Source organism: Peromyscus leucopus, chromosome 3 (genome assembly GCF_004664715.2).
Source record: "Peromyscus leucopus breed LL Stock chromosome 3, UCI_PerLeu_2.1, whole genome shotgun sequence".
NCBI lineage: Eukaryota > Metazoa > Chordata > Mammalia > Rodentia > Cricetidae > Peromyscus > Peromyscus leucopus.
Window position 1 is genome coordinate 105076420 of NC_051065.1, and position 71366 is coordinate 105147785.

Below are 71366 nucleotides of genomic sequence, written 5' to 3' on the forward strand. Positions count from 1 at the left end.
GAGTCTCACAGAATGAAGAGAGAAGGAACAGTAGCAAAACAATGTCAAGAACTGAGGTGAGGCTGGAGCGATGGCTCAGTGGTTAAGAACATATTCTGCTCTTGCAGAGGACCCAAGTTGGTTTCCAACACCTACATTGCATGGCTCACAACTGGCTGTAACTTCAGCTCCAGGGGATGAAGACTGGAAACATGCCTTTGGGTAGATACTCGGAGAATTTAAGATCATCTCTGCCAAGTTGTTTCATGGGAGTGATTTTTTTTCTTCCTCCTGGATATTGAACACAGTACCTTGGTGTGCTAAATGCACTGTACCACTGAGTTATGTCTTTCATAACTCAGTGATTTTAATTCACAACTCACTAATTCTAATTCTTAATACCCAAGCTATTGATGCAGGTTTTTGAGAATGAGGACACTTTTCTCAACTCAGATGTGCAAGACTTAGGATGCTAGACACTCACTGGTCACTGTTAGGTCTCAAAGAAACCAGGGACAAATGGCCAACTGAGACACCTATTTAACATATCAGAGTGGAAGCTGGCCACCAGTCTTAGCATCACAAGTACCTATCACAGAGTCCTGGCTCCTCTCAGCACTTCTCACCCCCCCCCTCCGATTTAAACCTTCCAGCCCCTGAGCTTTGCCCCTCTCACACACACTTTCTGGTCCCTATATAACAGCCATTTCGGGTATGCACACTCTTGGTTCTCCTTTTGGTCCTTGGCTCCTCTCTTTGTCCTTTTTCTTCTTCCCTTTCTCTTCTCTTCCTCTCTCCATCCCTCCCCTACCCTCCCAGTTCAGTTTGCCGGCCATATTCAGTCTGGACTCTTCCAGATGCTTCTGGTTGTTCTCCCTTGTATCTACAATAAAAACCTCTCTTCAGCCGTACCAGAGAGCAGTCATGTCCGCATTTTCATTCAGTCACCTGAGGTGAACCTGAGACAGTGATGCCTGAGCTCATCGTTTCTGATGACTAAAAACATAACATGGAGTTAAGCAAAGTGAGCGCAAAGCCTTATCAGGAGCATTAAGGGAAAAGTGAAACCCCTGATCTGAGAGGGCTTCCAAGAGGGGAAAACCCACAGAGCTGCTTTCCAAGGGCTTTTTACAGGACTTATGAGAGAAATTAAACAAAGATGCAGGTGATCTTGGTTAATTTTCTGGGCTTATCATAAGTCTAACCAATGGAGGGCCCAAGGCTCTGTGCATGTTTTCCTGACCCAACCAGGGGGATGATCACATGATGCTCAACCAATAAGGGAGGTGGTCACACTTTGAAGCCCCCCTGCCCTTCTCTGACTGATTTTGTTCATCTTGGTTTTCTGCTGACCATCTGCCCTGTGGGGTGTTTTACTCTCTGACCTGGCAGGTGCTGCTGGTCTTAGCCCTTTGATGGAGCAATGTAGTCAGAAGTTTTCTTGGGTCCCACCTGGCCCCCATGGACCCGCAGCCACTTATAAAATAATCACTCAGAGGCTTAATATTATTTATAACTGCTCAGCCATTAGCTCAGGCTTATTATTGACTAATGCTCACACTTAAATTAACCCATAATTCTTATCTATATTTAGCCATGTGGCTTGGTACCTTTTCCCAGTTCTGCCTTGTCGTCTTGCTTCCTCTGTGTCTGGCTGGTGACTCTCTTTCTGCCTCTGCCTTTCTTCTTCCTCTCTCTCTCTCTCTTGGATTTTCCTGCCTGCTCCATCCTGCCCTGCCATAGGCCAATGCAGCTTTATTTATTAGCCAATGGGAGTAACACATATTCACAGCGTACAGAAAGACATCCCACAGCAGAGTAATTAGACTAACCTCTCTTTGTTCTCAAGTTTACATGACCAGCTTGCAGTTCACCAAGGAGCTAACTCCTGTCACAGCTACCAAGCTGCAATCTTTTCTTGGTTCCTTCATCTTCTGCTCCTAATCCACAGTGAAGTCTGGGTGGTCTCTTTTCAGGAAGAGGAGGAAGTGTTCTGTTAGAAGCTATTATTACTTATCATCTAGTCTATTGAAATTAGATACACCAGAAATAAGAATATGTAAAAAGGCAGAGGTCCCTCAAATATGTCCCCCAGGAAGGGAGGCTTTGGGAGAACTAGCTGGCCTGCTGACACTGGTCTGTCCCTGGAGCCCCATTCTTTCTCTTCTCTGGTCAACTTGACAATCTCGTACTTGCAGTGTGAATTCTAATTGGTCTTAATAGTAAAAACCCGTAGTCAGATATCGGGATAAATGCTGAAAGATCAGAGGACAAAAGAGCAAGCCACAGCCACTTCTTACCTTGCCAACTTCTCAGCCTGAAAGGGAACTGAGTTCCTGTCTCAGTCTACCTTATATTCTTCTCTTTGTCCAGCCATACCACTTCCTGTTTCCTCCTCCCTAGTGCTGGGATTAAAGGTGTATGCCACCACTGCCTGGCTTCTATGGTTAACTAGTGTCTAGCTCCTCACTCTGATTTGTTAGAGCGCAAACAAAATATCACCACACACACCCAGCTGCAAACCCTTTTATTTTTCATCTCCAGTGTTCCCAATAACACTCTTCTAACTCCAACATTCCTTTTAATGCTAATATCTGTTCATATTGCATCAGTATAGATTTTAATCCTATTTTACATAAGAGAATACTGCAGCCATGACTTTACCAAACTCATCTCATGATTAGTGGAGGACCACGATGACAGAAGGAGAAGTTTTCTAGATGCCATGGGAATTGGGGGAAGGACAGAATTAAAGTGCAGATTCCATAGCGAGTAGACAGAGGTAAAGGTAGACAGACAAGAATTAGAATGAGGGACTTAACAGTTTGGAATTCCTGTGGGTAGATGTTTATGGCTTTTTTTTTTTTTTAATGTTGGGAGTATGTATGGTTAATAAGTTGAAAAGTATGGCCTTGAATACACTGAGTATCCAGAACAAGCACCTGGTCAAGGCAGAAGGCATCCATGCAGGTTTTTGTTTTGTTTTGAACTTGACATAGGCTTGAATCATCTGGGAAGAGGGGTAAGCTTGCACCACTATACCCATCTAACATGATTTTGTCCTTCTTTCATTCCTTTTCCCCATTATCATAATAAAGGAACAAAATACCCTTCATAGCTCTGCTGACCAGGAGATGGCCTTGAAGAAACTGCAGAGACACACACTGCTGTTCCAGGCTGTGTTGTTTATAAGGCTAGACGACTGGGCAGCGAGTCAAGAGTGTGAAATCCACACTCTGGGCGAGATTCAGAAGCACAAGAGGACTGGGACAGTGATTGTCTGTTTTTACATTGCCTGCTTCTTTTGTGAGACAGGAGATCGTTCCCCAGGGTGCAAGAAAAAGAGTGAGCAGGCTTGCTGAAGCTTGTCACCTCAGCACTTGTAGATGGAGACAGGTGCATCTTTTTTTTTTTTCTGTTGTGATTTGTGTTTTGGGTTTATTTGTTTTTTCAGGACAGGGTTTCTCTGTTTGGCCCTGGCTCTGTGGACCAGGCTGGCCTTGAACTCACAGAGATCTGCCTTCCTCTGCCTCCCGAGTGCTGGAATCAAAGCTGTGCTCTACCACCGCCTCCATTTGATGAAGGTGCATCAATCTTGCTGACCTTGAGAAAGCCTGTGTCCAAAACACAATGTGTACAGCATCTGTGAATTGATATTTGAAGGGAATACATGTGCTACATACATACAAGTTTGAGCATACACGTGTATGTATTCAAGGACACACACATACAAGCACACAAGTGCAAACATACAATGTGTGAGTGATCTGCACATACACTTAAGTAAAAATAATGATAAAGAAGCACACAGTTACTTGAAGAACCAGGTAGCTTTTTGGAAGATCTGACTTCCTGTGCAGGAGCATCCTAGTCAGACCTAGGAGAATGAAACAGGGTGATGCTGCTGAGAACACTGGGGGGGGGGGGTGTCCTCTGGATGCTCTATGGTTGACAGAGCCCAGGAAGCCAAGATTTGGAGACTCTTATTATTTATTGCTGAGTAGATTCCACTTGGTGGGCTGACAAGGTGATCCCAGCTTTGTTAGCACTGCGGGTCACCTAGATGTCTCTGCAGCATGAGACGAGGTGCCTCTCAGAAGCTGAGGCAGATGGCCCTGCACGTGGGAGCAAAGGCCACCTTGATCAATTCTACTGGCATTAACCCCCCTGCAAATTTTGCAATATGTTTTCTATGTTCGAAATCAAATGGCATTGTTAAATGAGCTTTTTGTTGTTTTGAGACAGGCTCTTTATGTAGCTCTGCCTGGCCTGGTACTGTGTAGCCCATGCTGGCCTTAAATTTGAGGCCGTGTGCCTCAGCTTCCCGAGAGGCTGGGATCATCACTGCCTCCTTCTTATGGGCCTGTTTTTGTTTCCTGGCTTTTATATAGGGTCACATGTGTTTTAGGCTGGTATTGAACTTGCTATGTAGCAGAGGCTATCCTGAACTCCTGATCCTCTCATATTGCCTCTTTCATGTTCATAACACAAACCTGGGCCGCCACACTGGTTTTATTGGACCATGGGGATTAATTCCAGTACCTTAAGCATCCTAAGCTTACCCTCTCCAAGCTGTGCTAAATGTGTCTTTTTTCTGAACTTGCCATTTTAAAAATGTACATATGGATGCATCTAAGGACACAGCTGTATGGATGCCTGGTGACCTTGGCCATAAAATGTTGCTGGATCTCCTGGAAGTGGAGTGAACTATCATGTGGGTGCTGGGAATTGAAGTTGGGTCTTCTAGAAGAGCAACCAGTGCTCTTAGTCAGTAATCCTTCTCTCCAGCCCTCTGTCTTTTTTAAATGTAACTTGCTGTGTGCATCGTCTTTTAAAAGACAATGTGTATTTGGATCACAGAACTATCTCAAAAGGCACCCTCAGGACAGGGCTTGTTGATGGTTGACGTTCTAGATCAGCACGTCCTGTGGGCACATCTGTGGGAGACTGTCTTCACTGCTGAGGAGAGACTCAACTGTCTCACGTGCCGGGCCCTGGACTGCTATATTCGAATAGAGCAAGCTAGCTGAACAACAAGCAAAAATGGCTATATCGGGGCTTGGAGCTGCCTAGGCTCAGTGTGCCGGGCTCTACTGACTCCCCATGGGAGACCTTGATTTGGGAGATGGGTGGCTTGGGAGAGGGGGCTGGAGGGTGGGAGGAGGGAGGAGGTGGGATCTGAGGGTGGTATATAGAGTAGAAAATTTAATAAAGAAAAATGAAAAAAATAAAATTAAAAAACAGAAAGTAAATTTAAAAAAAGTGTAACAAAAAAAGTGCCTATATTGTCTCCCTGTTCCTGACTGTGGCAGTGATGTGTGCAAGTGATTAAATTACTTTCCCTAGATGACAGTGACCTGGATTGTAAACCGAGTAAACTCTTTCTTCCCTTGCTTTTCATCAGGATATTTTGCCACAGCTGTGGTGGAGAAACGAGGCCACCTTTCTTGGCTTTCTTATATTAATCCAGGGAGTGATTGATGATGGATCAATGGTCACCACAACCACCCAAGCCAGTGGCTCTACAATTTGTTCTCTCATTGATGAGGGATAAGGAATGCAAAGGAGTGAGCAAAGGGAAAGCTTGTTAAGGAAAAGTGAGACATGCCTAGACAAGGGATAATGCCCAGCCACATTGTGCTAAGCTTCTTCTGGGCTCCACGACTGAAACTGGACAATGAAGTTGGCTATTTCTTACTGAGATTCGTTATTTTCTGGACATAAATGTGAGCTGAGCCGATCGATGAGTGCCAAATGCTGTTTGTACATCCCTTTGGCCCTGTCATGGGATGATCATGCACCATTTGCCCAGTCAGTAAAGAGATGAGTCACTGGCTGTCATGGTCATCCCTGTTCATTCTTTTTTTTTTTTTTTTTTTTTTTTTTTTAAGACTTATTTATTTATTACAACATACAGTGTTCTGCCTGCATGTGTCCCTGCAGGCCAGAAGAAGTCACCAGATCTCACTACAGATGGTTGTGAGCCACCATGTGATTGCTGGGAATTGAACTCAGGACCTCTGGAAGAACAACCAATGATCCTAACCTCTGAGCTATCTCTTCATCTCCCCACACCCCCGTTCATTCTTGTTTGCTTATTTGCATGGCCATTAATTAGACCATGTTCTCTTGGTCATGTGGTCAACTTGTTACCACAGACCCTTGTCCTTATTGTCCATCAGGAGCTGACTCCTAAGTCAATACTTTATTTCTACTGATTTACCTCTTAGACATATTCTCCATGATTGGGACAAATTTATCCACAAAAAGAGGTTAAATTGGTCATGTTACTGTTAAAGAATAACCAATGATAGGCAGTTTAAGCTTTAATATCATTCTTCAGGTCTCTGCCTACTTTTGTGAGTGATTCTGGACATAGAGGCACATACCGTTAAACCCAGCACTCAGGAGTCAGATGTCTGTAATCCAAGAGTTAAAGAAGTGTAATACAGGAAGATCAGGAGTTCAAGGTCACCCTCTGCTACATAGCAAGTTCAATACCAACCTAAAATACATGAGACCCTGTACCCAAACCACAAAATAAAAACAGGCCCATAAGAAGCAGGGAGTGATGAGGCACACCTATGATCCTAGCCACTAAGGAAGCTGAGGCAGACTGCCTCAGATTTAAGGCCAGCCAAAGCAGAGCGACATAAAAGACTCTGTTGCAAAACAACACACTGGCCTCTTTGTATTCACATCACAGTCCCTTTCGGTGCTTGAATACACATGCTGGCCCCGGATCTGAGGTCACCAACCAAACAACAGGCGCAGGATGATAGGGAGGTCTGGTGGCTGGCAAATACACTCCTCGCACTTAGGTTTGCTTCGAGTCAAGGCCAGCGCCCATTTTGAATGTTTAAAAGTGGGATTTTCCAGACAGAGTTTCTCTGTACACAGAGAAAAGCCCTGCTTTTGCAGAGGACCAGAGTTCCGTTCCCAGCACCCGCATCAGGCAGTTCACAATTGCCTGTAACTCCAGCTTCAGGAGGCTCCTACACATCTGGCCTCTGTGGAGATGAATGCTCACATACATAAACCTACACATAGATATATACACAGATATCTAGGGAAGTAAAATTCTTTAATACACATATATGTGAATATACTACACATGTGTCATATTTTTTCCAGCTTTCTGTGATCACACCTCCAAATGCCCTGTCGAGATGGGATGAAGAGCAGTCATTTTGAGACAGAATCTCCATCATAGCCAAGGCCAACCTGGGGCTCACTATGAAGACCAGGCTGGGCAGGAACTCTTCAGCCTCCAGAGTGCAGGGATTATAGGTATGAGCTTCTTTACCCAGCTAGGAAACAGTCTATTTGACGACACTGCCACAGGGATGAAATGAGACTGAGCATGGTGTGAACATGCAGAGTGTGTGAAGTTCTGTCTTCAATTCCAGAGAGTTGTGGAATCTAGTTTCTGACAGAGTCTCATCACAGAGACACTTTATTCTTTTTCTTTTGAGACAGATTTCACTCTCTAGTTCTGGCTTGCCTGGAACTCATCATGTAGACCAGGATGTTATCACAGAAATCCTCCTGCCTGGCTACTTTTCCTGACTATTTCTCATGAGGGAGAAGGGTGTGCCGAGGTGGGACTACATCTGACAGGAATTTGTTCTCACCTCCCACCATTCGGGTCCTGAGGATCAGTTTCAGGTCTTCAGGCTTGACATCTTCTCAGCCCACTCCCCACCCCCACCTTTTAAAAAGGAATTGTATTTGTGTGTGCTTGTGTGCACATAGGAGTGCCTGCAAAGAGCAAAAGAGGGCTTCTACCCCCTGGAGCTGGAGTTACGGTGAAAAAGCAGCAAGCACTCTTAACCACTGAGTCACCACTACAATACCAAAAGGCACATTTTCTGCATTAAAATGATGAAAATGGAGTCCAAGTCAAGTAGCCTCTAATGCTGTGCCCTACACAAGCACTGGAAAAGGACCAGCCTGGTGTTCCTGTGCACCCAACATTAATCATCCGTGAAACACAGAGCACTAAAGACAGGAAAAAGTGCAGAGTTTTATTATGAAAAATCAGCGTTGAGTCTGTTTAAGAGGGTAACAAGGATTTATTAAGGTAATAAGAGGGGAGATACAGTCACAAACACAGAACCAAGTGAACAGCTGTCGTCCATTCTGCCCGGGAGCAAATGGATCCAGCCGTCTGAATCCACCCTAAGAAGTGTCGGCAGCCGGGCGTGGTGGCGCACGCCTTTAATCCCAGCACTCGGGAGGCAGAGGCAGGCGGATCTTTGTGAGTTCGAGGCCAGCCTGGGCTACCAAGTGAGCTCCAGGAAAGGCGCAAAGCTACACAGAGAAACCCTGTCTCGAAAAAACCAAAAAAAAAAAAAACCAAAAAAAAAAAAAAAAAAGAAGTGTCGGCTCTGCATGGGCGAGACAGTGTGCAGCTTGACCTACTTAAGAGGCCCCTTGGCAGTGGGATCAGGATCCTTCCCTGGTGCATATATGGGCTCTTTGGAGCCCAGTGCCTATGGTGGGACACCTCACACAGCCCTGTTCAGGGGGAGGGGGCTTGGACCTGCTTCAACTGAATGTCAGGATCTGCTGACTCCCCTTGCCTTGTAAGAGGTGGGAATGGGGGGGCGGGAGACGGGGCAGGACACACTCTCCTTTCTTTTAAGCGATCAGACGCCATGCCCTAAGACTTACACCGCAAAGCTAATTGGTGGAATGAATTTCCACTCCAGATTTCTCACACCATGATGGATGAGGTACTATCACTTGACAGACAAGGCCCACTGAGCCTTAACAGTGACACGCACAGCATCACACAGCTGCCCAACACTGAGCTGCCTATAAAGGAGACATGAATGGCGCCACCTACACTGGAATTATCGTTCTGCTATACTCTCCTACGCTTACATTTTTAATCAGCCATATTATTTTCAAAAGATAGCAGTCCAAATAGAGAACTGTCAAAAGTTGAAGAAAAGGGAGCATTATATGCTGAAGATGTGGATTAGTGTGAAGAGTGCATATCTAGTGTGCACACACCCTGGTTTGATCCCCAGTGATACATAAAACTAGTGTGAGTGCTGGAGTCAGGAGGCTCAGGATTCACGGGCACCTCTTGCTACATCACAAAATCAAGGATAAGGTGGGGTATGTGATACACTTGTTGAGACAGACAGAGACACATACACAGAAACACTCGGGAAACCAATGCACACTGCCTCAAATTTAAGGCCAGCACAGGCTACACAGTACCAGGCCAGGCAGAACTACATAAAGACCCTGTCTCAAAACAACAAAAAGCTCATTTAACAATGCCATTTTATTTCCAACATAGAAAACATATTGCAATGATTTACAGGGGGGTTAATGCCAGTAGAAATGATCAAGGTGACCTTTGCTCCCGAGTGCAGGGCCATCTGCCTCAGCTTCTGAGAGGTGCCTCCACTTGTGCTGCAGAGAGGTGAGACATCCAGGTGACCCACAGTGCTAACAAAGCTGGGATCACCTTGTCAGCCCACGAACTGGATTCTACTCAGCAGTAATAAGAGTCCCCAAAGCTTGGCTTCCTGGGCTCTGTCAACCATAGAGCATCCAGAGAGGACCATCCCAGTGTTCTCAGCAGCATCACCCTGTCTCATTTTTCTAGGTCTTGCCGACTAGGATGCTCCTGCACAGAAGGTCAGGTCTTCCAAAAAGCTACCTGGTTCTTCAAGTAACTTTGTGCTTCTTTATCATTATTTTTACTTCAGTGTGTGTGCAGATCACTCACACATTATATGTTTACACTTGTGTGCTTGTATGTGTGTGTCCTTGAATACATACACATGTATGCTCAAACTTGTAGGTATATAGCACATGTATTCCCTCAAATATCAGTTCACAGATGCTGTACACATTGTGTTTTGGACACAGGCTTTCTCAAGGTCAGCAAGATTAATGCACCTGCATCAAATGGAGGTGGTGGTGGAGCACAGCTTTGATTCCAGCACTCAAGAGGCAGAGGAAGGCAGATCTCTGTGAGTTCAAGGCCAGCCTGGTCTACAGAGCCAGGGCCAAACAGAGAAACCCTGTCGTGAACAAACAAACAAACAAACAAACAAACAAACCCAAAACACAAATCACAACAGCAAAACAAAACAAAAAAGGAGATGTACCTGTCTCCATCTCCAAGTGACAAGCTTCAGCAAGCCTGCTCACTCTTTTTCTTGCACCCTGGGGAACGATCTCCTGTCTCACAAAAGAAGCAGGTAATGTAAAAACAGACATTCACTGTCCCAGTCCTCTTGTGCTTCTGAATCTCGCCCAGAGTGTCGATTTCACACTCTTGACTCACTGCCCAGTCGTCTAGCCTTATAAACAACACAGCCTGGAACAGCAGTGTGTGTCTATGCAATTTCTTCAAGGCCATCTCCTGGTCAGCAGAGCTATGAAGGGTATTTTGTTCCTTTACTATGATAATGGGGAAAAGGAATGAAAGGAAGGACAGAATCATGTTAGATGGGTATAGCCGAGCAAGCCTCCCCCACCCCACCCACAAACCCACCCAACCACCCTAGTGGTTGGCACCAGGTGAAGCAGGGACCTCAGCCAGCCAGGTGCACTAACAGGGAACTGGTACAGAAGTGCCACAAGGGGGCAGCACAACACCAGAGTTTCTGACAGGTTGCAGGGCCAGCAGCATCCCTGCCTTTCTGATGCTCTCCAAACCTTCCTCCAGACTTCCCCCCACAGGATCACCAGGGAGCACTACTCACACAGCTCCCCTGTGCCCCCCACAGGATCACCAGGGAGCACTACTCACACAGCCCCCCTGTGCCTCCCACAGGATCACCAGGGAGCACTACTCACACAGCTCCCCAGTGCCTCCCACAGGATCACCAGGGAGCACTACTCACACAGCTCCCCTGTGCCTCCCACAGGATCACCAGGGAGCACTACTCACACAGCTCCCCTGTGCCTCCCACAGGATCACCAGGGAGCACTACTCACACAGCTCCCCTGTGCCCCACAGGGCCAGCAGGAAGGACTTGTTGAACAGCTCCCTGGAGCCACACACAGGGATGAACTCAATGCTCAGGCCAGTTCCAGATGTGAGTCACAGGGAAAAGAATTACTGCACATCTAGACACCCGACTTTCTTCTCTCTATCAGAAAGGTCTTCTGATTCACACGGAATATGTGGTTGTTATGGGCTGCCATGCCACTGTTTTCTCAGATTTGGGCATTAAGATTTGGGGTAGGGGTTGTTTGCTTTTAAAATAGTGCCATTCCTCCTAGACTGACCTCCATCTCTCCATGTTGGAAGATGACCTTGACCACCTGATCCTCTTGTCTCCACCCTCCAATACTGGGATTCCCAGCATGCTCCGCCTGGTTTTATTTTCTGCTGGGCAAGAACCCAGGGCCAAGAACCAGTGTGCATGCAAGGCACATCAAGAACTAGTCCTGTTGTTCGACTTCTGTGTTTGAAAGAGAGAGAGAGAGAGAGAGAGAGAGAGAGAGAGAGACAGAGAGAGAGAGAGAGAGAGAGAGAGAGAGAGAGAGAGAGAGAGATCAATCTCACATTGCCACCAAAGCTAGACTACTGCTTCTTATATAGCCCAAGCTGGCCCTGAATTTATGGCTAGTCTCCTGTCTAAGCCTCCAGAGTCCTGGGATTATAGGCATACACCCTCACCCTGGCTCTAGCATCTAGTCTTAAGAAAAACGCACAAACTCCCTAGAACTGGCTAAATGTGAGGGGTATGAGATCTCCCGAGGGGTGAGGGGACTAAACCTTCAAGTAGGGGGGTGTAGCTCCATCCCATAGTGTCATAGCTACAGGTCTGGACATGTGCTGGTTGAGGTTGGTGACTTCCATCCTGTCCCACAGAGCTGCATAGAGAGTTAGATGAGTCCAACTTGAGGGCCGCTAGTCAGAACAGTCCTTCAAAGCAGCCTGGCTACACAGGTGACAGTCCAGGGACTGCTACACACTGACCTGAGTGTCCTTGAGAGGGCATGGACTGGGACAGCCTCCTTTCCCTCCCTCCTGACCAGATCACAGCTCACCAGCTTCAGAAGAAGAGCGGCATCTGATACAGCTCATGTTTGTGGCACTCCAAAACACTCTCAGTAAAAAGACTAGGTCATCTAGAAAGTTTAAAAGAAAAAAAGAGAGAAAAAATTCAGGTTCAATGCTGTAGATCTGTAATTCCATCAGGAGGTCTTCCTCAGCTACATAGTGAGTCCCAGGCTAGCCTGAGCTACAGGTATGACTCGGTTGGGTCAGCTCTTGCCTAGCATGCAGGGAGTCCTGGGTTTGGTCCCCAAGACCAAATAAACCAGGCTTGGTGGGGAATTCCAGTAGTCCCTACATTGGTAGGTGGAGGCAGAGGATTAAAAGTTCAAGGTCATCTACTGCTACATAGATAATTTTAAAAACAAAACCCCTCAAACACACAAAGGACAGGTGCACACCTGTATCCCCTCCGATCAGTTGGCTGAGGGCAGGAGGGTCGCCAGTCCTTGGCAGCCTGGACTACAGACAGAAAACCGGAGTCAAAACAAGAGGAGAAAAAAATAAGAAGATTCCTCATTAGACTGGTAGTTATGCCACCATGGGGTTTAAGAGTCAGTTGTTTTGGCAAAGAAAAGAAAAGGCCATGAGTATAAAGAATAGACAGTAGTGAGGGGTATGGTTAAGGACAGGGTTGGCGAACTCTACATAAGGAGTGTGTGTGTTTGTGCAAGGTGCATGTGTGACCACAGGGGTGTGTGTGTGTGTGTGTGTGTGTGTGTGTGTGTGAGAGAGAGAGAGAGAGAGAGAGAGAGAGAGAGAGAGAGAGAGAGAGAGAGAGTGCCTGTGTGTGTGGAGGGGGGCACATGTGCACCCGAGCCCACCCTTGCCTGTCTGTCTGTCTGTTCTAACCCTTTGGGCACACATGAAGACCAGGAATATTCATCCAATGCTTTTGCACCTTAGGTATTTTTGTTTGTTCTATGAGACAGAGTTTCTCCGAGTTTACCTGGCTGTCTTGGAGCTCACTCTCTAAACCAGCTGTTCTAAACTCACAGAGATCCGCCTGCCTCTGCCTCCCAGTCCTGGGATTAATGGATGCTGCACCACCACCGGGCATTCACCTTCATTTTCGAGATAGGGTGCCTCACTGACCACAGGCCAGCAAGCTCCCACACTTGCCTCTCTTCAGCCCCAGGCCTCAGATGACATAAGGACACGGCCACATCCAGTTTTCACACACTCCTTCCTTTCTCTGTGGGGTTTTAGCCATTCCCCCTCTCCCCAGACATTGTCCAGATCTGATAGTTCAAAATGTGCAGAATTTCCATATTCTCCTTGGGATGGGATTCCACTCAGCCTGCAACTCACTCCTGCCTATACTGGCCTTGAGCTTTTCATACTTAACAGGGCACAGTGGCTAAAAATTGAATTTGTGCCTTGGGAAGTTAGAGACAAGATGATGAGAATCCTGCTCAAGGTCATCTTTGGCTACAGAGTGGCCTGCCTGGGATATAGGAGACTTTGACTAAACCACAAATGCTAACAGTGTTCCAGTGCACCTAAGAGACACTGAGGCAGCAGGACCCTCAGGAATTTAAAGCCAGTCTGGACTCTCTACCGAATTCAGTCCAGCCCGAGTTGCAGGGCAATACTCTGTATAAACACATACACCAACAGAGGAGCTGGGTGGTGGTGGTCCATGCATTTAATCCCGGGATTTGGAAGGTAGAGACAGGCAAATCTCTGTGAGTTCAAGTAAGTCTGGATTACAGAATGAGATCCAGGACAGGTACCAAAGCTACACTGAAAAACCCTGTCTCTAAACACAAACAAACAAACAAAACAACAGAAAGACAGACAGACAAAGAAACGAAACAGCAGATGAAAACAGTTTGTAGCAAAGTAGACAGAAGCAAATGTCAGAAAAGAAAATGGACTTGTGCATGTGGCACCTTAATACACCTGTCAGGGAATGAAAGCCAATTTCCATCTTTGGTTGTAGGTGGAATGTGCTTGCTTAGCATGCTTCTGTGAAACAGTTATTATTAGGGTGGGTCATTCAAGGTTTTATGTGTGTTATTTTTTAGTTGGTCAGGATTAATATCATGTATCTATTTCAATCAATTCCAATTTTTAATTTATGTTTGCATTTTGGGTTTGCTCTTTATAACAATCTTCAGTGTTTGGTGATTCTCATGGGGGTCCAGTTTAAGACTGAACAGCTGACCTGCCTGGAAGTTGTTCATGTAGAAGAGAGGCAGAGAGAGAGAAGGAGAGACACAGAGACAGAGACAGAGAGAGATACTCACCAGTGGCTTTATATTCCTGGGGATGGGGGCAGGTGAACAATACAGTTGTCTTAGGGGGATCACAATGTGAGAGGCCAGATCTCCCTCCCATACTGGCCAGAGTCGCCTGTGAAGTCCTCCTCAGTTTTTTTCTGAGGAGATCCATTGGGTGAGGCCAGCAAAGGATCCGGTGGAATGTAATTTCCCAAGTTGTTGTGAATGGGTTGGGAAGCATGGGGTTCTGGGGTACTCTTCTCACCCCAGAGTGGAATAAGGTTCTCTCTTCTTTTCAGATTGAGCACATTAAAATGTCTGTCCTGGGACCTTAGTGGTGCTCATAGGACAGAAGAGATGTGACAGATGTGTTCTCCTAGTGCTGGAACACTATCAGGACTCGCTGTTGGACACAGAAGCCAGCATAACATGATTATCAAACCAGGACCATTGTTTCCTGCCACATTAAGGATATACATAGATCGATGTACCAACCACATCAATCACACAGACTCTTCCATGCCTCGTGCTGTGGCATGTTGGCACTGTCTAAGGAGAAAGAACACACAAAACGAGACCTTACCAATGTGACTGTGGGATGGACAGGGGAGGCTTCCAGAAAACTCGCCCAAAGGATGTGCAAAAACCTGCTTACCTGTATAAGAACAAGCCATCTTAGGAATATGGCCCTCTGAGTGCAGACTTAGGCTGGCAAGAGGCAGGGCCCACAGCAGGTTGCTGCCCCCTCATAAGGGTTTCTGGTTCCATCCATATCATGACACCTATCACTGCCTCATGGTGTGGTATGTGGTGGTGAGTGTGAAATCCAGTTCCCAATGGGAACGGTTGCCTTGAAGGAGCAAGCATGGAGAGGCAGCAGGTGAGTAACTAGAGGGCAGAATTGGTGGAGAGAGAAGGCTCAGCCGGCCCTGGAGACACTCCTCAGTAGAGATTGTCCCAAGCTTTGCTCTGAGTTGGGTGTGAGGACTCAAGCAGTGTACCTTGCTGTGATGACTTTTCGGGTTCTTGCAAAAGGTTGGCAGGATGCTACCTGTAGCATAAAAAGAGTCTTATTAATAAAAACAAACCCAGAGCCAGGTATTGGGGTGAATGCTGGAAGATCAGAGAAGCACAACAAGCCACAGCTACCTCTCCTTGCCAGTTCCTCAGCTGATCCCGTTTCCTCAGACTGGAAGCCTCTGAGTTCTCATCCAAATACATCTCTGCTGAACTGTTGCTGAAAAGCCTAAAAGCTTAACCTGCCTAGTTCCTGGTCCTCATGCCTTATATACCTTTCTGCTTTCTGACATCACTTCCTGGGATTATAGGCTCACTTTCTGGGATTCAAGGCATGAGTCGCCATGCCTTGCTGTTATTGGTGTGGCTTTAAACTCACAGAGATCCAGATGAATCTCTGCTCTCCACGTTATAGGACTAAAGGCATGTGTGCCCCCATTTTCTGGCCTCTATGTCTTGGGGCTATTCTGTTCTCTGACCCAGATCAGTTTATTAGGGTACACAACATTTTGGGGAACAAAATCACCACAGCTACCCTCTATTGGAGCCCTACAGGGCTGCTTAATGTCCACAATCTGAACCTGGGAACCCATCTTGTGGCAGGGAGGACAGGCTGACTAGAAATACTCTCCCTGGGGAGAGAAGTCTCACGTCATGGCGAAGACCCTGTTCTCTGCCCAGAAACAGGGAGCAAAGGAGAGTCACTACCCAGAGGGCAATCTCTGATGTTTAGCCAGGCAGGGGAAGAGAGCAAGGGACTATTGTTCCAAGAGACAGCTTAGGGCCCCTTTGCACCTCAGCCCTCCTGTCTGAGCAAGACCCTGTGGAAAGCCTGTCCTTCTTGCCTGGGATTTTACCTGGAGAGATCTGTGCTGGGGTGGACAGCTCTTCCTCTACAGGAGGGACCTATGTCCATTCTGCCTCCTGGACATCTGTCCTGGCTCCCTGTGGGGCTGTCCGATTCTCAGCCAGACCGGTCCCCAACCCGTGGCTCACAAGCCATGTAGCTGGAGCTTGACCTCTTCAGCCCTTCAAAGCAGAAAGACACAGGAAGGACACTCTTAGTGGCTTTGGAACACACAGGACTTACTGTGCTGGCCCTGCATGTCTAAGCTAACGGTGTGACTCGGTTGGGACAGCTCTTGCCTAGCATGTAGGGGGCCCTTGGTTTGTTCTCCAGGACCAAATAAACCAGGCTTGGTGGGGAATTCCTGTAGTCCCTATATTTGGTAGGTGGAAGCAGAAGGATTAAAAGTTCAAGGTCATCCACCACTACATAGATAATTTAAATAGCAAAACCCCTCAAACACACTGGCAGCCTGAACTACAGACAGAAAACCCAAGTCAAAACAAGAGGAGAGTAAAAAATGAGAGGATTCCTCATTAGAGGGGACTGATAGTTATGCCACTGTGGGGTTTAAGAGTCATGTGCTTTGGCAAAGAAAAGAAAAGGCCATGACTACAAGGAATAGACAGTAGTGAGGGGTATGGGTAAGGACAGGGTGGAGAACTCTGCACAAAGAGTGTGAGTGTTTGTGCAAGGTGCATGTGTGACCACAGGTGTGTGTATGTGTGTGTGTGTGTGTGTGTGTGTGTGTGTGTGTGTGTGTGTGTTCCTGTCTGTCTGTCTGTTCTAACCCTTTGTGCACACATGTAGACCAGGAATATTCATCCAATGCTTTTGCACCTTAGTTCTTTGGTTTTTTGTTTTTTGCCACAGGGTTTCTCCAAGTTTACCTGGCTGTCCTGGAGCTCGCTCTCTAGACCAGCTCTCCTTGAACTCACAGAGATATGCCTGCCTCTGCCTCCCAGTCCTGGGATTAATGGGTGCTCCACCACCACAGGATTTCACCTCCATTCGAGACAGTGTGTCTCACTGACCTCAGGCCAGCAAGCTCCCACACTTGCCTCTCTTCAGCCCCAGGCCTCAGATGACATAAGGACACGGCCACATCCAGTTTTCACACAGTCCTTCCTTTCTCTGTGGGATTTTAGCCATTCCCCCATCTCCCCAGACCGTGTCCAGATCTGATAGTTCAAAATGTTCAGAATTTCCATATTCTTTTTGAGACGGGATTCCACTCAGCCTGCAACTCACTCTTGCCTATACTGGCCTTGAGCTTTTCATACTTAACAGGGCACAGTGGTTAAAACTGGAATTTGTGCCTTGGGAAGTTAGAGACAAGATGATGAGGATCCTGCTCAAGGTCATCTTTGGCTACAGAGTGGCCTGCCTGGGATGTATGAGACTTTGACTAAACCACAAATGCTAACAGTGTTCCAGTGCACCTAAGAGACACTGAGGCAGCAGGACCCTCAGGAATTTAAAGCCAGTCTGGACTCTCTACCGAATTCAGTCCAGCCTGAGTTGCAGGGCAATACTCTGTATAACACATAAACCAGCAGAGGAGCTGGGCGGTGGTGGTCCATGCCTTTAATCCTGGGATTTGGAAGGTAGAGCCAGGCAGATCTCTGTGAATTCAAGTAAGTCTGGATTACAGAATGAGATCCAGGACAGGTACCAAAGCTACACTGAAAAACCCTGTCTCTAAACACAAACAAACAAACAAACAAAAAAACAGAGAGACAGACAGACAAAGAAACGAAACAGCAGATGAAAACAGTTTGTAGCAAAGTAGACAGAAGCAAATGTCAGAAAAGAAAATGGACTTGTGCATGTGGCACCTTAATACACCTGTCAGGGAATGAAAGCCAATTTCCATCTTTGGTTGTAGGTGAAATGTGCTTGCTAACATGCGTCTGTGAGACTGTTATTATTAGGGTGGGTCATTCAAGGTTTTATGTGTGTTATTTTTTAGTTGGTCAGGATTAATATCATGTATCTATTTCAAACAATTGCAATTTTTATTTTATGTTTTCATTTGGGTTTGCTCTTTATAACAATCTTCATTGTTTGGTGATACTCTGGGAGTACAGTTTAAGACTGAACAGCTGACCTGCCTGGAAGTTATTCTTGTAGAAGAGAGGCAGAGAGTGAGAAGGAGAGACTTAGAGACAGAGACAGAGACAGAGAGAGATACTCACCAGTGACTTTATATTCCTGGGGATGGGGGCAGTTGAACAATACAGTTGTCTTGGAAGGTTCACAATGTGAGAGGCCAGATCTCCCTCCCAGACTGGACAGAGTCGCCTGTGAAGTCCTCCTCAGTTTTTTTCTGAGGAGATCCATTGGGTTAGGCCAGCAAAGGATCCGGTGGAATGTAATTTCCCAAGTGCTGTCAATGGGTTGGGAAGCATGGGGTTCTGGGGTACTCTTCTCACCCCAGAGTGGAATAAGGTTCTCTCTTCTTTTCAGATTGAGCACATTAAAATGTCTGTCCCTGGACCTTAGTGGTGCTCAGAGGACAGAAGAGATGTGACAGATGTGTTCTCCTAGTGCTGGAACACTATCAGGACTCGCTGTTGGACACAGAAGCCAGCATAGCATGATTATCAAACCAGGACCATTGTTTCCTGTCACATTAAGGATATACATAGATCGATGTACCAACCACATCAATCACACAGACTCTTCCATGCCTCGTGCTGTGGCATGTTGGCACTGTCTAAGGAGAAAGAACACACAAAATGAGACCTTACCAATGTGACTGTGGGATGGACAGGGGAGGCTTCCAGAAAACTTGCCCAAAGGATGTTCAAAAACCTGCTTACCTGTATAAGAACAAGCCATTTTAGGAATATGGCCCTCTGAGTGCAGACTTAGGCTGGCAAGAGGCAGGGCCCACAGCAGGTTGCTGCCCCCTCATAAGGTTTCTGGTTCCATCCATATCATGACACCTATCACTGCCTCATGGTGTGGTATGTGGTGGTGAGTGTGAAATCCAGTTCCCAATGGGAACGGTTGCCTTGAAGGAGCAAGCATGGAGAGGCAGCAGGTGAGTAACTAGAGGGCAGAATTGGTGGAGAGAGAAGGCTCAGCCGACCCTGGATTCACTCCTCAGTAGAGATTGTCCCAAGCTTTGCTCTGAGTTGGGTGTGAGGACTCAAGCAGTGTACCTTGCTGTGATGACTTTTCGGGGTTCTTGCAAAAGGTTGGCAGGATGCTACCTGTAGCATAAAAAGAGTCTTATTAATAAAAACAAACCAGAGCCAGGTATTGGGGTGAATGCTGGAAGATCAGAGAAGCACAACAAGCCACAGCTACCTCTCCTTGCCAGTTCCTCAGCTGATCCCGTTTCCTCAGACTGGAAGCCTCTGAGTTCTCATCCAAATACATCTCTGCTGAACTGTTGCTGAAAAGCCTAAAAGCTTAACCTGCCTAGTTCCTGGTCCTCATGCCTTATATACCTTTCTGCTTTCTGACATCACTTCCTGGGATTATAGGCTCACTTTCTGGGATTCAAGGCATGAGTCGCCATGCCTTGCTGTTATTGGTGTGGCTTTAAACTCACAGAGATCCAGATGAATCTCTGCTCTCCACGTTATAGGACTAAAGGCATGTGTGCCCCCATTTTCTGGCCCCTATGTCTTGGGGCTATTCTGTTCTCTGACCCAGATCTGTTTATTAGGGTGCACAACATTTTGGGGAACACAATCACCACAGCTACCTTCTATTGGAGCTCTGCAGGGCTGCTTGCTGGCCACATTCTGAACCTGGGATCCCATCTTGGGTCAGGTAGGACAAGCTGACTAGAAATACTCACCCTGGGGAGAGGAGTCTCACTCATGGAGAACACCCTGTTCTCTGCCCAGAAACAGGGAGCAAAGGAGAGTCACTACCCAGAGGGCAATCTCTGATGCTTAGCCAGGTAGGAGAAGAGGGCAAGGGGCTATTGTTCCATGAGACAGCTTAGGGACCCTTTGCACCTCAGCCCTCTCCATTCAGCAAGACCCTGTGAAAAGCCTGTCCTTCCTGCCTGGGATTTTACCTGGAGAGATCTGTGCTGGGGTGGACAGCTCTTCCTCTACAGGAGGGACCTATGTCCATTCTGCCTCCTGGTCATCTGGCCTGGATCCCTGTGGGGCTGTCCGATTCTCAGCCAGACTTGTCCCCAACCCGTGGCTCACAAGCCATGTAGCTGGGGCTTGACCTCTTCAGCACTTCAAAGCAGAAAGACACAGGAAGGAGACTCTTAGGGGCTTTGGAACACACAGGACTTACTGTGCTGGCCCTGCATGTCTAAGCTACAGGTGTGACTCGGTTGGGACAGCTCTTGCCTAGCATGTAGGGGGCCCTTGGTTTGTTCTCCAGGACCAAATAAACCAGGCTTGGTGGGGAATTCCTGTAGTCCCTATATTTGGTAGGTGGAAGCAGAAGGATTAAAAGTTCAAGGTCATCCACCCCTACATAGATAATTTAAATATCAAAACCCCTCAAACACATGGCAGCCTGAACTACAGACAGAAAACCCAAGTCAAAACAAGAGGAGAGTAAAAAATGAGAGGATTCCTCATTAGAGGGGACTGATAGTTATGCCACTGTGGGGTTTAAGAGTCATGTGCTTTGGCAAAGAAAAGAAAAGGCATGACTACAAGGAATAGACAGTAGTGAGGGGTATGGGTAAGGACAGGGTGGAGAACTCTGCACAAAGAGTGTGAGTGTTTGTGCAAGGTGCATGTGTGACCACAGGTGTGTGTGTGTGTGTGTGTGTGTGTGTGTGTGTGTGTGTGTGTGTGTATGTGTGTGTGTGTTCCTGTCTGTCTGTCAGTTCTAACCCTTTGTGCACATATGTAAACCAGGAATATTCATCCAATGCTTTTGTACCTTAGTTCTTTGGTTTTTTGTTTTTTGCCACAGGGTTTCTCCAAGTTTACCTGGCTGTCCTGGAGCTCACTCTCTAGACCAGCTGTCCTTGAACTCACAGAGATATGCCTGCCTCTGCCTCCCAGTCCTGGGATTAATGGGTGCTCCACCACCACAGGATTTCACCTCCATTCGAGACAGTGTGTCTCACTGACCTCAGGCCAGCAAGCTCCCACACTTGCCTCTCTTCAGCTACAGGCCTCAGATGACATAAGGACACGGCCACATCCAGTTTTCACACACTCCTTCCTTTCTCTGTGGGATTTTAGCCATTCCCCCTCTCCCCAGACGTTGTCCAGATCTGATAGTTCAAAATGTGCAGAATTTCCATATTCTTTTTGAGACGGGATTCCACTCAGCCTGCAACTCACTCCTGCCTATACTGGCCTTGAGCTTTTCATACTTAACAGGGCACAGTGGCTAAAACTGGAATTTGTGCCTTGGGAAGTTAGAGACAAGATGATGAGGATCCTGCTCAAGGTCATCTTTGGCTACAGAGTGGCCTGCCTGGGATATAGGAGACTTTGACTAAACCACAAATGCTAACAGTGTTCCAGTGCACCTAAGAGACACTGAGGCAGCAGGACCCTCAGAATTTAAAGCCAGTCTGGACTCTCTACTGAATTCAGTCCAGCCCGAGTTGCAGGGCAATACTCTGTATAAACACATAAACCAGCAGAGGAGCTGGGCGCTGGTGGTCCCTGCCTTTAATCCTGGGATTTGGAAGGTAGAGCCAGGAAGATCTCTGTGAGTTAAAGTAAGTCTGGATTACAGAATGAGATCCAGGACAGGTACCAAAGCTACACTGAAAAACCCTGTCTCTAAACACAAACAAACAAACAAACAAAAAAACAGAGAGACAGACAGACAAAGAAACGAAACAGCAGATGAAAACAGTTTGTAGCAAAGTAGACAGAAGCAAATGTCAGAAAAGAAAATGGACTTGTGCATGTGGCACCTTAATACACCTGTCAGGGAATGAGGGCCAATTTCCATCTTTGGTTGTAGGTGGAATGTGCTTGCTTAGCATGCGTCTGTGAGACTGTTATTATTAGGGTGGGTCATTCAAGGTTTTATGTGTGTTATTTTTTAGTTGGTCAGGATTAATATCATGTATCTATTTCAAACAATTGCAATTTTTATTTTATGTTTTCATTTGGGTTTGCTCTTTATAACAATCTTCATTGTTTGGTGATACTCTGGGAGTACAGTTTAAGACTGAACAGCTGACCTGCCTGGAAGTTATTCTTGTAGAAGAGAGGCAGAGAGTGAGAAGGAGAGACATAGAGACAGAGACAGAGACAGAGAGAGATACTCACCAGTGACTTTATATTCCTGGGGATGGGGGCAGTTGAACAATACAGTTGTCTTGGAAGGTTCACAATGTGAGAGGCCAGATCTCCCTCCCAGACTGGACAGAGTCGCCTGTGAAGTCCTCCTCAGTTTTTTTCTGAGGAGATCCATTGGGTTAGGCCAGCAAAGGATCCGGTGGAATGTAATTTCCCAAGTGCTGTCAATGGGTTGGGAAGCATGGGGTTCTGGGGTACTCTTCTCACCCCAGAGTGGAATAAGGTTCTCTCTTCTTTTCAGATTGAGCACATTAAAATGTCTGTCCCTGGACCTTAGTGGTGCTCAGAGGACAGAAGAGATGTGACAGATGTGTTCTCCTAGTGCTGGAACACTATCAGGACTCGCTGTTGGACACAGAAGCCAGCATAGCATGATTATCAAACCAGGACCATTGTTTCCTGTCACATTAAGGATATACATAGATCGATGTACCAACCACATCAATCACACAGACTCTTCCATGCCTCGTGCTGTGGCATGTTGGCACTGTCTAAGGAGAAAGAACACACAAAATGAGACCTTACCAATGTGACTGTGGGATGGACAGGGGAGGCTTCCAGAAAACTCGCCCAAAGGATGTTCAAAAACCTGCTTACCTGTATAAGAACAAGCCATTTTAGGAATATGGCCCTCTGAGTGCAGACTTAGGCTGGCAAGAGGCAGGGCCCACAGCAGGTTGCTGCCCCTCATAAGGGTTTCTGGTTCCATCCATATCATGACACCTATCACTGCCTCATGGTGTGGTATGTGGTGGTGAGTGTGAAATCCAGTTCCCCATGGGAACGGTTGCCTTGAAGGAGCAAGCATGGAGAGGCAGCAGGTGAGTAACTAGAGGGCAGAATTGGTGGAGAGAGAAGGCTCAGCCGACCCTGGATTCACTCCTCAGTAGAGATTGTCCCAAGCTTTGCTCTGAGTTGGGTGTGAGGACTCAAGCAGTGTACCTTGCTGTGATGACTTTTCGGGGTTCTTGCAAAAGGTTGGCAGGATGCTACCTGTAGCATAAAAAGAGTCTTATTAATAAAAACAAACCCAGAGCCAGGTATTGGGGTGAATGCTGGAAGATCAGAGAAGCACAACAAGCCACAGCTACCTCTCCTTTCAGTTCCTCAGCTGATCCTGTTTCCTGCGACTGGAAGCCTCTGAGTTCTCATCCAAATAGATCTCTGCTGAACTGTTGCTGAAAAGCCTAAAAGCTTAACCTGCCTAGTTCCTGGTCCTCATGCCTTATATACCTTTCTGCTTTCTGACATCACTTCCTGGGATTATAGGCTCACTTTCTGGGATTCAAGGCATGAGTCGCCATGCCTTGCTGTTATTGGTGTGGCTTTAAACTCACAGAGATACAGATGAAACTCTGCTATCCATGTTATAGGACTAAAGGCGTGTGTGCCCCCATTTTCAGGTCCCTATGTCTTGGGGCTATTCTGTTCTCTGACCCAGATCTGTTTATTAGGGTGCACAACATTTTGGGGAACACAATCACCACAGCTACCTTCTATTGGAGCTCTGCAGGGCTGCTTGCTGGCCACATTCTGAACCTGGGATCCCATCTTGGGTCAGGTAGGACAAGCTGACTAGAAATACTCACCCTGGGGAGAGGAGTCTCACTCATGGAGAACACCCTGTTCTCTGCCCAGAAACAGGGAGCAAAGGAGAGTCACTACCCAGAGGGCAATCTCTGATGCTTAGCCAGGCAGGGGAAGAGGGCAAGGGGCTATTGTTCCACGAGACAGCTTAGGGCCCCTTTGCACCTCAGCCCTCTCCACTCAGCAAGACCCTGTGAAAAGCCTGTCCTTCTTGCCTGGAATTTTACCTGGAGAGATCTGTGCTGGGGTGGACAGCTCTTCCTCTGTAGGAGGGGCCTGTGTCCACACTGCCTCCTGGACATCCGGCCTGGCTCCCTGTGGGGCTGTCCGATTCTCAGCCAGACCGGTCCCCAACCCGTGGCTCACAAGCCATGGAGCTGGGGCTTGACCTCTTCAGGACTTCAAAATAGAAAGACACAGGAATGAGACTCTTAGTGGCTTTGGAACACACAGGACTTCCTGGGCTGGCCCTGCAGTGCCTAAGCTCCCACTGGTCCTCCATGGGATTTTTGCCTCCTTTGGCCTTGCCCCACCTCCTGCTCTCCCTGCTCCTATCAGCATCTTTGTGTCCACGTGTAGCTCAAAAATTCTGAGGTCACACTTGAGGGATTTTCTGGGATTGTTCTCTCTGAAGTGACAGTTTGATAAGTTCACAAGTGTGCCACAAGTTGGCACTTGCATCTTTACCACAATGGACAGGAGGAGAAGCACAAATAAAATGAGGTAAGTGCACCCACCTGGTTCTGGGGGTGACTCCATGATCCCTTCCCTTTGGAGCCAGGTTCTTGCGGGAGGCTTGGCCTCTCTCTGCAGGTGGCAGGCAGCAGCAACAGAGGTTTCTGAAGCAGTTCATAATTGTTTTCTTGACCCCGTTACAGCTGTGACGCCTCCGGGTTCGGGATGAAGCTGGGCCTGCATCCTGGGGCTGCCCATGGGTGATGGCCACTTCCTGGGTCATGGACACATCCAGAGTGATAGCCTCTTCCTGAATGAGGTTCTCAACCTGGGTCATGGTGGCTTCTGGGGAGATGGTTTCATCCTGAATGATGGCCTCTACTTGCATGATGGTCGCTTCCTGTGATATGGTTTCATTCTTTACCATGGTCCCATCATGGTTCATGGTCTTTTCCTGGATCATGGTTGCATCATGAGTTATGGCCTCATTCTGGGTCATCTTCCCTTCCTTGGTCATGGTCCTTTGTTGGGTCAAGGTGGTTTGCTGAGTGATGACCTCATCTTGGGTCAAGGTGGTTTGCTGGGTGATGACCTCATCCTTGGTCAACGTTGCATCATGGGTGATGGCCTCATCCTGGCTCATGGTCCCTTCCTGGGACAAGGTGGTATCCTGGGTGATAACCTCATCCTGAATTAATGTTGCATCATGGGTGATGACCTCATCCTGGTTCATGGTCCCTTCATGGGTCATAGGCTCATCCTCTGTCATGGTCAGTTCATGAGTTATGGCCTCATCCTGGGTCATAGTCTCTTCCTGCAATGTATCCCAAGGGGAGGAGCCTGTGGGGGTGAAATACTGAGGTGCCTCCTGGGAGCTCCAGAGTTCCTCCTGTGGACTGCAGGAGGACAAGTTGTTGTCTGTGTCACCTGGAGTCTCACTCTGGTGTGGCCTAGGAGAGGTGGTGTCCAGAAAGAGAGGTGGCTGGACACTGGCCAAGTGACAACCGAATGACCAGAACTCCGAATGTGTGAAATACTCAGTGCTTTCCAGGCTGCTGCTTGTGAAGGAATCAGTCGCAGAATAGAACAGGTGGGTTAGATAGGGATGGCGCATCCTCTTTGGCTGGCAGCACAGGGCGGCAGGCATGCTCTGCCTTGTGCCACCCTGCCTGGCATTCTTCTCCTCTCTCTCCTTGGTCTTAGATGGCAAGGTGAAGGTGGGGGGAGCAGGCTCGGTAGCTCTCCATAAGGACACAGGGAAAGTGTGAAGATCTGCCAGGTTGAGGTCAAGGCCTGACCGCATGGCTCTCACGGGTTTCTTTTGGTGATGGTAGCAGTCTCCCCAGGTGACTGGTGCTGTAGAATTAGGTAAGTGGCCATCACCTGGTTGTATTTCTGGTCTCTCAGAGACTCAACAATTTCTTCAGATTTATACCCCATGACTGTCATGGCTCTGACAATGCTAGGGCTCGGGGTGCCTGGGAGAGCCAGGGTGGAAGTAGGTGGTGACCGAGCCTCACTGCTCCTGACTATGGGGAACCTCATGATTTGGCCTATGGTGGGCCTCCGGCTAGGGTTGATGATCAGCAGTTTGACGATGACATTGTAAATGTCCATGGAAACATGTGGAGGCACCTTGAAGTTTGCAGCAAGGATGTGCTCTTTCACCCGCTCAACAGACCTAGCTCTGAAGGGAAAGTGCCCGGTGACCATGAGAAAGAGGAGCACACCTAAACTCCACACATCAGTGGGAAGGCCATCATAGGCCTCCTCTCCAAACACTTCTGGGGCACAGTAGAATAAAGTGCCACAGAAACCCCTAAACTTCTGCTCAGGCATGACCTTGGCCGAAAGGCCAAAATCGGCAAGCTTGGCATTACCCTTGCAGTCCAGGAGGATGTTCCCTGCCTTAATGTCTCTGTGAGCAATCGAGTTATCGTGACAGTACTGCACTGCATGCAATATCTGGATAAACAACCTTCGAGCCTCGCTCTCCTCTAAGGACCCCTGTTCCAGTATATGATGCAGCAGGTCTCCCTCTGATGCATGCTCCATCACCAGGTAGGTGGTCTCTCTGGTCTCGACCACATGAAACAATTTAACAATGTTGGCATGGGCAACGGATTTCATGATGCTGACTTCACTGTTGATAAACGAGGCATACTTCTTCTTGTTTCTAAGAATTTTTACAACCACACAGGATACTGTGGGGACGTGAAAGGCCAATTTGACCTCTGAAAAATGTCCTTGGCCCAGGGTCATCATCATCTTATAGTCATTGGTGAAGGCCTCCTCAGCAGAGCAGTGGGCCTCCCTGGCCTGCTCCATGGTCAGGTCCTTGTTGATAAGGCCTCAATGGGGAATTTTAAACAGTCCAAATCAGGCCCAGACTGCTTATCAATACAAATTCCTACATCCAAAAGGAAAAGAAAGTCAGAATTACTTTAGACAACCCAATAGGGACGCAATGCTCAGAAAGAAAAGAAAACACCTTCCAAAGCAGCAGATAGCAGAATAAGACACAGATCGGATTGGTCGGAATCAACCAGAAACAGAGAATAAAACAAGGGGTCACAGAAGCTAAGAGCCATTTCTTTGGAAGGATAATCATCCTCTTACATGAACTCAACACTCACTGAGAGAGAAGGCACTAATAAAATCAGATGCAAGAGCACTTGATAAGACAACAGACATCCCCAAATCCAGAGTGCCTGGGTGGGCAGATGGCTCAGGAGTTCAGAAGACCTGTATGTGGTTCTCAGGACCCAGGTCAGACGACTCACAACTGCCTTAACTCCAGCTCTAGGTGCGCCTACACCTCTGGCCTCTGAGGGCATCCATACAATGCATGCATGTGCCCATGTGGGCAGACTCACACAGACACATGCACAGACACATGCACACTTGAGGGTGCCAATACGCACACTCACAGGTAGTACAAATAACTTAAAATATTGATGCTTTTTGTATGATTTCTTTTCCATGACCTAGAAGGTCAGAAGAGGGCATCAAATCCCCTAGAAATGGAGTTTCAGGCAGTTATGGTGGGTCATGGGAGTGCTGGGAGGCAAGCCTAGGTCTTCTGTAAGAACAGTCCATGCTCCTACCTGCTGGGTAATCTCTCAAACCTACCCCAGCCCAAAATTAATCTGTTTGTTAAAACCAGGGGGTCCTTCTCATTGATTGGAAAATGTGGATGAAATTGAGAAATTTCTAGATACAAATTCAACTTGAGAAGAGACAATAAACAACAAGATTAAAGTATTTTTGATAAAAGACTCTGCACAGAAAAGCCCAGGACCAGGCACTTACTGATGATTCATTCCAGCCCCTAAAGAACAAATGTCAGTGCTCCTCCAAACTGCACAAAATAGAAAGGACTAACAGTTCCAAACTCATTCATGCCTAAGCCAGGAAAGGACACTATTAAGAAAAAAAAAAAGGCTGTTTCCATGATGAACATGGATGTGATAGTCATTAATAATATTACTAATACTTCTCACCAAATTCCACAACACATTAATAAGGCCATACTTGATGGTTAAAACACACTCACAAGGATCCTTACAAGGATTGCTCTGCATGCTTAGAGGACAAACACCACAATATAGAAACGGAATGAAGGGCAAGAGTGCCACAGTCAAGCCATGGGAAGCCATCCAGGATGAAAGTGGGGCTCTCAACAAGGACAGACTGGAGCAGATGCTTTACCTGGGAAAAGCCAGTCCTGCAAATGTGCCGCTTGTTTTCTATCCTCTGTGGGATTTGGGAGCAGGAGGAGATTGTCAACTTAAAAAGGGTTTACTAGGAAAGTGGAGGGGGAAGTGGGAGAAGAAAGCATAACAGCACAGGTTAATCACATGATTAATGTGATCAAAAATGCATTACAGGTGTTCCTGTGATTGTCATAACTTAATCGCTTCTATGTGCCATATTCCATACCAAGAAAAGGCTTGAAATAGGAGAAATAAATAAAGAAAAACATGACAATAAAGGAAGAGGTAAAGATAAACACAGAGGGGCTGGAGAGATGATTTAGTGTTTCAGAGCAACTCCTGTTCTTTCACAGAACCCCGGTTAGGTCCCCAACAGCCACATGGTGGCTCACAACCACCTGTTACTTGAGCTTCAGCTCATCTGTCTCCCTCTTGTGACCTCCACGGGTACCAGGTATGTGGCACACAGACATACATGGAGACAAAATACTCATACCCATAAAACAAATATATCAAAATATTCTACCTCAGGAAACATAACCTAAAAATTAATAAAAACTGGTGGGCAGTGGTGGCACATGCCTTTATTTCCAGCACTCAGGAGGCAGAGGCAGGCAGATCTCTGAGTTCAAGGCCAGTCTGGTTTACAAGTGAGTTCCAGGAAGGCCAGAGCTACGCAAAGAAACCCTGTCTTGAATTACCCCCCACATAAAATAAAATAGAAAGTCAAATAGAAGATAATAAAGAACATGAAAAAGTGAGTGGAAAAATAAAGCAAGCCAATAGACAAATTCACTGAGAACAAGAAACCAAATAAAGTCAACAGACTTGGAGAGTAACTCACAATGTCGGAGTCCAACAGCTCCCGAAAGTCCAAGTCAACTCTTTCTTTCACCAGTGCCGAACACCACCTCTCCAACCAACCAGCAGCTCCTGCACTGTAAGGACAGGAGGCAGCCTCAGCCAGAGCTGTGAGTGCACAGGTGTCTGTCATTGTGACATCACAGCAAGAAATGGACCAATGAGGGCTCGGCACAGCTCACTGGTCTGGCCAGCAGGGCAGTAGGGGCCTAAGGAGCCTGGTTACACTCAAATGGCTGTCCTCAGTGTTTCCCAGTGACCCATTTCTTCCTGCTAGGCCCATTTCCTGTGGTCCAAAAATTCCCCAAATGGTGTCACCTGGTGGGACCAGTGTCCAAACACTCGATTCTTTGTGGGGCATTGACACCCAAACCTTAACAAGGACCCCTCCACTTTAATAATAAAACAAGGAGTCCTAAGAATGGCAATGGCTCCAGAGCATTGGCCCTGCCTCGGTTACAGACTTATAGTCTCCCCTTAGTAGGTGGAGAGTGTTTTGCTCTTAATTTGGACCCTAGCCTTCTGTGACAAGTTTGTAATAACTCATCATGTCTACACTCAAAAAATTCAAGTTATATTATTTTTAACTCAGATCAATGGGTCCTATAGGATGACAGCTCCTGACTATATTGGGATGTTGTGAGAAAATAGTTTTCCCTGGCACCCTAGGACCTAGGACTAACATCTGTGGGGCTGGGAGAAAGTTGACACCATTTGTTTCAGGTCCCCATTATTCCTAGACTTCTCACCAAAGTCCAGGATGGTTTGCTGTATAGATACTCAGATTGATGGGTCCTATAGGACTACATTGGGATGTTGTGAGAAAATACTGTTTTCCATGGCACCCAGGACCTAGGACTAACATCTGTGGGGCTGAAAGTTCACATCATTTTTTTCCACTTACTTCAATATAGTTTATTTTCCTTTTTTTTCTTTTACAAATCAGCCTTGGATTCACCTGTCCTCCCCCCTCCTGTCCCCCTGGCCCTCCTTTCCCCCATCCCACCCCCCATTCCCATCTCCTACAGGACAAAGACTCCCCCTGGGGATTCAGCTCAACTGGTAGATTAAGTCCAGGCGGGTCCAGTCCCCTTCTCCCAGGCTGAGCAAAGTGTCCCTGCATAGACCCCAGGTTCCAAACAGCCAGCTCATGAACTAAGGACAGGTGCCGATCCCACTGCCTCATTTGTCACATGGTCCCCATTGTTCCTGAGACTTCTCACCAAAGTCCAGGATCCCAGAAGACAGTGGCCTGATATGTTCAAAATGATCAAGAAAGTACTTGTCAGCCAGAACCCTATAGACAACATGTGTAAGAGATGGAGCCCTATCCTGGCACCCTAGGCCTTCTGCTCTCAAACAAAATGCCTTAGTTTGTCCCTTATAAACAACAGAAATCGGTTGCTTGTGTGTCTGGACATTGGCAAAGCAAGATCAAGATACCAAACAAATTGAGTGTGTAACAGGGATGCTTTCTAACTCTAATTGGTACTTTGTATGTATTCTCACGTGGTCAAGGAAAAGCATGAACTCAGTCTATCAAGCCCTTTTCTAGAGGCCACATGTTCTGCTGTAAAGCAAGTCTTTAGTGCTTGGGAGTCCCCAGATCTTAATACTGTTGTTTTGTGACTGATGCTTCAACAGAGACTTGGCAGGACACAGACACAGATTCACACTTATACACACACTATACACACTACACACACACACACACACACACACACACACACACACACACACATCTCACAATTAGGCATGATACAACTAGCTGTGTCCAGCCTAAGGAGAGTCCTTCAGGGCAGCTGATGTACATTATAAAGGAGCTCAATGGGAAAAAACAGGAAAGTGTTATGGGATATTTGATGGCACTGAGAAACTCAGAGACTGGTAATAAAATTACCCTTGGGTCAGGTGGTGGAGCCAGCAACTAGTTGACAGGAATTAGCCATTGAGAGGAAGGAGGGAGTAGGAATATGGATAGAGAAATGCACAGGAAGGAGCTGGGAGGGACTTAATTTGGGTCTTTATGGTTTGGGACGAGTGCAGGGACACTTTTCTCCTTGGGTCTCTGGCTAAAAAGGAAGGTCTTCTGGTTGCTTCTCGGCCTCTCATCTAGCAGATTTTCTCCCCAACATCTGATTCCTGAGTTCTTATTGGTAAATAGAACAATAGTCTTAGTTAAAACTTGCATTTAGTGGCTGTGGCTTAGCTGGTACCAGTGGGACCAGAAATGTATGGTTCTCGGGGTTTTTTGGAGGGGTGCTGCCTCTGGGGCCTCGGGGCACCAATGCAAGGCCGATAAACGGACAGAGAAACAACCAAGTCTCATAAAGGTGAGCACATGGCAATTATTAAAGCTAGGAGAGTGGAGGCAGGAGAAATAGCAGTTGAAGTTGTCTTTGGCTCCACAGTAGTCTTGAGGCTAGCCTGTGCTACAGGAGACCCTGTCTCACCAAACCAAAAAGCAAAAGCAAAGAGAAGAGCAAGGACTGCTTTTGTTTTGTACGTGATGGAGGTTCCCACTGCTTCAGAAATATCTTTTGCTGTGAGACACAGGACATGGACCCAGTGAGTGTGACATCAACAACTGAGGTGGGAGGGCTGTGGGCAGCCTTTTCCATGTTCTTGAGGCTATGCTGCTGTCACCTCCCATCAGAAGTCTTTGGTTTTACACATTAGATGGACCTCACAGGACCCACCCAGAACCAGCTATGCGACATGAGCCAAAGAAACTGGATGGAAGTTTACAAGAGGTCAAGAAGGATGTTTTCTGTCAAGAAAACGTTCACACCACCTGAAGGCATCACATGTTTACACATTCCACACTTAAGCACTGGCTAGCAATTCTAGCAGACTAAATCATCACACGATGAAAGGGAGACATGGGTACTGTCCAGCAATGGGCACTCAAGTCCTACTTGCCAGTTCTCTATCAGGTATTAGGTTTCTGAAAGTCACAGAGGATAGGCCCTCCCTCATCATCAACACCTGGGAAATCCAGGAAGGAGACTGAAGGGCTTTGGTGTTGGACCGCGAAGGTCCTACTACCCACCACCTCTCTCCAAAGATGAAAAGATTAAGATTGGAGGTGGTGGCACATGCCTTTAATGCCAGTACTTGGGAGGCAGAGGCAGGCAGACCTCTGTGAGATCAAGGCCAGCCTGGTCTATAGAGAGAATTCCAGGACAGCCAGGACCACACACAGAGAAACCCTGTCTGGATAAACAAACAAAGAAAAGATAAGGTGTTTTGTTCAAGGCCAGGTTTGGGAAAACCAGGTAAAGACTGTCCTTGTCAATGAAATGTCCCCTCCTTTTCCAAAGGGACAGGTGTTTGGGGTGGGTCTGTGGAGTGCTGGGCACGATTCCAGCACTGGGCAGTTTTGTTCCTGAACATGTTCTTTGTGCTCTTAGGCCAGCAGAACTGATCCTTTGCTTCAAAATCATGATTGTCCCCATCCTCTGTGCGTGATAGCACACAGCTTTAGTCCTGTGATCGCACACCACTTAAGTTAGAAAATGAAAATGAGCCATGCAAGGACAGCGTCCATCAGATCGAAGGACAGAAGATGGTGGAGGGACAGGGTGTGGTAAGTCCCACCAAGGAAAGTTCTTTTCTTCCTCAAAAAACAGGTTCTTTTTAGACTCTCATGTAGCATGAATCTTAAAAGTTCTTATTAATAAAATCAAACCCGAGGTCAGTTATTGGGGTCCATGCTGGTAGATCAGAGAGACAGAACAAGCCACAGCTATCTCACCTCACCGGATCCTCATCTGGTCTTGTCTCCTCAGACTGGAGGCCTCTGAGTCCTCATCTGGAATGGGTCTCTGCTGAATTACTGCTCAAAAGCCTGAATGCTTAACCAGCCAAATGCTTAACCAGCCAAAAGCTTCTAGTTTCTGGTCCTCACGCCTTATATATCTTCCTGCTTTCTACCACCACTCCCTGGGATTAAAGGCTGGCTTTCTGGGATTAAAGGCGTATGTCACCATGCTTGGCTATTTCCAATGTGGCCTTGAACTCACAGAGATCCAGAGGGATTTCTGTCTCTGGAATGCTAGGATTAAAGGTGTGTGCTGTCACTGCCTAAATAGTGGCTTGTCTGTTCTCTGACCCCAGGTAAGTTTATTAAAGTACACAATATTTTGGGGAACACAATACCACTACATCTCCTCTCTTTTTGTCTAAAATTAAAAAAGCTTATAACTAATACAAGAAAAACTATCCAATAAGTATATACAATATATACAGCCAAAAATTACATTAATGATGTCTATTCCATTAACATTTGACAGATCCAGACAAAAAACTCCATTATATATATTAACAATGTCCAGTCCAGTAACATCTGATAAACTCGGACCAAAAAATTTTCATTACTTATCTTATTTAAAACAAGTAGTTCCTTTTTAAAAGTAGATTCCATAATCTCCCTTTTTATCTTATCATATCCACTCTCATTTTTTCTGTTCTTGAATTCTTTTCAGCTGCCCTCTTCCATATAATCTCATCTCTGGCCTTGCTCGGAGCCATGACTTTTGACCTGCCAGCCTAAGATAACCACCTAGGAGGAGACTTTTTCCTGAAGCACAGACACAATCTGTGCCCTTCCTTAAACACCTTCTAGGTAGGCAGTGATGATGCATGCCTTTAGTCTAGCACTAGGGAGGCAGAATCACTCTAATTTCTGGATTTAAGGCCAATCTGGTCTATAGAATAAGTTCCAGGATACCAGTACTACACAGTGAAATCTTGTCTTGAAAAAAACAAAACACCCCCCCCCACGCAAAAAAAAAAAAAAAAAAAAAAAGAACAAAAAAGGGAAAAAAGACCATCCAATGTAGCCTCTCAGTCCTTAGACTAGGAGTCCACAAAACATAGAGTGGGAGGGCCTGAAATAAAAAGGGAAGCACTGGAGACTTGGAATCAGTGGGCAGGAGTTAGTGAGATGAGAGGAATGTGTTCAAAATTCATGGGTATGTATGGAAATGTCACTGTGAGATTACTTACTCAAGATGTGCAGTTAATATAAACTAATGCATGTTTTTTAATGCATTAAAAACATGAAAAAGATAAATCAAAGTGAAAATGACATAGATCAAGAAAGAATACAAAAATAAAAATGTGAGAGTATAAAGAAAAACAAAAATAAGGACAATCATTCCTGAAACCAATAAATGAATAAATAAACAGGAACGCCACAAAAGCCATGGCCTCAGAAGGGAACTCACTCTGATGAGGTTCAACAGCTGTGCAGAGTCCTCATGAAGCTCACCAGTGTGGAGATCCACTAACCAACAGCTACCACACTGTGTGGACAGAAACCAGCCCTAGTGCGTTCTGTATATGGCCAGGTATCTATCATTCCTCACAATGGCTCCTTGTGACATCGCAGCAAAAGATGAACTAACCATGTCTGGGCACAAATCATGCTGATTTCCTCAGTTTCTGCACTTGAGGACAGGGAAGGCATGGTAGCAGGAACGGCAGGTGTCTAGGGCAGTAGGGACCTGAGGAAGCTGGTTACATCCAGTTCTCCCCTGTTGCCAGTGACTGACTTCTGGCAAGGCCCCCATTCCTAAGATCCACACCTTCCCCATTCAGTGACTCCTGTTCAAACCCATGATTCTTTGTGGGACATCTGCCATCAAAACCATAGGAAGGATACTTTCCACTTTAATAATAATAGAAGGAATGTTGGTCATGCCAGCAACAGGCTCCAGAGTGTTGTCCTTCAGTGGGTTGTAGACACTGATATTCATCTATTAGTGGACAGGCAGCATGGTTCCTTTTCCACTTGCTCCCTACCACTTTAATAACTATCTACTTATAAAGCTCATCATATACACACTCAAGAAAGTCAATTCCCTTCTCAATAGACGCAGACTATGGAGAAATGGATGGTGGTTTCTGGTTGACATTGGGAGTCTGTGATGGCTAATCTTGTCACCTTGAGTATATTAGGAATGAACTGAAACCCAGGCAGTGGGGCACACCTGAGAGGGATTTTCCTCTGTTAAATTATTTGAGGTGGAGACTGTCCCAAATTCTGGATCCTATGAGTCAGTAGATCCACCCTACATCTGGCCCACACCTTCAGCTGGCAGAAGGAAGCTTGTACTTTTTCTGTGTGCTTGCCCTCACTCTCACTGGCAAATTCATCTAGTCTGAGCCTTCCTTTGCCAGTGTTAGAACCCACTTCTGGATTCCAGTGTGGACTGAAAACTGGAAGCTCATTAAGATCTTCCTGGGACTCCAGCACCAGATTGGGTCTGCTAAGTCACCCAGTGTCTTGGTTATTGTTCTTTTGTTGTGAAGAGACGCTATGACGAAGGCAGTTTGTAAAGAAAAGCATTTAACTGGGGACTTGCTTACATTTTCAGAGGATTGGCCCATGACTGCCATGGCATTGAATATGGCAGCAGGCAGGCATGGTGCTAAGGCAGCAGTTAAGTGCTTACTTACATCCTGTTCTGCAGGACACAGAAAGAAAAAGACAAAGAGAAAGGGAGAGAGGGAAAGAGGGAGAGAGAGGGAGAGAGAGAGAGACAGAGACAGAGACAGAGACAGAGAGACAGACAGAGACAGAGAAACAGAGACACAGAGAAACAGAGACAGAGACACAGAGAGAGACAGAGAGAGAGAAGAGGAGAAGAGATGAGAGATGAGAAGAGATGAGATGAGAAGAGAAGAGAAGAGAAGAGAAGAGAAGAGAAGAGAAGAGAAGAGAAGAGATTGAGCCTGGCATGCACTTTTGAAACTTCAATGCCCATTCTCAGTGACAAACCTCCTCCAACAATGCCACACCTCCTATTCCTTACTAAACAATATATTAGAACCAAATACAAACATTCAAACATATGAGTCCCGATGGGCACCTGAGCTCTCATTCAAATAATCATTCTTACTATCCCAGTGAGTTGACAGTTGATATATTGGCAATGAGCAAGAAAAACAAAGTGGCTTAGTGGTGGTCCCCCATTTAATCCTTGCACTTGTGAGGCACAGGCTGGTGAATCTCTGAGTTCAAGGACAGCTTGGTCTACAGAGTTAGATTCAGGACAGCCAGGGCTACACAGAAGACCCTGTCTGGAAAAACAAAAACAAACAAACAAAGAGTCAACCAGAATTTTCTATACAGCAAACCATCCTTCCCATAGCTGTGGGTGATGGAGCCATATCCCAGCATTTTGTTTTCTTCCTGATCTCCAACATTCCTGAGTTTTGGTAAGTTATAAAAAAAAATAGAAATTGATTACTTGTGCTTTTGGAGGTCGGCAAGTCAAGATTAAGGCACCAGCAGATTGTGGGTGGAGTGAGGGCCGCTTTCTCCTTCTACTGTGGTTCTGTGTTGTGTTTTTCCACATGGTAAAGAGAGGAATTGAATTCATCCTTCAAGATCTTTTGAAAGACTGCATATTCTAACTCTTCAAAAACTAGCCTCATGTGAATGTAATATTTCCCACTCTAAGCCACAAATCTCCCTCAAAAGATACAATTCCTGTGTCTTAATGCTAACCCCAAACATAGGGAGCCTTTCTAGTCACTGCAAGGATGCTCCTTGTCTTAGAAACCCAGCCACAAAACAACTGAGGGAATTTGTAGTCATGGAGGAACTTCTGAAATCTGGACTTCCCAGCTTAGCGTGTTAGCTAAATTCCTATGTCAGGCCTTGAAGGAACCCAAGGATGAACCATTAGTTGGAACCGCACAAACTGACACCAGCCATAAACCTCCTGAAACAAGCATATCCCTACACCCTAGTGTTGCCAACCCTAACTCTACTAACCCCCTCCTAGCACTGGAAGTTAATTATTTTAATTTATTTTTATTGTATGTGTGTGAGTTGTCAGGTCCAAGGGAAACTCCCTCTCCCCACATCCCAGAAGGGACAAATGGCTCTCTGCAGAGCTGGAGTTACGGTGAAAAAGCAGTAAGCACTCTTACCCAGTGAGTCACCACTACAATACCGTAAGACACATTTTCTGCATTAAAATGATAGAAATGGAGTCCAAGTCAAGCAACCTCGAATGCTGTGCCCTACACAAGCACTGGAAAAGGACCAGCCTGGTGTTCCTGTGCACCCAACATTAATCATCCATGAAACACAGTCTGGTGATATTTTATTTGTACGGAAATGTGATTTTATTTGTTTGTTAATAATTAATGTTGCCCTGGGAGTCAGAGCTATTAGAGCCATAGCGAAAGCTAGGCTGGGGTGGTGCACGCCTTTAATCTCAACACTTGGTAGGCAGAGCTAGTAGATCTCTGTGTGGTCAAGGATACAGCCAGCATAGGAGACACACGCCTTTAATCTCAATACCAACCATAGAAGACCTGGAGGTCTGTACAGACAGGCAGGGACGAGGCAGTCATGTGGTTGGGTTTACAACCAATGAGAAGGCAGAACAGAAAGTCTATATAAAGACAAACAGACAGGAAATAGCTCTCTTTCGGAGAGGTCTCTTGGCTGAAGAGGCTAGCTGCAGCAGGCGGGTAAGGCTCTTAGCTCTGATCTCTTGGCTTTCTTCTTTGCATTGGTTCTGTGTTTCTTATTTAATGAGACGGTTGGTTACATCTACATTTGGTACCCAACGTGACAAGAATTTATTAAAACCATTTGGCTTGGCTTGGCGGCAGGTCCGGTTTCCAGCCTGAATGGCCCGGCTCCCTAGCTCGGACCCAGGTTGGCTTAGCCTCAGGTTGGACTGTCTGTAGTCCCTAAGCGGTTACATGCAGCTAGAGCTCCGTGCTTAAAGCTGGTGCTACAAACAACTCAAGCCTGCCCTGCCAAACAGGGCCGCTGCCTGTAAAGCCAACACATGTGGTCGGAGCTTAAGGCAGCCAGAGCCAAGGCTTGACTCAGCTCAAGCGGGAAAATGTGGCTGGATTTAAGCTCTTAGCCAGAATTTGTGGCTATGCTTTCTTGCTCTCTCTCTCTCTCTCTCTCTCTCTCTCTCTCTCTCTCTCTCTCTGGATTCACACCTAGGACACTAGGTGGCTGTTTTGAAATTCCCTCGAATTTCTACTGTTCTACGCACACTTAGTAAGTCAAATAGATATAAAATAATTTTAAAGGAAACTATGTAAAAGAGAATATTTTCTACATTAAAAATGGCCTTTATGTGTACATTGGAAGAAAATTGGCCTTTGTTTGAAATTTTAGGCAGTCTGACAATGGAACAACTATATGAAAAGATTAATATTGATTAAATTATGCAGTTTATTACTTTTCTTATCCTCATTTTACTATTCAAAAGGATAGTCAATTGAAGTGCCAGGATAACAGTTTTAGAAAAACCCCTGAAACCTGCAAAAATGAATTATAGAGAAATTCAAATTCAGACAGAAGAAATTAACAGTGAAGTTGTTTCAAAATTGGATCATAAGGTTACAGAAAGAAAGCCTGTTTTCACACAATCACCCTTAATTTATCTGGTAGCTGTAGAGCAGCTACTTGGTGAAGAGAATAGACAAACTACTTGGATTCCAATGGAAATGTTAGACTTACGAAGATTTAAGGAGGCAATAGCACCTTATGGCATGCATTCCCCATATGTAAAGCAAATATTAAATACCTAGTCAACTTATAATAGGATTCTACCACAGTGGGAGCTGGCACAGGCTGTTCTAGAACCCGGACAAAACCTCCAGTAGAAAATGTGGTTCAAGAAGAGGCTAAAAATACAGAAAAACAATGGAGGGATAAAGGAACACAAGTCTGCCAGGATCAGTTTATTGGAGGAGAAGGCCAATATGCTTCAGTACAAACACAATGTTTATATGATGTCCAAACCCTAATTCTATGTTGAACAGCCGCCTTGAATGCATGGGACAGAGTTGAGGAACCAGGAAAAAACCTGAGTCATTTACAGAGGTTATACAGGGCCCAAAAGAATCTTTCACAGATTTCTTACAAAGATTGACTTCAGCAGTAAGGAGAATGGTCCCGAATTCAGAAGCCAGTGAGATAATAATTGAATCTTTTGCTTTTGAGCACCCAAATGCAGTGTGCAAGAGAATAATAAGGCTGTTAAAGGCATGATCTGCACCCTTGGAAGATTGGATTAGAGACACGGTTAATGATGAGGCTCATTACCATGAGAAGCAATTTCAAAAGGTTTGAGGAATGTTAGATGTTTTGGATGTGGAAAGCAAGGACAATTGAAAAGGGAATGTAGACAGGTCATTCCTAGAAACAATGTTTCTTCAAGGACCACTGGTAACAGAATGCCCCTTCCTTCTGGAGTATGCAGAAGGTGTGGTAAGGGAAAACCCTGGACCAACGAATGTAGATCAACAAGGGACAGACAAGGTAACCCTTTGTCTCCGGCTTCGGGAAACTCCCAGAGGGGCCTCAGGCAGGCCCCCACAGTAAATCCAATTCAAACCTTTCCTGCACTTGTAGAGGAAACCCCTACTCAGAGCAACTAAATAACCAAATGCCTATTGGAATAAATCATGCTGGTCAGGATGATGAAACAGAGAGAACAAAAAATTCAGAAAAAAAACATAAAGAAAATTTTTTGGCAAGCTTCTATTAATGAACAAAGACCAAAATTAACAATAAAAATAAATGGTGTTTTGTTGTCTGGTCTGGTAGACACAGGTGCGGATGTTACCATAATTGCACCAGAATTTTGGCATCCAACTTGGACTCTTCAGGAGGTAAACGTTCAATTCTTAGGAATTGGGACATTATCTTGAGTGAAACAGAGTGCAAGATAGCTCAAATGTATAGGTCCAGAAGGAAAGAGAAAATTAAAACCATATATGGCTAACATAGTTATGAACCTGTGGGGTCGAGACTTGTTGCAACAATGAAATACTCAGATTAACATCCCTCCAATCTCAGAAACAAATCATAAACTAGCACATGTTTCTGAGAGAAATATTAGAAGGCATTATTCTGAGTGTCACCAGCCATCCATATTATACAAGAACAGGACACAACAACTGATGATCTCCCAAAGACACCAACAGCTCTACCTTTAAAATGGTTAACAGACAAGCATGTATGGGTTCAGCAATGGCCTTTAACAACAGAGAAACTCCAGGCTTTAGAAGAGTTGGTAGAAGAATATTGAAGAAATTCTTATGGTCACTCCACGTAGTTAAAAGAATATTTATTTAATGGCGTAACTCACAAATTAAGGGATAGTTAGCTTGCAGGGTCTGGGGAAGGTGTATCACAGTCCAGCGGTATTCTCTGGAGCTCTACTCAGTCCACCTCCACCATTCAGCATCCTGGCACTGAGAAAGCGCTCCCACATCCAGCTCTCAGGTCTCCAGGTGCCTCCCCTGGCCCCGCCTCGAAGGCGTGATAGTTGCCAGAGTCTCAGTGGGGGTTGGAACTTCCAGATCCAAGCTGGAATGGCTACCCACTGCAGAAGAACAGTTAAATGCTCAGCATATTGAAGAATCAACCAGCCCTTGGAATTCTTCTGTATTTGTTTTTAAAAAGAAATCTGGTAAATGGAGAATGGTAACAGAACTTAGAGCAATTAACAAAGTAATTCAGCCAATGGGCTCTCTAAATTCTGGAATTCCTTTGCCTATTCTGTTACCAAAAGTTATTGCCTATTCTGTTACCAAAAGTTATTGCCTATTCTGTTACCAATAGTTATTGATTTAAAAGACTGTTTCTTTTCAAGACCTTTACAAGAAAAAGACAGAGAAAGATTTGCTTTCACAGTGCCTACTTATATTAATAATTCTCAACTGTTTAAAAGATTTCAATGGAGGGTCCTCCAACAGGGAATGTTGAACGGCCAACTCTGTGCCAATATTTAGTACAACAGCCATTGGAAGTGATACGTAAAAAAAAAATTCTAGATCTATAATTTATCATTATATAGATGATATTTTACTAGCTGACTCATATGCAGATACTTTAGAAAGAATGTTTGAAGAAGTAAAGAAAATTTTGCCTTCCTGGGGATTACAAATTGCTCCTGAAAAGATACCAAGAGGAGATTCTATTAATTATTTAGGATATAAAATAGAGCTACACAAAATTAGACCCCAAAAGGTGCAAATTAGGATAGAAAGATTACAGACACTTAATGACTTTCAAAGATTATTTGGAGACATTTCTCATCTACGAACTATTGTTGGGGTAAAAAATTATGAACTGAATAATTTGTTCAAAATCTTAGAAGGTGAAAATGACTTAAATAGTCCAAGGGAATTATCACCTGAAGCTGAGAAAGAATTGGCCTTGGTAGAAAAGAAAGTACATGAAGGGCACGTGGATGGTATTGATCTAAAGCTGGATTGCATTTTGGTTATTTTACCTTCTAGGCATTCTCCTACAGGAATATTAATGCAGAAGGAAGATATTATATTGGAATGGATATTTTTACCAAATAAACCAAATAAAAAATTAAAAACTTATGTGGAAAAAAAAATCTCTGACTTGATTTGGAAAGGACATAGCAGAAGTTGTCATACCTTTAACTAAGGAGGACATTGAAAAATTATGGACAGAAAGTGAACCTTGGCAAAGAGCTTGCAGTATTTTTTTTGGAGAAATTAACAGCAAATATCCCAAAAGTGATAGAATTGATCTTATAAAGAGAGCTGATTGGATCTTGCCTCCAATTGTATGGGAAAAACCCATATCTAGAGATTGTACATTTTATTCAGATGCCAACAAACAAGGAAGGGCAGGTTACAAATCAGAAAATTTAAGTAAAGTGGTTCAAAGTCCTTGTAATTCAGTTCAAAAAATCAGAATTGTATGCCATTTTGTTGGTATTAATGGATATTTCAGAACCTCTCAATGCTGTGGGATGGTCTGTATGTCAAATTACCCTGATTGGTCAATAAATAAAACACTGATTGGCCAGTGGCTAGGCAGGATGTATAGGCGGGACTAACAGAGAGGAGAAAAGAAAGAACAGGAAGACAGAAGGAGTCACTGCCATCCGCCACCATGACCAGCAGCATGTGAAGATGCCGGTAAGCCATGAGCCACGTGGCAAGGTATAGATTTATAGAAATGGATTAATTTAAGCTATAAGAACAGTTAGCAAGAAGCCAGCCACGGCCATACAGTTTGTAAGCAATATAAGTCTCTATGTTTACTTGGTTGGGTCTGAGCGGCTGTGGGACTGGCGGTAGACAGACATTTGTCCTGACTGTGGACAAGGCAGGAAAACTCTAGCTACATCTCAACATAGTAACTGACTCTCAGTATGCTGAAAGAGTAGTATTACATATTGAGACTGCCGAATTTATCCCTGATGCTTCAGAATTAACTTCACTATTTATTCAATTACAAGATACAATCAGGAAAAAGAGTCATCCTTTATATATAACTCACATCCAATACCATACTGGTCTGCCAGACCCTCTAGCACAAGGCAATGATGAGATTGATAAATTATTGATAGAAAATGTGCTGGAGGCCTCAGAACTTCATAAAAAACATCATGTCAATAGTCAAGGTTTAAAAAAGGATTTTTCTATAACCTGGCAACAAGCCAAAGAAATAGTAAAGAAATATCCTACTTGTTCCTTCTACAATCAAATGCCATTACCAGCAGGATGTAACCCAAAGGGTACTCAGAGTAATGAAATCTGGCAGATGAACATGTTTCACTTTGCAGAATTTGGAAAATTGAAATATGTACACCACACCATCCACCATCAATAATTATTCAGGATATCAATGGGCGACTGCTTTGAGTTCTGAAAAAGCTGATTCTGTAATTACTCATTTTCCAGAAGTTATGGCCATCATGGCTATACCTGCAAAATCAAAACTGAAAATGCTCCATCATATGTCTCTGTTAAAATGAAACAGTTTTTTGCTTATTACAATATAAAACATATTACAGGTATACCACATAATCCTACAGGTCAAGCAGTTATAGAAAGATCAAACAGAACTCTAAAGCATATACTAAATAAACAGAGAGGGGTAACAAAACCCCAAGAAATAGACTGCATAATGCTCTATTAACTTTGAATTTTCTCAATGCCAATAAGAAAGGAACAACAGCTTCAGAGAGACATTGGATAATAGAAAAAACTACAGAATTAAATCAGCCTATATACTTTAAGGATGTGCTGACCTCAGAATGGAAACCATGATTTGTGTTACATTGGGGATGAGGTTTTGCTTTTGTTTCTACAGGAGAAGATAAGCTGTGGGCACCATCAAAATTGATAAAGGTTCGATCTGAACAAGAGAGACCTCTTAATTAGAGGAGGTGATAGTTCATCAACCAGCATGAACATCCAATTTAAACTAACTTATATCAGTAACACATGCCTTTTCATTTAATCAGATAATAACTTGCCAAAAAGGAACATCCCCAAAATTAGTCTTGGGGAAAGGTTTTTGTTTTTGTCATATAGGAGAATGAAAGTTAAGGAATCTGAAGAACACTGGACAAATGAGACAACTGAAGAAATGGGACAAATCTATCCCAGGAAACAGAGTGAAATGGTGTATGGGTATATCCTCTAAAAAATTTTTGAAAAATTTAAAAAAATTAAATGTTTGTTTCTGCTCTTCTCTAAAGAAATTTAACACTATTGGTCTTCTAATAGTCCCAGTTTAATTAAAATTTAAAGCTGACTTTGGAGTTGCAGAATGGCGCTCTCTCCTTCTTTAAACTCAAGCATGTTGTTAAAAGGAAAATGCAAACTCCCTGTGTCATGCCAAAAGAAAAGAGCCATCTTCTGCTATGGGACAGGAGAAAAGCCAAAATAATTGAGGGACTATTCTATTACTAATCTCAACTCTTTGTTTCTATACTGATTCTTTAATCTTTTCTTAAAGTATGAATTTTATATCAAAATTTACAAGATTAATATATATATATACATTTTAAACTTTGTTAAGATATGAATGGTCATAGAGAGTACTAACTAATTCTAGAAAAAAGGCTTCAATTAGCTGCATATATATTTTGGGTTCGAGTCTCTTATCAGTGTTCTGCAGGAAATCATGGCCAGGCCTAACATCAACTGAAGTCTCCAGAAAGAAGATTGGGCCCCACAACAACAACAATTCCACGTGGACAAGAATATTATCATTAAGCTGACAAACATCATCTACAGATCAGCTTTGGACTACAAAGTGCTCAGAGCAATTTTGAGATGGCTAGATGAGATGATCCAGTCTCAAAGACTACTTGAATAAGGACTTGAGATAAACCATGAACTTTGGCATTATTCATAGACTGGATAATGAAGTATAAAGTTACCTTTCCTAGAATTTGACAATTAACCTAAAATTTTTCTTTTCAGAATAAAGATACCTTTGCCCATACCCAGCAGGAAGCAATTTTAAGAATACGATGCCCACATTCCCAAAGAGGTGGTGTGGGGTGGGTGATTTTTTGGTCTTTTTAATGGGTTTGGGTCTGGGATAATTTTCATTGTTTAAGGGGTTTGATTACAAGTTGTTGTTAAGGGTTAGGAAAAAGGCTAAGAAAAGGAGATTAGATTTAAGGTTCTTGTTAAAAAAAAAAAGAAAAGAAAAGAAAAAGAAAATGACAATTACTAGTTTTAAATACTTTACATTAGATTGTTTTATATTGTATACAAATTATATATATTGAACTTGATATTGTTAGAAAATGCTATATGAATATTTCTAATTGTACTTGTACCATTCATTTAACAATGTAATGCAATTTTCTGATCCTTGAATGTTATTATTACCAACTACTAGGTTATAAAGAAATGAAAGTTAGTAGTTAGACATTATAATAGAACTTGTAGTCATATTAGGTATGTTTTAAAACTTGAGCAGATATATTTAAATAGACAGGTCATCTTCAAACCCTTCAGAGATCTACAGAATATGGCATTTAAAATGTTTTAATAACTTAGAAAATTTTTCTTTTTTGTTATGACTATGAGACATGTTGGCTCCTGGCAGTACCAATCTACTTCAGAGAAAATAGGGGCATTGAAGAAACTGCATATGGAGTTAACTTTCATTGTGGCAAAAGTTAGCCACTGGACAACAAAGTATCCTCGAATCAACAGGACAAAATGGACAGACAGGACATGAAACAAAGGACTACTGATTCTTGCCAAAACAAGTGTGGTTATGGCTTTATCAAACGGCATCTTCTGAGGCGAGGACAATATGGCACCATCCCTGAAGTGGCCTTTGCAATCCGGAAAAGGTACAGTGCCCTATTCTTCGAAGGCAGCTGAACAGGCAGTGGGCCGATGGCTTCTGATGTGCAATGGAACAACAGCTGAAATAGTTATTCTTGAAGACTACCTAAGCTCATGCCTCTCAATAGTAGACTGGCATTACATAGAGGGATGTGAAGAAGAACGGAATGCTGAGATGAAGCCACATATACACAGCCAAGAAGAATGGACAGCTGAATTAATAAAACATCAACAATTTCCAGAATTTAAAATCCTGAATCATGACAGGACACTAGTGGAATTCTGGTGTTTCTGGTACATGGACTGCTCTCACCCAATGAGAGGTTGAACTGTTGACCTTGTGTACATCCTACTTAACAAATGAGTCTGTCAGGTATGCTAAACCTATAGGATGAAGATGATGCCCCAACACCGTGGAGAAAGCTCAGGTGACTGTCCAGGCAGCTGGCTGTTTCTGTCAACTCACAATTTTTTTGGAAGTTGCTTGCATGTACTTCTTCTTTTTATTTTTTATTAGGTAATATTATTTTCCTTCTTGAATGTCTGAGGGAGTTGAAGATAGTTAGTTATAGTTGAAGATTAATTAGGATAGAAAGTGAATTAGATACATTTTGGACTTACCAAAATAGGATAGATAATGGAATTATTTTCTCTGAATTTGTCAAATACAAATGGACTAGACATTGTTTAGGTATTTATTACTTGTATATATTGTATATAGTTATTGTACTTTTGTATATAGTTTTTCTTTTGTTAGTTATAACCCTTTTCCTTTTTTCTTTTTATTAAAATAGAAAAGTGGAAATATGGTGATATTTTATTTGTACTGAAATGTGATTTTATTTGTATGTTAATAAATAAAGTTACCCGGGGGTCAGAGCTATTAGAGCCATAGCGAAAGCTAGGCTGGGGTGGTGCACGCCTTTAATCTCAACACTTGGTAGTCAGAGCTAGTAGATCTCTGTGTGGTCAAGGATACAGCCAGCATTGGAGACACACGCCTTTAATCTCAGTACCAACCATAGAAGACCTGGAGGTCTGTACAGACAGGCAGGGACGAGGCAGTCATGTGGTTGGGTTTACAACCAATGAGAAGGCAGAACAGAAAGTCAATATAAAGACAAACAGACAGGAAATAGCTCTCTTTTGGAAAGGTCTCTTGGCTGAAGAGGCTAGCTGCAGCAGGCGGGTAAGGCTCTTAGCTCTGATCTCTTGGTTTTCTTCTTTGTATTGGTTCTGTGTTTCTTATTTAATAAGACGGTTGGTTACATCTACAACAAAGAGCACTAAAGACAGGAAAAATGCAGAGATTTATTATGAAAAATCATCGTGAGTCTGTTTAAGAGGGTAACAAGGATTTGTTAAGGTAATAAAAAGGCCAGGCACTGGTGGCACATGTCTTTAATCCCAGCACTCAGGAGGCTGGCGGGTCTCTGTGAGTTTGAGGTCAGCCTGGTCTACAACAAAGAGAGTTCCAGGAAAGGGGCAAAGCTACACAGAGAAAACCTGTCTCAAAAAACAAAACAAAACAACAAAAAAAGGTAATAAAAAGGTCTTGGCTCTGGACACAAACCAATGTACCAACCATGCTATAAAAGTGGGGCATATACTCAAGGAATGCTCAATCATACCACAAGGGCACTTGCTCAGCTATATTCATATCAGCATTGTTTGTAATAGCCAGAACCTGGAAACAAACTAGATGCCCTTCAACTGAAAAATGTATAAATAAAATATGGTACATATATACAATGGGGTACTATTCAGGATAGAAAAATAATGACATCATGAGTTTTGCAGGCAAATGGACGGATCTAGAAAAAATCATCCAGAGTGAGGTAACCCAGACTCAGAAAGACAAACATGGTATGTAGTCACTCATAGGAGGATACTAGATGTAAAACAAAGATGACTAGACTGCTACTCACAACACCAGGGAGGCTACCTAGAAAACAGGACCCTAAGAAAGACACAGGGATCGTCCAATGACAGAAAAATGGATGAGATCTACATGAACAACATGGACGTGAGTGGGGGTAATGAAGGGCAAGGTTTGAGGGAAAAAGACCTTGGGGGAGAGGAAGATCCCAGCTGGATCAAGGACACAGAGGGAGACCAAGGAATAAGAGACCATGATAAATGAAGACCACATGAGAATAGGAAGAAGCAATGTGCTGGAGAGGTCCCCAGAAATCCACAAAGATACCTCCACCATAGACTATTGGCAATGGTTGAGAGAAAGCCTGAACTGACCTACTCTGGTGATAGGATGGCCAAACACCCTAACTGTCATGCTAGAAACCTCATCCAATGACTGAGGGAAGGAGATGCAGAGAGCCACAGTCAGGTCCCAGGTTGAGCTCCAGGAGTCCAATTGAGAAAGAGGAGGGATTGTATGAGTGAGAATTGTTGAGACCACGACTGGAAAAAGCACAGGGACAAATAGCCAAACTAGTGGAAACACATGAACTATAACCAATAGCTGAGGAACCCCCAATTGGATCAAGCCCTCTGGAAAAGTGTGACAGTTGATTAGCTTGAACTGTGTGGGAGGCACCCAGGCTGTGGGACTGGGACCTGTCCTTAGTGCATAAGCTGGCTGTTTGGAACCTGGGGCCTATGCAGGAACAGTTTGCTCAGCCTGGGAGGAGGGGGCTAGACCTGCCTGGAATGAATCTACCAATTGAGCTGAATCCCCAGGGGAGACTTTGCCCTGGAGGAGATGGGAATGGGGTTTGCGCTGGGAGGAAGGTGGAGGGAGGACAGGGGAGGACAGGGGAATCCGTGGCTGATATGTAAAATTAAATTAAATTATATAAAAAACAACAAAAAGAAAAATCCTGAAATTTAAAAAAAAAAAGATGATAAAAGGGAAGATACAGTCACAAACACAGAACCAAGTGAACAGCCGTCGTCCATTCTTATGTGAGGGATTTCAGGTAAAGAAAGAACTTGGCAGTTGCTGTGGGTAAAGGGATGATTAGGTAAATGATGGTCTAGTACAATGGGTTGACCAGCAGCAATGAGACCCAGGAGGGAGCCATGTCTGAAATACTGGAAAGAGCTGTCAAGAAAGCATGCTAGGGCCCGTAAGATGGCTAAGTAGGTAAAGGTACTTGCAGCAGAGCCTGAAGACCTGAGTTTGATCCCTAGGACCCACATGGTGGAAGGAGAGACCCCTCAATCATTCTCTTACCTCCTAAGGGTCCTCATTTCTCCAGCTCTGCTCCCTGACCACACCCATGAGGAGTGCTGTAGAGTCTGATAGTCTCTCCTCCACAGCTTTGGTGGCCTTTTCTCCATAGGATACTAGAACCTTCAGAGTCTTCCTGCTCCTGAAAAACTGGGGTTTCAGTCTGGACTTGACTTTGTACTCTAAGAGCAGACAATTATCACAGAGAGGGGTATCTTAGTTAGGTTTCTACTGCTGTGACAAAACACCATGACCAAAAGCTACTTTGGGAGGAAAGGGTTTATCTGGCTTACATTTCCACATTACAGCCCATCATGAAGGAAGTCAACAGGAACTGAAGACAGGAACGGAAGTCAAGGTAATGGAGGAGCCCTGCTTCCGGGATTTCTCTCTCCTGGCTTGCTCAACCTGTTTTCTTACAGCATCCAGGACCATCTACCTAGGGGGAGGGGCACCACCCCAATGGCCTGGACCTTCCCACATCAGTCAGGAATGAAGAAAATGCACTGCAGAACTGGAGAGATGTTTCAGTGGTTAAGATCACTGGCTGCTCTTCCAGAGGTCCTGAGTTCAATTCCCAGCAACCACATGGTGGCTCACAACCACCTATAATGAGACTTGGTGCCCTCTGCTGTTGTGAAGGCATACATGTAGACAGAGCAGTCACACATAATATATAAATAAAAATTATTTTAAAAAATAGAAATAAAGAAAGAAAGAAGAAGAAAGAAAGGAAGGAAGGAAGGAAGGAAGGAAGGAAGGAAGGAAGGAAGGAAGGAAGAAAGAAAATGCACTACAGACCTGTCCTCAGGCAAATCTTTTTTTTTATTTGAAACTGGAACATATTATCTCTCTAGAAAACAGTAAAAGTGGTAACATTCCTAATCAGCCCTTTTAATCCAAATAATAGCTGAATTATACATATAAATATTGGTTAGATTCTGGAATACAGAAGAAACCTATCTTCATCTGTTCAGAGAGCTACGTTTTACTTAAGTTGTTTATGTGAGATTCCTATTCATCTTCTCCTTCACTGTTTTATTAATGCAGACATTTTTCTATAGGCTAATCCATAACCTAAAAAGATTTTAGCTTCTCCTCCTGAAAGTACAGTGAGCATAGTCTTTCATCAGCTTGATATAGTACAAATTCTTTTTTTTTTTTTTTTTTTTTTTTTTTTTTTTTTTTTTTTTTTTTTTGGTTTTTCAAGACAGGGTTTCTCTGCGTAGTTTTGCGCCTTTCCTGGAGCTCACTTGGTAGCCCAGGCTGGCCTCGAACTCACAGAGATCCGCCTGCCTCTGCCTCCCGAGTGCTGGGATTAAAGGCGTGCGCCACCACCGCCCGGCAAATTCTTATCCCTTAGTGAAATGTTTCACTAAAGCTTGCCCGGTGATTGGGCAAAACCAAAACTTACTATAAGCCACAGTCATCATAGGGTCCTTCCTGCTAGGTAGCCTCCCTGGTTCTGTGGGTTGCAGTCTGATTGTCCTTTGCTTTATATCTAGTATTCACTTATGAGTGCATACATGCCATGTTTGTCCTTCTGTGTGTGGGTTACCTCAATCAGGATGATACTTTCTAGTTCCATCCATTTGCCTGCAAATGTCATGCTGTCATTGTTTTTCTCTGCTGAGTAGTACTCCATTGTGTATATGTACCACATTTTCTTTCTCCATTCTCAGTGGAGGGCCATCTAGGTTATTTCCAGGTTCTGGCTATTACGAATAATGCTGCTACAAACATAGTTGAGCATGTATTTTTGTGGTATGATTGAGCATTCTTTGGGTATATGCCCAAGAGTGTATGGCTGGGTCTTGAGATATCGATTCCCAATTTTCTGAGAAACTGGCCCTCAGGCCAATCTTATGGAGACACTTTCTTCATCTATAGTACCTCTTCCCAGATGACTCTAGCATGTGCCAAGTTGACATAAAACTAGTGAGGACAGGTGGCAACTATAGTATGTAATAACTGAGGCTTTTTTTAATGTGGGTGTATGTGTCTGCCAGTCTGTGTGCTTGGAGGTACACGTGTATGTGAGTGCACATGTGGGTACATGTGTTTGGAGGCCAGAAGACAACCTGGGTATCACTGAAGTGTTTAATAAATTTTTTTTTGACCGAGGCTGTTTTTGGCCCAGAGCTCACTGGTAGGCTGGCTGACCAGTGAGTCCTGGGGATCCAACTGTGTATATCTTCCTAGGTCTGGGATTAAAAGTGTGTATGCATCCACACACATGCACACAAAATGCAGGGCAGTCACTTGAGATGTAAGCTGGGCAGGAAATCACTTGAGCAAGAGCTTAGGCAGTTTCCACAGGGGAAGCTGTGTTTAAGTGGATCACAGACAGCTTTTCCTCTCGTGGATTCTGGGATGGAGCTTGGCTCCCCATGCTTGCTGAGCCATTCTCCCAGCCCTAGGGCCAATTTCCATTAGAATTTCATTTATTTTGAATGATTTGTTCTGTATTTCCATGGGAACATCTTTAAAGGGACATTTTATTTTTATTCTTTTGGATGCGTGTTTTGCCTGCACATGAGTATGTGTACCATGGGCATGCCCAGTGCCCATGGTTGATAACCACCATTGGGTGTTGGGATCCAAACCCAGGTCCTCTTGTAGGAGCAACAATTGCTCTAAACCATGAGCTCTCTCTCCAGTACCTATAGAAAAAATTTTTAAAAGCAAATATTATCTTCTCTAGAGGTATGAGAATTGTTAATGAGATCTTAAGGAGAGAGGTTGCAGTGAGAATAACGTCCATGGAATTCCCACTTCAATGTTCATATTATTTTAATGTTTCTACCCCACACGATGATACATCTCTGCACAAAGTGGCTAATCCATTCAGTGCTGTGGGCTCTGACTTGGAAGACCAAGAGGCACCTAAAGGGACTGGAGAGAATTTGCTCTAAGATTTCCTGTTCTCAAGGCCGTCAAGGCAGTGGAGTTGGCACAGACTGCTGCCTGCAGAGGTATTTATCTTCTCACTCACTCAGGGCAGGGTCAGCCGTGTTGCCCCTCCAGTGACATTATGACATATCTGACATGTGTGTATCTTCCGGTACACAAACGCAGGGCGATCCCCAACATTCTTCACCATGTTTGTTTATTATTTTTATGTAGAGGGAGAGGCATGCCTCGGTGCATGTGTGGAGGTGCATCTGACAGCTTTGGGAGTCAGTTTTCTCCTTCCACCCTGTGGGTTCTGGGGATCCAACTCAGGACCTCGGGCTTGGTGGCATGTGCCTTTATTCACAGAGCCCTGTTGCTATGTCTGTCACTATTTACATATCATCTTGTCTTTGAAATCTTATAAAAAAATTTCATTGTTTTTCAAGTTAATTTTATCATTATTTTTAAGATAATAAAAATGGCATGCAGTTACTATAACCAGAGAGACAGTGCTAAGATCTGTAGAGGAAAATTTAGTAATTCCAGCCTTCCTCAACTCTCTCTGTTCCCATTCCCTTGAAGCCATAAAAATTGGGCAATAGCTTCATGAATAATTTTGTACATTTTTCATATTTCACAATCATCACATACACTAAAAACACACATATACACAGACATGTATACACACACACACACACACACACACACACACACACACACACACACACCAAAACCCACCACTCACCCATAGGTGAGAAACTACAGGGAAGAGATCTTCTTTAATTCTGTGAGAAAATGTCTACACTTAAAGTCACTCAGTTATCTGCATCCAAAGATTCCATGGTCTTCTGCTCACATTTTTTTGAGTTTTAATTGTTATTTATTCTTCTCTCATATAACATATCCTGACCACAGCTTCTCCTCCCTTTACTCCCCCAGTCCCTCCCCTTATCTCCCATCTCCCCAGATCCCCTGCTCCCTTGTTTCCATTCAGAAAAGAACAGGCCTCCCAGGGATGCCAGTCAAACATGGCATAACAAGATGCAATAAGACTGGGCACAAAATGTCACGCCAAGGCTACAGTGGGGTGGCCCAGGTTTGTGATATGAACATGAAAGAGGCAATATAAGAGGATCAGGAGTTCAGGATAGCCTCTGCTACATAGCAAGTTCAACACCAGCCTAAAACACATGTGTCCCTATATAAAAGCCAGGAAACAAAAACAGGCCCATAAGAAGAAGGCAGTGATGAGGCACACCTATGATCCCAGCCACTTGGGAATCTGAGGCACAGTGCCTCAATTTAAGGCCAGCATGGGCTGCACAGTACCAGGCCAGGCAGAGCTACATAAAGAGCCTGTCTCAAAACAACAAAAAGCTCATTTAACAATGCCATTTTATTTCGAACATAGAAAACATATTGCAATGTTTGGGGGGGGGAGGGTTAATGCCAGTAGAAATGATCAAGGTGGCCTTTGCTCCCGAGTGCAGGGCCATCTGCCTCAGCTTCTGAGAGGTGCCTCCTCTTGTGCTGCAGAGAGGTGAGACATCCAGGTGACCCACAGTGCTAACAAAGCTGGAATCACCTTGTCAGCCCACCAACTGGATTCTACTCAGCAATAATAAGAGTCTCCAAATCTTGGCTTCCTGGGCTCTGTCAACCATAGAGCATCCAGAGTGGACCACCCCAGTGTTCTCAGCAGCATCACCCTGTCTCATTCTCCTAGGTCTTGCTGAACAGGATGTTCCTGCACAGAAGGTCAGGTTTTCCAAAAAGCTATCTCGTTTTTTCCAATAACTTTATGATCCTTTATCCTTATTTTTACTTCAGTGTGTGTGCTGATCACTCACACATATGTTTACACTTGTGTGCTCGTGCATGTGTGTCCTTGAATACATACACATGTATGCTCCAACTTGTATGTATGTAGCACATGTATTCCCTTCAAATATCAATTCACTGATGCTGTACACATTGTGTTTTGGACACAGGCTTTCTCAAGGCCAGCAAGATTAATACACCTTCATGAAATGGAGGTGGTGGTGGAGCATGCCTTTGGTTCCAGCACTTGGGAGGCAGAGGAAGGTAGATATCTTGGAGTTCAAGGCCAGTCTGGTCTCCAGAGCCAGTGCCAAACAAAGAAACACTGTCTTTGGGGGAAAAAACACAAACAAAAATCACAACAGTAAAACAAAACAAAAATAAGATGCACCTCTGTCCATCTCCAAGTGACAAGCTTCAGCAAGCTTGATCACTCTTTTTCTTGCATTCTGGGGAACGAACTCGCATCTCACAAGGAAAGCAGGTAATGTAAAAACAGACAATCACTGTCCCAGTCCTCTTGTGCTTCTGAATCTGGCCCAGAGTGTCGATTTCACACTCTTGACTCGCTGCCCAGTCGTCTAGCCTTATAAACAACACAGCCTGGAACAGCAGTGTGTGTCTCTGCAGTTTCTTCAAGGCCATCTCCTGGTCAGCAGAGCTATGAAGGGTATTTCGTTCCTTTATTATGATAATGGGGAAAAGGAATGAAAGGAAGGAAGGACAAAATCATGTTAGATGGGTGTAGCTGTGCAAGCCTCCACCACCCCACCCACAAACCCACCCAACCACCCCAGTGGTTGGCACCAGGTGAAGCAGGGACCTCAGCCAACCAGGTGCACTAACAGGGAACTGGTATAGAAGTGCCACAAGGGGGCAGCACAACACCAGAGTTTCTGACAGGTTGCAGGGCCAGCAGCCTTCCTGCCTTTCTTATGCTCTCCAAACCTTCCTCCAGACTGCCCCCCACAGGATCACCAGGGAGCACTACTCACACAGCTCCCCAGTGCCCCCCACAGGATCACCAGGGAGCACTACTCACACAGCTCCCCTGTGCCTCCCACAGGGCCAGCATTAGAAGTCCTTAGTGAACTCTTCAGTGCTGTGTGCACCCGGATGAACTCAATGCTCAGGCCAATTCCAGATGTGAGTCACAGGGAAAAGAATTACTGCACATCTACACACAAGACTTTCTTCTATCAGAAAGCGCTGATTCACACGGAATATGTGGTTGTAATGGGCTGCCATGCCACTGTTTTCTCAGATTTGGGCATTAAGATTTAGGGTAGGGGTTGTTTGTTTTTAAAATAGTGCCATTCCTCCTAGACTGACCTCCATCTCTCCAAGTTGGAAGATGACCTTGACCGCCTGATCCTCTTGTCTCCACCCTCCAATACTGGGATTTCTAGCATGTTCCACCTGGTTTTATTTCCTGCTGGGCAAGTACCCAGGGCCAAGAACCAGTGTGCATGCAAGGCCCATGGAACACTAGTCCTGTTGTTCACTGTCTATGTTTTAGAGAGAGAGATCTCACAGTGCCACCAAAGCTAGACTACTGCTCCTTATATAGCCCAGGCTGGCCTTGAATTTATGGCTCGTCTCCTGACTAAGCCCCCAGAGTCCTGGGATTATAAGCATACACCTTCATCCTAGCTCTAGCATCTAGTCTTAAGAAAAATGCACAAACTCCCTAGAACTGGCTAAATGTGAGGGGTATGAGATCTCCCGAGGGGTGAGGGGACTAAACCTTCAAGCAGTGGGGGTGAGGATCCATCCCATAGTGTCATCAGCTACAGGTCTGGACATGTGCTGGTTGAGGCTGGTGCCTTCCATCCTTTCCCACAGAGCTGCATAGAGAGTTAGATGAGTCCAACTTGAGGGCCGCTAGTCAGAACAGTCCTTCAAAGCAGCCTGGCTACACAGGTGACAGTCCAGGGACTGCTGCAAACTGACCTGAGTGTCCTTGAGAGGGCATGGGACTGGGACAGCCTCCTTTCCCTCCCTCCTGCCCAGATCACAGCTCACCAGCTTCAGAAGAAGAGCAGTATCTGGATACAGGTCATGTTTGTGGCACTCCAAAACTCTCTCAGTAAAAAGACTAGGTCATCTAGAAAGGTTAAAAGAAAAAAAGAGAGAAAAAATTCAGGTTCAATGCTGTAGATCTGTAATTCCATCAGGAGGTCTTCCTCAGCTACATAGTGAGTCCCAGGCTAGCCTGAGCTACAGGTGTGACTCAGTTGGGACAGCTCTTGCCTAGCATGCAGGGAGTCCTGGGTTTGTTCCCCAAGACCAAATAAACCAGGCTTGGTGGGGAATTCCAGTAGTCCCTACATTGGTAGGTGGAGGCAGAGGATTAAAAGTTCAAGGTCATCCACTGCTACATAGATAATTTTAAAAACAAAACCCCTCAAACACACAAAGGACAGGTGCACACCTGTATCCCCTCCGATCAGTTGGCTGAGGGCAGGAGGGTCGCCAGTCCTTGACAGCCTGGACTACAGACAGAAAACCAGTGTCAAAACAAGAGGAGAAAAAAATAAGAAGATTCCTCATTAGACTGGTAGTTATGCCACCATGAGGTTTAAGAGTCATGTGCTTTGGCAAAGAAAAGAAAAGGCCATGAGTATAAAGAATAGACAGTAGTGAGGGGTATGGTTAAGGACAGGGTTGGCGAACTCTACATAAGGAGTGTGTGTGTTTGTGCAGGATACATGTGTGACCACAGGGGTGTGTGTGTGTGTGTGTGTGTGTGTGTGTGTGTGTGTGAGAGAGAGAGAGAGAGAGAGAGAGAGAGAGAGAGAGAGAGAGAGAGAGAGAGAGAGAAAGAGAGTGTCTGTGTGTGTGGAGGGGGGCACATGTGCACCCGAGCCCACACTTGCCTGTCTGTCTGTCTGTTCTAACCCTTTGGGCACACATGTAGACCAGGAATATTCATCCAATGCTTTTGCACCTTAGGTATTTTTGTTTGTTCTATGAGACAGAGTTTCTCCGAGTTTACCTGGCTGTCTTGGAGCTCACTCTCTAAACCAGCTGTTCTAAACTCACAGAGATCTGCCTGCCTCTGCCTCCCAGTCCTGGGATTAATGGGTGCTCCACCACCACCGGGCATTCACCTTCATTTTCGAGATAAGGTGTCTCACTGACCACAGGCCAGCAAGCTCCCACACTTGCCTCTCTTCAGCCCCAGGCCTCAGATGACATAAAGACACCGACACATCCAGTTTTCACACACTCCTTCCTTTCTCTGTGGGGTTTTAGCCATTCCCCCATCTCCCCAGACCGTGTCCAGATCTGATAGTTCAAAATGTGCAGAATTTCCATATTCTCCTTGGGATGGGATTCCACTCAGCCTGCAACTCACTCCGGCCTATACTGGCCTTGAGCTTTTCATACTTAACAGGGCACAGTGGCTAAAACTGGAATTTGTGCCTTGGGAAGTTAGAGACAAGATGATGAGGATCCTGCTCAAGGTCATCTTTGGCTACAGAGTGGCCTGCCTGGGATATAGGAGACTTTGACTAAACCAAAAATGCTAACAGTGTTCCAGTGCACCTAAGAGACACTGAGGCAGCAGGACCCTCAGGAATTTAAAGCCAGTCTGGACTCTCTACCGAATTCAGTCCAGCCCGAGTTGCAGGGCAATACTCTGTATAAACACATAAACCAGCAGAGCTGGGCGGTGGTGGTCCATGCCTTTAATCCTGGGATTTGGAAGGTAGAGCCAGGCAGATCTCTGTGAGTTCAAGTAAGTCTGGTCTACAGAATGAGATCCAGGACAGGTACCAAAGCTACACTGAAAAACCCTGTCTCTAAACACAAACAAACAAACAAACAAACAAAAAAACAGACAGACAGACAGACAAAGAAACGAAACAGCAGATGAAAACAGTTTGTAGCAAAGTAGACAGAAGCAAATGTCAGAAAAGAAAATGGACTTGTGCATGTGGCACCTTAATACACCTGTCAGGGAATGAAAGCCAATTTCCATCTTTGGTTGTAGGTGGAATGTGCTTGCTTAGCATGCTTCTGTGAAACTGTTATTATTAGGGTGGGTCATTCAAGGTTTTATGTGTGTTAATTTTTAGTTGGTCAGGATTAATATCATGTATCTATTTCAATCAATTGCAATTTTAAATTTATGTTTGCATTTTGGGTTTGCTCTTTATAGCAATCTTCAGTGTTTGGTCATTTTCTGGGGGTCCTGTTTAAGACTGAACAGCTGACCTGCCTGGAAGTTATTCATGTAGAAGAGAGGCAGAGAGAGAGAAGGAGAGACACAGAGACAGAGACAGAGAGAGATACTCACCAGTGGCTTTATATTCCTGGGGATGGGGGCAGGTGAACAATACAGTTGTCTTAGGGGGATCACAATGTGAGAGGCCAGATCTCCCTCCCATACTGGCCAGCGTCGCCTGTGAAGTCCTCCTCAGTATTTTTCTGAGGAGATCCATTGGGTGAGGCCAGCAAAGGATCCGGTGGAATGTAATTTCCCAAGTTGTTGTCAATGGGTTGGGAAGCATGGGGTTCTGGGGTACTCTTCTCACCCCAGAGGGGAATAAGGTCCTCTTTTCAGATTGAGCACATTAAAATGTCTGTCCTGGGACCTTAGTGGTGCTCAGAGGACAGAGAGATGTTGACAGATGTGTTCTCCTAGTGCTGGAACAATATCAGGACTCGCTGTTGGACACACAAGCCAGCATAGCATGATTATCAAACCAGGACCATTGTTTCCTGTCACATTAAGGATATACATAGATCGATGTACCAACCACATCAGTCACACAGACTCTTCCATGCCTCATGCTGTGGCATGTTGGCACTGTCTAAGGAGAAAGAACACACAAAACGAGACCTTACCAATGTGACTGTGGGATGGACAGGGGAGGCTTCCAGAAAACTTGCCCAAAGGATGTGCAAAAGCCTGCTTACCTGTATAAGAACAAGCCTACTTAGGAATATGGCCCTCTGAGTGCAGACTTGGGCTGGCAAGAGGCAGGGCCCACAGCAGGTTGCTGCCCCCTCATAAGGGTTTCTGGTTCCATCCATATCATGACACCTATCACTGCCTCATGGTGTGGTATGTGGTGGTGAGTGTGAAATCCAGTTCCCAATGGGAACGGATGCCTTGAAGGAGCAAGCATGGAGAGGCAGCAGGTGAGTAACTAGAGGGCAGAATTGGTGGAGAGAGAAGGCTCAGCCGGCCCTGGAGACACTCCTCAGTAGAGATTGTCCCAAGCTTTGCTCTGAGTTGGGTGTGAGGACTCAAGCAGTGTACCTTGCTGTGATGACTTTTCGGGGTTCTTGCAAAAGGTTGGCAGGATGCTACCTGTAGCATAAAAAGAGTCTTATTAATAAAAACAAACCCAGAGCCAGGTATTGGGGTGAATGCTGGAAGATCAGAGAAGCACAACAAGCCACAGCTACCTTTCCTTTCAGTTCCTCAGCTGATCCTGTTTCCTCCGACTGGAAGCCTCTGAGTTCTCATCCAAATACATCTCTGCTGAACTGTTGCTGAAAAGCCTAAAAGCTTAACCTGCCTAGTTCCTGGTCCTCATGCCTTATATACCTTTCTGCTTTCTGACATCACTTCCTGGGATTATAGGCTCACTTTCTGGGATTCAAGGCATGAGTCCCCATGCCTTGCTGTTTCCAGTGTGGCTTTAAACTCACAGAGATACAGATGAAACTCTGCTATCCATGTTACAGGACTAAAGGCGTGTGTGCCCCCATTTTCTGGCCTCTATGTCTTGGGGCTATTCTGTTCTCTGACCCAGATCAGTTTATTAGGGTGCACAACATTTTGGGGAACACAATCACCACAGCTACCCTCTATTGGAGCCCTACAGGGCTGCTTAATGTCCACAATCTGAACCTGGGTACCCATCTTGGGGCAGGTAGGACAGGATGACTAGAAATACTCTCCCTGGGGAGAGAAGTCTCACGTCATGGAGAAGACCCTGTTCTCTGCCCAGAAACAGGGAGCAAAGGAGAGATACTACCCAGAGGGCAATCTCTGATGCTTAGCCAGGAGGGGAAGAGGGCCAGGGGCTATTGTTCCAAGAGACAGCTTAGGGCCCCTTTGTACCTCAGCCCTCCTGTCTGAGCAAGACCCTGTGAAAAGCCTGTCCTTCTTGCCTGGGATTTTACCTGGAGAGATCTGTGCTGGGGTGGACAGCTCTTCCTCTACAGGAGGGACCTATGTCCATTCTGCCTCCTGGACATCTGTCCTGGCTCCCTGTGGGGCTGTCCGATTCTCAGCCAGACCGGTCCCCAACCCGTGGCTCTCAAGCCATGTAGCTGCGGCTTGACCTCTTCAGCACTTCAAAGCAGAAAGACACAGGAAGGAGACTCTTAGGGGCTTTGGAACACACAGGACTTACTGTGCTGGCCCTGCATGTCTAAGCTAACAGTGTGACTCGGTTGGGACAGCTCTTGCCTAGCATGTAGGGGGCCCTTGGTTTGGACTCCAGGACCAAATAAACCAGGCTTGGTGGGGAATTCCTGTAGTCCCTATATTTGGTAAGTGGAAACAGAAGGATTAAAAGTTCAAGGTCATCCACCCCTACATAGATAATTTAAATATCAAAACCACTCAAACACACTGGCAGCCTGAACTACAGACAGAAAACCCAAGTCAAAACAAGAGGAGAGTCAAAAATGAGAGGATTCCTCATTAGAGGGGACTGATAGTTATGCCACTGTGGGGTTTAAGAGTCATGTGCTTTGGCAAAGAAAAGAAAAGGCCATGACTACAAGGAATAGACAGTAGTGAGGGGTATGGGTAAGGACAGGGTGGAGAACTCTGCACAAAGAGTGTGAGTGTTTGTGCAAGGTGCATGTGTGACCACAGGGGTGTGTGTGTGTGTGTGTGTGTGTTCCTGTCTGTCTGTCTGTTCTAACCCTTTGTGCACACATGTAGACAAGGAATATTCATCAGCTGCTTTTGCACCTTAGTTCTTTTTTTTTTGTTTTTTTGCCACAGGGTTTCTCCAAGTTTACCTGGCTGTCCTGGAGCTCGCTCTCTAGACCAGCTGTCCTTGAACTCACAGAGATCTGCCTGCCTCTGCCTCCCAGTCCTGGGATTAATGGGTGCTCCACCACCACAGGATTTCACCTCCATTTGAGACAGTGTGTCTCACTGACCTCAGGCCAGCAAGCTCCCACACTTGCCTCTCTTCAGCTACAGGCCTCAGGAATTTAAAGCCAGTCTGGACTCTCTACCGAATTCAGTCCAGCCTGAGTTGCAGGGCAATACTCTGTATAACACATAAACCAGCAGAGCTGGGCGGTGGTGGTCCATGCCTTTAATCCCGGGATTTGGAAGGTAGAGCCAGGCAGATCTCTGTGAGTTCAAGTAAGTCTGGTCTACAGAATGAGATCCAGGACAGGTACCAAAGCTACACTGAAAAACCCTGTCTCTAAACACAAACAAACAGACAGACAGACAGACAAAGAAACGAAACAGCAGATGAAAACAGTTTGTAGCAAAGTAGACAGAAGCAAATGTCAGAAAAGAAAATGGACTTGTGCATGTGGCACCTTAATACACCTGTCAGGGAATGTAAGCCAATTTCCATCTTTGGTTGTAGGTGGAATGTGCTTGCTTAGCATGCTTCTGTGAAACTGTTATTATTAGGGTGGGTCATTCAAGGTTTTATGTGTGTTATTTTTTAGTTGGTCAGGATTAATATCATGTATCTATTTCAAACAATTGCAATTTTTATTTTATGTTTTCATTTGCGTTTGCTCTTTATAACAATCTTCATTGTTTGGTGATTCTCTGGGAGTACAGTTTAAGACTGAACAGCTGACCTGCCTGGAAGTTATTCTTGTAGAAGAGAGGCAGAGAGTGAGAAGGAGAGACATAGAGACAGAGACAGAGACAGAGAGAGATACTCACCAGTGACTTTATATTCCTGGGGATGGGGGCAGTTGAACAATACAGTTGTCTTAGGGGGTTCACAATGTGAGAGGCCAGATCTCCCTCCCATACTGGCCAGCGTCGCCTGTGAAGTCCTCCTCAGTTTTTTTCTGAGGAGATCCATTGGGTGAGGCCAGCAAAGGATCCAGTGGAATGTAATTTCCCAAGTTGTTGTCAATGGGTTGGGAAGCATGGGGTTCTGGGGTACTCTTCTCACCCCAGAGTGGAATAAGGTTCTCTTTTCAGATTGAGCACATTAAAATGTCTGTCCCTGGACCTTAGTGGTGCTCAGAGGACAGAAGAGATGTGACAGATGTGTTCTCCTAGTGCTGGAACACTATCAGGACACGTTGTTGGACACAGAAGCCAGCATAGCATGATTATCAAACCAGGACCATTGTTTCCTGTCACATTAAGGATATACATAGATCGATGTACCAACCACATCAGTCACACAGACTCTTCCATGCCTCGTGCTGTGGCATGTTGGCACTGTCTAAGGAGAAAGAACACACAAAACGAGACCTTACCAATGTGACTGTGGGATGGACAGGGGAGGCTTCCAGAAAACTCGCCCAAAGGATGTGAAAAAACCTGCTTACCTGTATAAGAACAAGCCATCTTAGGAATATGGCCCTCTGAGTGCAGACTTAGGCTGGCAAGAGGCAGGGCCCACAGCAGGTTGCTGCCCCCTCATAAGGGTTTCTGGTTCCATCCATATCATGACACCTATCACTGCCTCATGGTGTGGTATGTGGTGGTGAGTGTGAAATCCAGTTCCCAATGGGAACGGTTGCCTTGAAGGAGCAAGCGTGGAGAGGCAGCAGGTGAGTAACTAGAGGGCAGAATTGGTGGAGAGAGAAGGCTCAGCCGGCCCTAGAGACACTCCTCAGTAGAGATGTCCCAAGCTTTGCTCTGAGTTGGGTGTGAGGACTCAAGCAGTGTACCTTGCTGTGATGACTTTTCGGGGTTCTTGCAAAAGGTTGGCAGGATGCTACCTGTAGCATAAAAAGAGTCTTATTAATAAAAACAAACCCAGAGCCAGGTATTGGGGTGAATGCTGGAAGATCAGAGAAGCACAACAAGCCACAGCTACCTCTCCTTGCCAGTTCCTCAGCTGATCCCGTTTCCTCAGACTGGAAGCCTCTGAGTTCTCATCCAAATACATCTCTGCTGAACTGTTGCTGAAAAGCCTAAAAGCTTAACCTGCCTAGTTCCTGGTCCTCATGCCTTATATACCTTTCTGCTTTCTGACATCACTTCCTGGGAATATAGGCTCACTTTCTGGGATTCAAGGCATGAGTCGCCATGCCTTGCTGTTATTGGTGTGGCTTTAAACTCACAGAGATCCAGATGAATCTCTGCTCTCCACGTTATAGGACTAAAGGCGTGTGTGCCCCCATTTTCTGGTCCCTATTTCTAGGGGCTGTTCTCTCCTCTGGCCCATATAAGTTATTAGAGTGTACAACATTTTGGGGAACACAATCACCACAGCTACCCTCTATTGGAGCCCTACAGGGCTGCTTAATGTCCACAATCTGAACCTGGGAACCCATCTTGTGGCAGGTAGGACAGGATGACTAGAAATACTCTCCCTGGGGAGAGAAGTCTCACGTCATGGAGAAGACCCTGTTCTCTGCCCAGAAACAGGGAGCAAAGGAGAGTCACTACCCAGAGGGCAATCTCTGATGCTTAGCCAGGAGGGGAAGAGGGCCAGGGGCTATTGTTCCAAGAGACAGCTTAGGGCCCCTTTGTACCTCAGCCCTCCTGTCTGAGCAAGACCCTGTGAAAAGCCTGTCCTTCTTGCCTGGGATTTTACCTGGAGAGATCTGTGCTGGGGTGGACAGCTCTTCCTCTACAGGAGGGACCTATGTCCATTCTGCCTCCTGGACATCTGTCCTGGCTCCCTGTGGGGCTGTCCGATTCTCAGCCAGACCGGTCCCCAACCCGTGGCTCTCAAGCCATGTAGCTGCGGCTTGACCTCTTCAGCACTTCAAAGCAGAAAGACACAGGAAGGAGACTCTTAGGGGCTTTGGAACACACAGGACTTACTGTGCTGGCCCTGCATGTCTAAGCTAACGGTGTGACTCGGTTGGGACAGCTCTTGCCTAGCATGTAGGGGCCCTTGGTTTGGACTCCAGGACCAAATAAACCAGGCTTGGTGGGGAATTCCTGTAGTCCCTATATTTGGTAAGTGGAAACAGAAGGATTAAAAGTTCAAGGTCATCCACCCCTACATAGATAATTTAAATATCAAAACCACTCAAACACACTGGCAGCCTGAACTACAGACAGAAAACCCAAGTCAAAACAAGAGGAGAGTCAAAAATGAGAGGATTCCTCATTAGAGGGGACTGATAGTTATGCCACTGTGGGGTTTAAGAGTCATGTGCTTTGGCAAAGAAAAGAAAAGGCCATGACTACAAGGAATAGACAGTAGTGAGGGGTATGGGTAAGGACAGGGTGGAGAACTCTGCACAAAGAGTGTGAGTGTTTGTGCAAGGTGCATGTGTGACCACAGGGGTGTGTGTGTGTGTGTGTGTGTGTGTTCCTGTCTGTCTGTCTGTTCTAACCCTTTGTGCACACATGTAGACAAGGAATATTCATCAGCTGCTTTTGCACCTTAGTTCTTTTTTTTTTTTGTTTTTTTGCCACAGGGTTTCTCCAAGTTTACCTGGCTGTCCTGGAGCTCGCTCTCTAGACCAGCTGTCCTTGAACTCACAGAGATCTGCCTGCCTCTGCCTCCCAGTCCTGGGATTAATGGGTGCTCCACCACCACAGGATTTCACCTCCATTTGAGACAGTGTGTCTCACTGACCTCAGGCCAGCAAGCTCCCACACTTGCCTCTCTTCAGCTACAGGCCTCAGGAATTTAAAGCCAGTCTGGACTCTCTACCGAATTCAGTCCAGCCCGAGTTGCAGGGCAATACTCTGTATAACACATAAACCAGCAGAGCTGGGCGGTGGTGGTCCATGCCTTTAATCCCGGGATTTGGAAGGTAGAGCCAGGCAGATCTCTGTGAGTTCAAGTAAGTCTGGTCTACAGAATGAGATCCAGGATAGGTACCAAAGCTACACTGAAAAACCCTGTCTCTAAACACAAACAAACAGACAGACAGACAGACAAAGAAACGAAACAGCAGATGAAAACAGTTTGTAGCAAAGTAGACAGAAGCAAATGTCAGAAAAGAAAATGGACTTGTGCATGTGGCACCTTAATACACCTGTCAGGGAATGTAAGCCAATTTCCATCTTTGGTTGTAGGTGGAATGTGCTTGCTTAGCATGCTTCTGTGAAACTGTTATTATTAGGGTGGGTCATTCAAGGTTTTATGTGTGTTATTTTTTAGTTGGTCAGGATTAATATCATGTATCTATTTCAAACAATTGCAATTTTTATTTTATGTTTTCATTTGCGTTTGCTCTTTATAACAATCTTCATTGTTTGGTGATTCTCTGGGAGTACAGTTTAAGACTGAACAGCTGACCTGCCTGGAAGTTATTCTTGTAGAAGAGAGGCAGAGAGTGAGAAGGAGAGACATAGAGACAGAGACAGAGACAGAGAGAGATACTCACCAGTGACTTTATATTCCTGGGGATGGGGGCAGTTGAACAATACAGTTGTCTTAGGGGGTTCACAATGTGAGAGGCCAGATCTCCCTCCCATACTGGCCAGCGTCGCCTGTGAAGTCCTCCTCAGTTTTTTTCTGAGGAGATCCATTGGGTGAGGCCAGCAAAGGATCCGGTGGAATGTAATTTCCCAAGTTGTTGTCAATGGGTTGGGAAGCATGGGGTTCTGGGGTACTCTTCTCACCCCAGAGTGGAATAAGGTTCTCTTTTCAGATTGAGCACATTAAAATGTCTGTCCCTGGACCTTAGTGGTGCTCAGAGGACAGAAGAGATGTGACAGATGTGTTCTCCTAGTGCTGGAACACTATCAGGACACGTTGTTGGACACAGAAGCCAGCATAGCATGATTATCAAACCAGGACCATTGTTTCCTGTCACATTAAGGATATACATAGATCGATGTACCAACCACATCAGTCACACAGACTCTTCCATGCCTCGTGCTGTGGCATGTTGGCACTGTCTAAGGAGAAAGAACACACAAAACGAGACCTTACCAATGTGACTGTGGGATGGACAGGGGAGGCTTCCAGAAAACTCGCCCAAAGGATGTGAAAAAACCTGCTTACCTGTATAAGAACAAGCCATCTTAGGAATATGGCCCTCTGAGTGCAGACTTAGGCTGGCAAGAGGCAGGGCCCACAGCAGGTTGCTGCCCCCTCATAAGGGTTTCTGGTTCCATCCATATCATGACACCTATCACTGCCTCATGGTGTGGTATGTGGTGGTGAGTGTGAAATCCAGTTCCCAATGGGAACGGTTGCCTTGAAGGAGCAAGCGTGGAGAGGCAGCAGGTGAGTAACTAGAGGGCAGAATTGGTGGAGAGAGAAGGCTCAGCCGGCCCTAGAGACACTCCTCAGTAGAGATGTCCCAAGCTTTGCTCTGAGTTGGGTGTGAGGACTCAAGCAGTGTACCTTGCTGTGATGACTTTTCGGGGTTCTTGCAAAAGGTTGGCAGGATGCTACCTGTAGCATAAAAAGAGTCTTATTAATAAAAACAAACCCAGAGCCAGGTATTGGGGTGAATGCTGGAAGATCAGAGAAGCACAACAAGCCACAGCTACCTCTCCTTGCCAGTTCCTCAGCTGATCCCGTTTCCTCAGACTGGAAGCCTCTGAGTTCTCATCCAAATACATCTCTGCTGAACTGTTGCTGAAAAGCCTAAAAGCTTAACCTGCCTAGTTCCTGGTCCTCATGCCTTATATACCTTTCTGCTTTCTGACATCACTTCCTGGGAATATAGGCTCACTTTCTGGGATTCAAGGCATGAGTCGCCATGCCTTGCTGTTATTGGTGTGGCTTTAAACTCACAGAGATCCAGATGAATCTCTGCTCTCCACGTTATAGGACTAAAGGCGTGTGTGCCCCCATTTTCTGGTCCCTATTTCTAGGGGCTGTTCTCTCCTCTGGCCCATATAAGTTATTAGAGTGTACAACATTTTGGGGAACACAATCACCACAGCTACCCTCTATTGGAGCCCTACAGGGCTGCTTAATGTCCACAATCTGAACCTGGGTACCCATCTTGGGGCAGGTAGGACAGGCTGACTAGAAATACTCACCCTGGGGAGAGGAGTCTCACCTCATGGAGAAGACCCTGTTCTCTGCCCAGAAACAGGGAGCAAAGGAGAGTCACTACCCAGAGGGCAATCTCTGATGCTTAGCCAGGCAGGGGAAGAGGGCAAGGGGCTATAGTTCCATGAGACAGCTTAGGGCCCCTTTGCACCTCAGCCCTCTCCACTCAGCAAGACCCTGTGAAAAGCCTGTCCTTCTTGCCTGGAATTTTACCTGGAGAGATCTGCGCTGGGGTGGACAGCTCTTCCTCTGCAGGAGGGGCCTGTGTCCACACTGCCTCCTGGACATCCGGCCTGGCTCCCTGTGGGGCTGTCCGATTCTCAGCCAGACCGGTCCCCAACCCGTGGCTCACAAGCCATGGAGCTGGGGCTTGACCTCTTCAGGACTTCAAAATAGAAAGACACAGGAAGGAGACTCTTAGTGGCTTTGGAACACACAGGACTTCCTGGGCTGGCCCTGCAGTGTCTAAGCACCCCACTGGTCCTCCATGGGATCTTTGCCTCCTTTGGCCTTGCCCTGCCTCCTGCTCTCCCTGCTCCTATCAGCATCTTTGTGTCCACTTGTAGCTCAAAAATTCTGAGGTCACACTAGAGAGATTTTCTGGGATTGTTCTCTCTGAAGTGACAGTTTGATAAGTTCACAAGTGTGCCACAAGTTGGCACTTGCATCTTTACCACAAGGGACAGGAGGAGAAGCACAAATAAAATGAGGTAAGTGCACCCACCTGGTTCTGGGGGTGACTCCATGATCCCTTCCCTTTGGAGCCAGGTTCTTGCGGGAGGCTTGGCCTCTCTCTGCAGGTGGCAGGCAGCAGCAACAGAGGTTTCTGAAGCAGTTCATAATTGTTTTCTTGACCCCCTTCCAGCTGTGACGCCTCCGGGTTCGGGATGAAGCTGGGCCTGCATCCTGGGGCTGCCCATGGGTGATGGCCACTTCCTGGGTCATGGACACATCCAGAGTGATAGCCTCTTCCTGAATGAGGTTCTCAACCTGGGTCATGGTGGCTTCTGGGGAGATGCTTGCATCCCGAATGATTGCCTCTACTTGCATGATGGTCGCTTCCTGTGATATGGTTTCATTCTTTACCATGGTCCCATCATGGTTCATGGTCTTTTCCTGGATCATGGTTGCATCATGAGTTATGGCCTCATTCTGGGTCATCTTCCCTTCCTTGGTCATGGCCCTTTGTTGGGTCAAGGTGGTTTGCTGGGTGATGACCTCATCCTTGGTCAACGTTGCATCATGGGTGATGGCCTCATCCTGGCTCATGGTCCCTTCCTGGGACAAGGTGGTATCCTGGGTGATAACCTCATCCTGAATTAATGTTGCATCATGGGTGATGACCTCATCCTGGTTCATGGTCCCTTCATGGGTCATAGGCTCATCCTCTGTCATGGTCAGTTCATGAGTTATGGCCTCATCCTGGGTCATAGTCTCTTCCTGCAATGTATCCCAAGGGGAGGAGCCTGTGGGGGTGAAATACTGAGGTGCCTCCTGGGAGCTCCGGAGTTCCTCCTGTGGACTGCAGGAGGACAAGTTGTTGTCTGTGTCACCTGGAGTCTCACTCTGGTGTGGCCTAGGAGAGGAGGTGTCCAGAAAGAGAGGTGGCTGGACACTGGCCAAGTGACAACTGAATGACCAGAACACCGAATGTGTGAAATACTCAGTGCTTTCCAGGCTGCTGCTTGTGAAGGAATCAGTCGCAGAATAGAACAGGTGGGTTAGATAGGGATGGCGCATCCTCTTTGGCTGGCAGCACAGGGCGGCAGGCATGCTCTGCCTTGTGCCACCCTGCCTGGCATTCTTCTCCTCTCTCTCCTTGGTCTTAGATGGCAAGGTGAAGGTGGGGGGAGCAGGCTCGGTAGCTCTCCATAAGGACACAGGGAAAGTGTGAAGATCTGCCAGGTTGAGGTCAAGGCCTGACCGCATGGCTCTCACGGGTTTCTTTTGGTGATGGTAGCAGTCTCCCCCAGGTGACTGGTGCTGTAAAATTAGGTAAGTGGCCATCACCTGGTTGTATTTCTGGTCTCTCAGAGACTCAACAATTTCTTCAGATTTATACCCCATGACTGTCATGGCTCTGACAATGCTAGGGCTGGGGGTGCCTGGGAGAGCCAGGGTGGAAGTAGGTGGTGACCGAGCCTCACTGCTCCTGACTATGGGGAACCTCATGATTTGGCCTATGGTGGGCCTCCGGCTAGGGTTGATGATCAGCAGTTTGACGATGACATTGTAAATGTCCATGGAAACATGTGGAGGCACCTTGAAGTTTGCAGCAAGGATGTGCTCTTTCACCCGCTCAACAGACCTAGCTCTGAAGGGAAAGTGCCCGGTGACCATGAGGAAGAGGAGCACACCTAAACTCCACACATCAGTGGCAAGGCCATCATAGGCCTCCTCTCCAAACACTTCTGGGGCACAGTAGAATAAAGTGCCACAGAAACCCCTAAACTTCTGCTCAGGCATGACCTTGGCCGAAAGGCCAAAATCGGCAAGCTTGGCATTACCCTTGCAGTCCAGGAGGATGTTCCCTGCCTTAATGTCTCTGTGAGCAATCGAGTTATCATGACAGTACTGCACTGCATGCAATATCTGGATAAACAACCTTCGAGCCTCGCTCTCCTCTAAGGACCCCTGTTCCAGTATATGATGCAGCAGGTCTCCCTCTGATGCATGCTCCATCACCAGGTAGGTGGTCTCTCTGGTCTCGACCACATGAAACAATTTAACAATGTTGGCATGGGCAACGGATTTCATGATGCTGACTTCACTGTTGATAAACGAGGCATACTTCTTCTTGTTTCTAAGAATTTTTACAACCACACAGGATACTGTGGGGACGTGAAAGGCCAATTTGACCTCTGAAAAATGTCCTTGGCCCAGGGTCATCATCATCTTATAGTCATTGGTGAAGGCCTCCTCAGCAGAGCAGTGGGCCTCCCTGGCCTGCTCCATGGTCAGGTCCTTGTTGATAAGGCCTCAATGGGGAATTTTAAACAGTCCAAATCAGGCCCAGACTGCTTATCAATACAAATTCCTACCTCCAAAAGGAAAAGAAAGTCAGAATTACTTTAGACAACCTAATAGGGACGCAATGCTCAGAAAGAAAAGAAAACACCTTCCAAAGCAGCAGATAGCAGAATAAGACACAGATCGGATTGGTCGGAATCAACCAGAAACAGAGAATAAAACAAGGGGTCACAGAAGCTAAGAGCCATTTCTTTGGAAGGATAATCATCCTCTTACATGAACTCAACACTCACTGAGAGAGAAGGCACTAATAAAATCAGATGCAAGAGCACTTGATAAGACAACAGACATCCCCAAATCCAGAGTGCCTGGGTGGGCAGATGGCTCAGGAGTTCAGAAGACCTGTATGTGGTTCTCAGGACCCAGGTCAGACGACTCACAACTGCCTTAACTCCAGCTCTAGGTGCGCCTACACCTCTGGCCTCTGAGGGCATCCATACAATGCATGCATGTGCCCATGTGGGCAGACTCACACAGACACATGCACAGACACATGCACACTTGAGGGTGCCAATACGCACACTCACAGGTAGTACAAATAACTTAAAATATTGATGCTTTTTGTATGATTTCTTTTCCATGACCTAGAAGGTCAGAAGAGGGCATCAAATCCCCTAGAAATGGAGTTTCAGGCAGTTATGGTGGGTCATGGGAGTGCTGGGAGGCAAGCCTAGGTCTTCTGTAAGAACAGTACATGCTCCTACCTGCTGGGTAATCTCTCAAACCTACCCCACCCCAAAATTAATCTGTTTGTTAAAACCAGGGGGTCCTTCTCATTGATTGGAAAATGTGGATGAAATTGAGAAATTTCTAGATACAAATTCAACTTGAGAAGAGACAATAAACAACAAGATTAAAGTATTTTTGATAAAAGACTCTGCACAGAAAAGCCCAGGACCAGGCACTTACTGATGATTCATTCCAGCCCCTAAAGAACAAATGTCAGTGCTCCTCCAAACTGCACAAAATAGAAAGGACTTAACAGTTCCAAACTCATTCATGCCTAAGCCAGGAAAGGACACTATTAAGAAAAAAAAAAAAGGCTGTTTCCATGATGAACATGGATGTGATAGTCATTAATAATATTACTAATACTTCTCACCAAATTCCACAACACATTAATAAGGCCATACTTGATGGTTAAAACACACTCACAAGGATCCTTACAAGGATTGCTCTGCATGCTTAGAGGACAAACACCACAATATAGAAACGGAATGAAGGGCAAGAGTGCCACAGTCAAGCCATGGGAAGCCATCCAGGATGAAAGTGGGGCTCTCAACAAGGACAGACTGGAGCAGATGCTTTACCTGGGAAAAGCCAGTCCTGCAAATGTGCCGCTTGTTTTCTCTCCTCTGTGGGATTTGGGAGCAGGAGGAGGTTGTCAACTTAAAAAGGGTTTACTAGGAAAGTGGAGGGGAAGTGGGAGAAGAAAGCATAACAGCACAGGTTAATCACATGATGAATGTGATCAAAATACATTACAGGTGTTCCTGTGATTGTCATAACTAAATTGCTTCTATGTGCCATATTCCATATCAAGAAAAGGCTTGAAATAGGAGAAATAAATAAAGAAAAACATGACAATAAAGGAAGAGGTAAAGATAAACACAGAGGGGCTGGAGAGATGATTTAGTGTTTCAGAGCAACTCCTGCTCTTTCATAGAACCCCGGTTAGGTCCCCAACAGCCACATGGTGGCTCACAACCACCTGTTACTTGAGTTTCAGCTCATCTGTCTCCCTCTTGTGACCTCCACGGGTACCAGGTATGTGGCACACAGACATACATGGAGACAAAATACTCATACCCATAAAACAAATATATCAAAATATTCTACCTCAGGAAACATAACCTAAAAATGAATAAAAACTGGTGGGCAGTGGTGGCACATGCCTTTATTTCCAGCACTCAGGAGGCAGAGGCAGGCAGATCTCTGAGT

The 71366-nt window shown here is 45.5% G+C and overlaps 1 protein-coding gene, 4 long non-coding RNA genes and 2 pseudogenes across 7 annotated transcripts; all 7 read right to left on the bottom strand.

Annotated features, from left to right (window-relative positions):
- Positions 1-9261: 9261 nt before the first annotated feature.
- On the bottom strand, positions 9262-11431 carry LOC119087542. Its single transcript, XR_005091007.1, has 2 exons — positions 10116-11431; positions 9262-9411 (listed from the first exon to the last, which is right to left on the bottom strand). It is a non-coding gene; the product is annotated as an uncharacterized LOC119087542 (long non-coding RNA).
- A 104-nt stretch (positions 11432-11535) lies between these two features.
- Positions 11536-15266, bottom strand: LOC119087640. Of its 2 annotated transcripts, XR_005091130.1 has the most exons (5): positions 15246-15266; positions 14900-15094; positions 14272-14793; positions 12421-12481; positions 11536-12093 (listed from the first exon to the last, which is right to left on the bottom strand). It is a non-coding gene; the product is annotated as an uncharacterized LOC119087640 (long non-coding RNA). The 2 variants fall into 2 exon arrangements; XR_005091129.1 differs by lacking the exon at positions 12421-12481.
- A 3277-nt stretch (positions 15267-18543) lies between these two features.
- LOC119087641 lies at positions 18544-19023 on the bottom strand. Its single transcript, XR_005091131.1, has 2 exons — positions 18934-19023; positions 18544-18827 (listed from the first exon to the last, which is right to left on the bottom strand). It is a non-coding gene; the product is annotated as an uncharacterized LOC119087641 (long non-coding RNA).
- Positions 19020-20317, bottom strand: LOC114682005. The gene is made up of 3 exons (XR_003732975.2): positions 20151-20317; positions 19279-19329; positions 19020-19127 (listed from the first exon to the last, which is right to left on the bottom strand). It is a non-coding gene; the product is annotated as an uncharacterized LOC114682005 (long non-coding RNA).
- Positions 20318-23066: 2749 nt separating this feature from the next.
- LOC114682012 lies at positions 23067-25974 on the bottom strand. Of its 2 annotated transcripts, XM_037203908.1 has the most exons (4): positions 24699-25974; positions 24189-24360; positions 23317-23367; positions 23067-23165 (listed from the first exon to the last, which is right to left on the bottom strand). In XM_037203908.1, exons 1-2 carry the CDS (start codon positions 25937-25939, stop codon positions 24324-24326), a joined length of 1278 nt encoding a protein of 425 aa, XP_037059803.1. In that variant the 5' UTR covers positions 25940-25974; the 3' UTR covers positions 23067-23165; positions 23317-23367; positions 24189-24323. The 2 variants fall into 2 exon arrangements, with proteins under 2 accessions (XP_037059803.1, XP_028711608.2); XM_028855775.2 differs by having other exon boundaries at positions 23067-23367.
- An 8-nt stretch (positions 25975-25982) lies between these two features.
- Positions 25983-29322, bottom strand: LOC114682026 (annotated as a pseudogene).
- Positions 29323-68386: 39064 nt separating this feature from the next.
- The window catches only part of LOC114682042, a 7704-nt pseudogene continuing 4724 nt past the window's right edge, over positions 68387-71366 (bottom strand).

Coding starts and splice junctions, on each gene's coding strand:
- LOC114682012 (XM_037203908.1), bottom strand. CDS start 25,939: ATGCGGTCAGGCCTTGACCTCAACCTGGCAGATCTTCACACTTTCCCT. Junction 24,361..24,698: donor GGAGTCACCCCCAGAACCAG/GTGGGTGCACTT, acceptor TCTATTTTGAAG/TCCTGAAGAGGTCAAGCCCC.